Below are 72,089 nucleotides of genomic sequence, written 5' to 3'. Positions count from 1 at the left end.
ACAACTGCATATATGTGTAAATAACTGTATACATCTTTTATTCTACTTTCACACAATTACACATTTATGATATTCTCCCTTGTTGCTATATTTTGCGTCTAAATATTTTCTCTCATGTTTTATAGGTTCATAAGTAAGGTCTAGGCTAGTTGCCATTCTGGGCCATTTCAAACTTTGCCAGTTTACTTTTTTGTTATCAAATTAACTTATCCCATTTAGTTAGAGATTGGTTAGAGAAATAAAAAAATACAAGCATGTCATTAAGCTTAACGTGCTTCACAATTTCCTTAAGGTTTTAAACGCTGGTCTTTTTACATTATATGACAGTATTTAGCTATTTTGTTCAATTTTACCAGTCATGGCAGGGCATTAATTGCAAAAATATAATAGAGCAATAAAGTAAAGAATAAGGTGTGTAGACCGTAAGTTTTACATTAGAAAAATATTTGTCAGCTGTCCATGGTTATTAGGGGTATACCTGATTTTGTTCAATTTGTAACTCTGTCCCTCTCAATCCATCTTAGAGCTGGTGACCCTTGTATGACAAGTGGTTCACTGCATGTAATAAATAATGTCAAAAAACAGAGAATGTATATTAATGAATATCTGTCTATTCCTCAGGTTAATTTTAAAAATAATGAAATTGTCCCTGATTATACTGGGTTGGTCTATCTGTTAAATAATCCCAATGTGTTGTGTTATATAAGCAGCCTTATTTCTTTAATTAGCACATATATTTAACTTAAGCTTATAAGGAACGGGTGGCATATAGCAAGTTTGGTACACACTTCTATTTAACAAACCGTGAATAATATTCTATTTACAAAAAAAAAAAAAAAAAACATTTATACTATTTTCCAGACTATATATAACAATTTTTATAAGCATTAGAAATACATATAAATATATGTGTGTGAGTGTGTGTGCGTGTGTATATATCTATATCTATCTCTATATCTATATCTATCTATATATATGTATGATTGTGTATATGTATATGTATATATATATATATATATATATATATATATATATATATATATATATATATGTGTGTGTGTGTGTGTGTGTGTACATGTAAATATTTTCCGTGGCTCATTATTTTTTTCTTTGCTTTGGAGACCAAATGTGCTGAGTTCTATTGTAGTTTTCACCTAATTCTTAGCAATTAGTTTTGCTCACATTAAAAGGGGGTGTTTTTTTAAACTGGGCATTTTAATGTTGTGATCCTCAGGTTGTTAGATATTCAGCCTAGTAAAATGTTCACTTCTTCATATAAGACAATTATTTATTTTAGCTGGTTTGCATTTAATTTCTTGGGGAAATCTACATTTCTTAATAGTGCCATTACCTTAAACTTTCAGAGTGTTGGTGTTTCATGAGGCATTATGCTTACTTATTAATTATATTCTCTTCAGTTTAGGAGTTCACGAGATAACTGACTTGGAATTGCAATGATTCAATAAATTACACAGATAAGTCTTTATTTTCTCTATGGGTATATATATATATATATATATATATATATATATATATATATATATATATATATATATATATATATATATATATATATATATATATAAACACCACCCAGGAAAGCTGGTGATAGAATGCAGTAGCACAGAAAGTCATCAAAAGAATGGAGGAGTTCAGGAAAAAGTATGAAGTAGAAAAGACAGACCAGGCTTGGAAGGAATACAGGTTAGCTAACAAAGATGCTAAGAGATTAATTAAAATAAAGAACAAGCCACCAGAGGGCTCTACAAGTTTCTGGAAAGGGAGTTAATAGATAAGACAAATAAACTGTAGCAGGTTGCTATGCAAATACAGATACATAAAGAAAATAGTCAGATGCTATTTATAAGGGATGCCAGCAACAGCCGGTTCACCAGTCCACAGGACATCCAAGGCAGACAGGAGTACTTCCAACAACCTTTGAATGGAGAAACCCCACCGAAGCTGTAATGCCCCATATACAGTCTGCTATGAAAGAAGAGGAAGAGGAAGAACAGCACTAAGGAAAATTATGTCAGGGAAGCAGCATGCTTAGATGTGGTCACAGTACAAATGATAAAGATGCTGGGTGAAATGGGGGAAATGGATCCAAGGGGTACTTATGGCAGTGTGGAGAGAAAGGTGTATCCCATGTGACTGGAGAATAAGCAAACTAGTGCCAGTATTCAAAAACAAAGGGGACATCCACAACTGTAAGCAACACAGACGTATCAGTCTCATGTCACACTGCACAAAAGTGCTGGAGAGAGTGAGTCATAAATGAATACAGTGAGCAGCAGAAAGTTAGATATTAGATGAGTAGTTTAGATTCAGATCAGGATGCAGTACAACTCACCCAATTTTTGCAGTGAAACAGATAGTTGAGAAAAAGCTAGAGATGAAGAAAGAGTTCAACTAGGCATTCTTATACTGGAGAAAGCATATGGCAAGGTTACAAGAAAGTTTATTCGGCCAGTCCTGCCATGGTTTGAAGTCCAAGAAACATTGATAGAATTAGTGCTGGCTACGCACAAGTACCCAATGACTCATGTAAGAACAGTGCTCCATTTCACAAAGGGGTTCCCAGTGGGTGTGGGTGTGCTTCAGGGTTCAGCTCTGATCTCATTAGCAAACAGGTTGGAGGGAACAGATCAACAGAGTTGCTGTATGCAGGTGATGTGGCATTATAGGCAGGTTCTGAGTGAGAACTTCAGCAAAAGATAAGCCAAACAAATGCAAAACTGAAGGCACGTGGGAAGAAACTGAGTTTAGATAAGGCAGTTGTAATGGCAGCAAATGGGAAAATCAGAAGAAGTTGAGAATTAAGATAGAAGGGAAAACAGTGGAACATGTTAAAAGCTTTAAGTTTCCCTTAGGTGAAATTGGGGAGAAGGGTAGTCTGAATGAGATCAAAGCTAGAATCTGAGGGGCTGCAGTCAACAGGTACTGAGTGCTAGGTGTTATATATGATATAAGAATGTTAAAGAGGCTGAAAGGTAAGGTGTAGAAAACAGTAGTGCAGTCAATAGTACTGAATCAGAAACCTGGGCAGTAATAACAGAGAAGTTGTGGAAGCCAGAGGTGATGGAGATGAAGTGCCTGAGATGGGTGTTAAGATGAACACTGTGGGACACATGAAGAAATGAGGATATAAGAGCAGAAGCAAAATTAGCTTCAATTGCAGAAAAAAGTAAAATAGAACATATTCTGATGGTGCAGAAAGGCAGAAGGCAATCTGGTGAAGAAGATTTGCGACAAGCAGTGAGAATGCAAAAGGAAACAAGTGTGTCCATCAAAGAGGTAGAAGGATTGTGTGAGAAAAGACTACAACAGTCCAACATGAATGTCTTAGAAGGCAGGAGAGTGCCATTGAATAGAGACAGAGATAGCAACAGTTGACATGGCACCCTGACCTCTTGCCAAAAATGGTGAACAAATTGGGATGATAATGACAATTATGATGATGATGAACATGTCCGCTATACAGGTTTTGACTGAAAGAACATCCAAGTCCATCTTGGTAGAAGTAGATTTTAAGGCAGCAAGTTCTACAAAGTTTGAAGATAAATTTGTCATTTAGAGCTTTGCATGTCCAATCACAAATTTCAAAGAACGGGCCCCAGGAATGCAGGAAAAACCCTGCATCAGTTCTGGACTTTCTCTGGGTGATTGGTAAAGAGTAGTAGCTCATTTCATCTCACAGTCAGCTAGCACTAAAAGGACTTACAGGTCCTCTACTATCTCCTTCAATAGTTTTTAGAAGGTTGACCTCCACATTTCAGAATTTGTTCTCGCTTTATTATGTGCTGATTTTTTTGGTTTTCAGGTGTACACATAATGAAGCAGTTAAGATGTTTCATATCCACCTACTGACTATTAGTTTTGTGGCAAAAATATTAGGTTTGCCAGATTTTATAAAACGTTGCTTGATATCCAGAATGAGACTAGGCTGGGGGAAGACAATGTGGCTTATGGTGGATTACCATCATCCCATTGACAAAAGCTTGTTATTGGTCATTATTCATATTTACAAATTAATGCCTAACTATTCATGTTATGCCCCATGTGTGACTTTATTTACTTGGATGTACTGGAGTCATTTCAGCCAGGTAGGTGAATTTCTACTTCATTTAAGTTTGGGAGATGCCTATCTCCTTGCAATATTATCTTTGTCTGGCTCCATCAATCTAAAATGAGCAAACAGTCTCAGGTTACTTAAGAAACTGCTCATGTGACCCTTATTATTTACTTTGTCTGGTTTGGTGGGGCAATATTCTTTTTAACCTGTGTTCTCCTATTTCACACTTGGAGTTTGTTTTTCAAAAACCTCAGAAGAGAAGTATCACCCCAGCATATTTTGTATGTACATTAGATAGTTTTTTTTGATGGCAACATCTATTTATTTTATAGGTAAACCAGGTGTGGTTTTATTTGGTCATTTAAATATTTTACTCATAGCCAGATGAGCATCAATTTGGCCCAATGGTCACAATTTAAGTTTAGAACCATCATCAGTCAAAGTGATCTGGAAATGTCACACAGGTTTGTGGTGTTTGCAGTTTTTGCCTAAATTTCAAGAATTGGTTCATCAGATTGGGTTTCCATATTTAATATTGTTTCAGCTGGGGGGAATGACATTGGCCTTTTGCCTAAGCATAATTTTCTGTCTGAAGTTTTTAAGATATTGGGCAGGATTCACGAAGGCTTGCACGGAGTCTAAGAGTAGTGTAAGACTCCATGCAGCCTTCGTAATCCAGGAACAGCCCTAAAGTCCGTGTAAGAGACCAGCTAAAACGTCTCTTACACGGAGTGACCGTGCATATGCTAATCACCTCACTTGCAGCCCAAAGGCATGCAAATGAGGTAGATTAGCGATCCACGAAGCCCAAAGCAGCCCATGTAAGAGCCGATTTAGCTGCAGAAATGTACTCAGTTGACAACTGAGTACGTTTCTGCAAAAGCCACAATGGAGCCATGTCAGCTCCAAATAAAGGGTGCATATGTGTCAGGCAGCATGCCAATGGCCAAATATGTGGCCATTGGCAAGGTACCCAGATGCAAATATGAAAAATAAATATTTTTTTTTTTGGCGATGTTTAAACACAGCTCAGCCCCGCGCAAACGGGCTGCGCTGTATAAAACATAAAAATGAATGTTATAAACTCACAAATGTGGGTTTTATGCAATACATGGATTTACAATGCAGGGACCAGCAGACCAAAAACAACATGGCCACCGTTTAGTAGTTGCTAAGAGGGGAAGCTGAGTCTAAGACATGTAACTAAGCATTAGTAGGCAATCTGATGTAAATGAGTGTTAGGATACTGAATTCCACTGTCACATAGCAAATGAGCACATTCTGAGTAGTGTAAGAGATACATAAGGGGGAGGAAAAGAGTAGGAGATAGGTGACATCACAGGGGGGAATTGTAGAAAGAAATGCAGTTCATTGGAGGTCAGTGTTACATGACAGATGTCAGACACATATCATGGAAAGAGGAGTGCCACAACATAAGCATGGGAAAGTCAAGAAATGGAAGGTGTACACTGTTGCTTACACCAAAGTTTCTTGCTGGGCGTGCATGTGCATGTGTGCGCGCCAAGAAGCACGAGTAGGGCAGTGTGAGCGCGTGTAAGGCAGACTGAGCATGTGGGAGCCTGTTGGCAGACTTGTAAGACTGTTTGCGCTGGTGTGCACATGATTTAACCCGAATAAGCAGATTCTGAACCGTGTAAGCATGTGTGCGCTCGTGTAAGCCACTGTGAGCATGTTTCTGCTGGTATGCACGTTGCTCCCCCCTGAGGAAACAGAAAGGAAAAAGGAAGCAACAGAATTAGTAGGAAGGTAGCAGGGAATACTGCTGGAGCTAGCAGGTGAAAACAATTAGAAGCAAGCAATTACACAGGCAGAATAGTAGCTCAGCCAAGCACTTAAAACTCTGCAAACAGCAGTGCAGGATGTTTCGCTCAAGAGACACTGAAAGACAGGAGTAAGCTATTAGAAGTGAAAACTGAAAAAGCTGAACTTAAAGCAGAAATGCTAGGGGGTGCCATAGCTGTCATAAGGAGACATAGGCTACTTGCTGAGGGTGGTGACAATGCAGATGGTGCCAGACAACCCACAGTGAGGAGACGGAGAAGAGTGTACAGGCCCAGGTCACCTACCACAGGTTACATGAGCTGGAGATAGTAGAGCGCGATAGAGTGGACAGAGACCTCCTTCAGCAAATTGTCGAGCTGTGCAGGCCACGCCTCACACACAGAACCAACAGAGGGGAACCCATCCCAGTGGAAACCAAGGTATGTGTTGGCATAAGAATACTAGCAACAGGTACCTTCCAGAGACTAACTGGTGATATGATGGAGATATCACAGGCATCAGCCCCCAGGGTACTGCACCAGTTCCTGGATGCCATGTCAGCACATGTCGGTGATCATGTATATGTCCGCAATGCCCGTGAGGTATTGGCCGGCAATATGCATCTCTTCCAGCAAATAGCGGAATATCCTGAGGTAGTGGGTGCAATAGACTGCACGCACATATGCATCAAAGCACCAGCCGGTGAGCGGAGGGGGGGGCCTACATTAACTGCAAGGGCTTCCCCTCCATCAACTGCCAGGTTGTGTGTGATGCCCATGGCATAATAATGAATGTGTGTGCTGGCTGCCCTGGGAGCTACCATGATTCCCATATCTGGCATTTGATGCAGCTGTACCAGACATTTGCCAATGGGGACATCCCACATGGACACCTAGTGGGGGATGCAAGTTATGCACTGGAGCCGTGGCTAGTGACACCCATCAGAAATGCACCCACACCTGAACAGGAACGCCATAATGAGGCACACGCACAAACACGTAATGTAATAGAGCGTGTGTTTGGGCTGCTCAAGTCACGATTCCGGTGTCTGGACACATCTGGTGGAGCCTTGCAGTACTCACCAACTACATGTACCCAAATTCTCATGGTATGTGCTATGCTACATAATATGTCCTTGCGAAAACAGCTGCAGCAGGACCAGCATAGGGTCGGGCCAAACAGCCTCCCACCATTGCCAAGGCCATCACAGGCAGAGCGTGACTCGGAGGAGGAACAACCTGAGCCTGCCCCAGTAGGCAGAAGGAGGCGTGCCCAGTATGCCCTGGCCTTGGCAAAGAGGCAACGCATAGCACATACACTGGCTCAGTAGGAACCCTGGGAATGATACCCGTCTCTGACTCACTCATATAATAACAGGGATGCCTAAAATGACATAACCTGCTCTCAAACATGTACAGGGAGTGTAGTATGTGCATCCAACAGAGGCATCCCTGCAGCACCACCTGAGGCATGAATGCCATGTGTTAAGCAATGTAACACCATGTAGTATATGCACACTTGAGGACCCTGACTAACATCCTACCCTCACCAAGCATGATGCCACAATATGACGATGAGATGATCAATTGCAATAATTGGCTGAAGTATTGCAGTTAGTCAAACGTGATCCAATGTGTGCCAGCCTGGGATGACATGCTGAGCATGACATGATGCTCCACCTGCTAGGGGTGGTGTGCACCTATCAGTCCAGGCCTTATGGATACTGGCAAAGGCTGTTGTTACCCACAGCGTGCCCTGAATAGGTAAGGCTCAAAACACAAACCCACCTCCATAGGTATCACAAGGGATAAGAACCTAGATGTAATGCTACCCAATGCCAGAAGTCTAAACAGCAAGATGCATGCAGTCTAAACTCCCCCAGTATGGAGAATGTTGATATCTGTCCTGTAACAGAAAACTGGGTCAAGGCTCACAACAGCACCCTAACACTACCAGGTTACACCTCATACTGTGCTGTACAGCCTCAAACATGGAACAAGCTACAAAAGGAGGGTGACTAGCAATAATTGTCAAGGATAACCACACCCCCATGTTGGTACCACAACAAGAAGCAGCATGGACTAGCCATGGCCAAGTAACAGTGGCTAAAACTGCCTCCCAGTTTATAGCCTGCTACAGACTACCGTCCTAACACCAGGAACTGCACCTGACCTATGTTGGAATACATGAATATATCAAGCCCTCCAAACCACATTATATTGGGTTACTGAAAATACCCAGACATAGACTGGGAGCATTGTACTAGCTCCAACACTGTAGAAGAAAAGTTCCTAGAATCCATAAACCAAAATGCCCAGGAACAATGTACCACTCCCACAAGAGGGGTAAGCATACTGGATGTGATAATCAGCAACATGGGTACTGGATGGCAAGATGAGAAGTGTATCCCTCACTGGTAAGACCAGACCATAGAGTAATCACATTGGATATACACATCCTGACCACAGTCCCTGGCCAGAAAACCACAGTGAAAAACATGTGTAAAGCAAAAGTTGCACTCCTCCAAACTGATGTGGAATCCATTAAAGGCCATGTGCAGGTGCAAAATATGAGCCACACCTCAGAACCTGTTATACAGGCATTCCATGAACACTGCCAGGAATGCTTGGATTATGCAATCCCAAATAAAAACAAGACACAATGCCATACACGCAGGCATCTGGCATGGTGGACTCCAGCCATTACCAAACCATGCAAGAGAATGAGGAAGCTACTACATGATAGAGCAAACATAAAAAGGGAAGTAATCACTGATCAGTAGTATGGCAATAAAATATGTCCACACATACAATCCACTAAGGCCAGCTACAACAAGTTGAATCTGTGAATCTTGAGGCAATGTTACACCTCCCCAAGTACACAGACAGCCCTCAACTCCCCCCAAGAAATACAAATATATGTGAGAGATGCAACCATTTATCCAAACCGGAGGCTGAGTTCCCTCAACTCAGTACTGTCAAAACTAGTCAGGAGGAGAAGGTAACCACACACACCACAAACCCACTCCCACATAGACCTATCACAACTGCAAACCAAAGACATAAACAGAGAAAAACATTCCCAGAGGTCCTAATTACAGACACACCACACCAACAGAGGCCTCCAAAGCAGACACCCAAGCAACCACAACCTCCAAACATAGCACATGCAACAAATAGTGCATAAAGCTGGTGTGCCAAACAGTCACAGGCCAGAAGGAGAAACAACATGCCTGATACAGTTGTAATAGGTGACTCCATAGTCAGACACACTGCTGTCCCGCTCACCAGACTGAACAAGGGAAAGGATACAGTAAGCTGCCTGTAGGCTGCTACAATATGCCACATAAAACAAGTACGCAGGTCACCCCAAAGCAAGTAGAAATATGATGCAGTCATTGTCCATGCTGGCATGAATGACCTGAGATGTACCTCCCCGGACTACATGAAAAGAGACATAGATGAGCTCTCCGATTATGTAGTCCAGGCCGGTATGACACTGACCGTTTGCAGCATCCTACCCTCACCACGAATGATGCCACAGTACAAACACAGAATGATCAGCTTTAACAAGTGGCACAATTACTGGTGTCATTCCAAGGGGATCCAATGTCTGTCTGCTTGGGATGTCATGCTTGACAAACCACGCTGCTGTTCCAGGGATGGCTTGCACCTGTTACCCCTGGGCGTCTGGATATTGGATAAGGCTTTTGCCACCTCCATAGAGCCTTTCATAGGCAAGGCTGAAAAGACTAACCCACCACCCTAGAAAACATAAGTGGAAAGAAACATAAGGGTAATGCTGACCAATGCCAGACGTGTAAACCTCAATATGCATGCTCCCGAGGCCCTCCCCAGTATGGAGAACATCGATGTCCGTGCAGTGAGAGAAACCTGCTGCAAGCCTCCTGACAGCACACCAGCACTACCAGGTTATACCTCATATCATGTGTTATGGCCCCAAAACCTGGACCAAAACATAGAAGTAGGGGGAGTATCCATATTCAGCACAGACACCCATATGTCCAGGTAACTGACAATGCACGAAGCATCGGAGACCACCCATGTGCAACTAACCGTAGGCAAAACTGCTGTACAGTCTGTAGCATGCTACAGACCACACTCTCACACACAGGAACCCCGCCCAGCCGTCCTGAAGACACTGGACAGCATGAATGTCCCACCAAATACCAAACAAGGTACTCACAAATTACCACATAGGTGGTAAACCATTATGTATGGAAGGAGTAATTAGGGACCTAGGGACACAAGTGGACAGTAACCTGTTATGTGACACTCACATTGCCAATGTGGCTAGGAAGACTGTCTATATTGGACACCGTATCATGAAAGGATTCACATCTACGTCAACAGAGGTCATTGTGCCCCTATACTGTTCTCTTATCAGACCCATAATCTAGTACAATACCTCATTTGGGATGTACCTTACCTGATACCTGCAGCAGTTAGAAAGACCTCAAAGGTACCTCACCAAGAGGATAAAGGGTCTCAAATATATGTCATATGCTGCCTGGCTGTAGACACCCCAGCTGAATGCAGTCACATACTGCCTACACAGAGGCGCTGTATGCCTGTTGTACAAGGCCATGTCCAACACAGGAGTAATGGACATGCTCCACCCCAGAAAACCCAAAGCCATTGGAGGTGTGAGAGTGAGAGATGTCAACCTCAACACATAATGAAATAGGATGTGCTCGAGGGACAGATACATAACCCAGAGGCTCCCTACACCCTGGAACAGAATCCCAATCCATGCTAGGCAGAGCCCCTCACTGACACTCTTCAACAGGAATCTTGCCAAGTGGATGGATGATCGTAGATGTACACTGGGGGTATTCACTGTGTCACGTCCAGACAGAGGCACAGTAAAGTAAATCATAAATGGCCATAATATTCACATAGCAATGGGTGGCGAAAGCCACACACACTCTGGCTAGGCTTATAAATGCCCTAGGGTGGATAGCCTAGTATGAACCTATGAACCTATGAAGATACACATTGTACAGGACACTAAGGATAATCACAAGGCTTTCTCAATTGGTGGTAGGAAACTTGTTGGGAATTCATGGATATTCTCTGAATCACTCAAATATTACAAACAACATACAAAACACACACACATATTGCCAACATACAACCTGACAGGTGCAGTGCAAACCCCCCCCCCCCAGAATGCAAAATATCTATCCCAGCAGACTGCTGGCCCCCTGACATTGCAGATGCTGAGGTAAGAGCCAGCATCTACAAAGCAAAACACACAGCAGCAATGGTATGAGATGGTGTCCTGGGCTGAGTCCAACATGGACTCCAAGAAGAATGGAATGCCAAATCACACTACTGCTCAATGTCAGCCTTACCACAGGATATGTACCCAAAGAGCAGAGTACAACAGTGGTCCTTCTCAACAAAGGTGTTGCCTGAATGGATACTGCAAACTACCACCCCAGAATCCTGACAAGCTTGGTCTGCACAGCTATGGAAAGGATCAGCATGTACCGCAGACATAAAGATATTGGGGACCTACTGACACTGGACCCTACCCAGTGTGGCTTTCTTAAGTGCAGATCCTGCCCCTTAAACATGTTTGACTCATTTGAAACAGTCATTAAGGTCATTGATGAGGGCAATGTGGTCCACACAGCGTAGCTGGACCTTGCAAAGGCTTCCATACAATGCCCCACGTGTTCATTATAGATAGGCTCACCAGCTTAAATATAAACCCCTTTGTCAGTAGAGGTGTTGCAAACCAGACCAAGGACAGAACTGACATGGTCAGACATGCTGCAGCCATGTCAGCCTACAAACCAGATATAACTGGCATTCCACAAGGCTTGGTCCTGGGACCTCCCTCATTTGGTATATATGTCCCATAGGTACAGGCCAACATGGAAGGACTTTGTCTGAACATGTTTGCAGAGGAATACAAACTGGCCACCATATCTGACCCTCCAGCAGACACAAGCTTCCCACAAAAGGGCCATATAGAAACAGACAACTGGTGCCATAGCCATGTCAGCAAGCTAATTGCAGAAAAGTGTATAGTCAACCCCTGTGGATATACAGTAAGTGCCCACCAATTACCACATAGGTGTTAACCCATTAAGTACTTAACATGTAATGAGAGACCTGGGGACACAAGTTGATAGATATCCTGCATTGGACAAACATGTGGCTGTAGTGGTTACAGAAACATACCATATACCCACCTATCATGAAGGTTGTCAGATCTAGATAAGGGGAGGTCATTGTGGCTCTGCAGTCATCCTTCATCAGCATAACAATTGACTACAATAGCCCCTGTGCGATGTACCTCAGCAGACACCTCCATCAACTGTAAAGTCCCCAAAAGTACCTCACCAGGAGTATCAAAGAGCTTGAACAGATGCCATGTGTTGCCTGATTAAACAAACTGCAGCTCCACACACTGCCATAATGCCCACCCAGAGGCAAGCTGTGCCTGATGTATAAAGCCATGTCCAAGCTGGAATCAATGAACATGCTGCACCTTGTACAATCTGAATGGCAGTGAGCTATGCACATGAGAGACCTGAACCCCAGCACTGACATACATAGGACAAGCTGTACTGAATGATCTATAACACAGAAGCCACCCCCACTCATGAGTAAACTCCCAGTACAGGTTAGCCAGAGAGTCACTCATCGACTCTCCTCAAGAAGAATCCTGATGAGTGGATGGGAGATGGTAGGTTTACCCTGGGTATCTCTGTTATGTCACGGGTAGACGGAGGCACAGTATACTAACCATGACATATGTCATGGCAAACTCCACTTACAATGTGTGTCAAAGGAAAAACACACTCTCCGACTAGCATTAGAAATGGCCTAGGGCACATCGCTAGTGTTTGCCAATGTACACCTATGTTGTGGAATACACTGCCAATGTTGGACAAGCCTGGTTTAAATAGTTCATATCTGAACATAATGCAACATGGTCAGTTGTGCCCAACTGGCCCCTAACCAGGCTGTTGTGCTCACTATGAAAATGTAAAGCAGTGATAGGACTAAAGGCCAGGATACTGTCCACCACAGTGAAAGTACTGAACCAGTACACTATACAGTACTACAGTGTTAGGTCAGTATGAAAGGATGTTGACAACTGTATGCAAAGTATCCCATGCAAACCCTGCAGGCAGAGTATAATCCCTGTTGTGTTCAGACACAAAGCAGTTGGACAGTAACTAAACAACATGACACACAACACACAACCATAAACATGAGATATTGTTGAAGTTCACACTCATCCACAAATGTGGTGGGCTGCAGAGTTCAACATATGGAAAGCTCACACTGGGCATGCTTGCACACTTTGATAAATGAGACATATGTCAGACAACATGCCATGGGAAGCCTGAACCGGGCATGCTCACATACTTAGGCCAAATCTCAGTTTAGCAGTTGGCCACACATATCTGGTATTTGTACGTGTTATTCCAGGAACCAACCACATTACAGCAATCTGCCCAGTGCACACAGTTAAATGACTACAGAGACATACGTGATATAGTGGATCCCTCCCATATTCAAACATCTTCCACAGATACACAAGTTGTTCATAGAAACAGGGAATGCTATGGCAATAAAGACCTGCAAACAGTCTTATCAGCAACAAATATTGTGCATCTGACAATTAAACATATGGGTGTAGAGGTCAACACTAGGCTGTTTGCCCCAGGGAATGACAGCTTAGCCAGAGTGTGCTTGGCGTCTGCCTCCCCAGTACAGTAGGCTACTGTGCCACTGTAAAGTAGGTCACATAAGGCACCGTGTGAGGCTAGTGTGCTGTGCCTCTGTCAAGCAGGGACACAGTGGAGATCCCAGGGGTTGAATTTGCTAAGCCACATCCATGTTGTTGGTGTGTGCTGGAAGAGGGTTGCTGAGGACAGTAAGTGGGCATCAATAACAGACTGAGGGCAGCCTTATCTGCATTGTCTGGGCAATTTCACTGTCAACACTTTGTCGTGATGATTATGTGGGATTTAAGTGTCGTGCCAGTACTGTTCAGAGATGTCCACCCTCTGTGGGCTACTGCTCTGCAATGTATTAGCTCATTCTGTCTGTTGGACAGCTCATATATGGCTGGTGTACACCTGACAGGTGTCCTGTTGTGGAGCAGTCATGGGTATATTTGGGATAGCATGATCAATGCAAACCTTCCACATGCTCATAGAATGCAATTGTCAAGGATTATGCAGAGTGGCCTGTATACTCCCCCAGCTTGGGTCCTTTAAAGTCTTCCACCCCAGTCTTCACAAGTGTAAAGTCTGCTTTTGAAAAATACACTTTGTTTGCAGTGACAACCTTGCCTGAGGGTGGGGATGGGATATGGATGTCCAGGGAAAGGTGGGTATGGTCAGATATCAACCATGGTGGTCTACCTCTGGTGTGGAACAGTGAGTACCCATGTTGCAGATGGTCAGGTGCAATATGTTTTCCCCCTTGTGGCTGTGGTGAGTTTTTCTGCCATAGCACATGGACTCACAAATTGTAGTGGCTGTAGGGTAATGTTGTAGAGGCCTGAGTAGTTCCCACACACAATATACCTGTACCTGACGTTAACAACTGGAATGGTGTATGTGAACACCTGCATATCTTGGCACTGTTCCCAGGGAAGCAAAGTGTGTGTCCTGGATGTGGGAGGGGTGGTCCGAACTAGTTGTGTTGTGTGTTACAGGTCCTGTGGCCACGAAGCATGGTATAGAACATAACCTGCCAGTGCGATGTGCATATCTGACCCTGAAATAGGTGGCTGTAAATGCATATATATGCTATCCCCCACCTGACAGGTAGTACTAGATGTACATACCTCTGTAGAAATAATGATGTCAGCACCCTATAAATACTACAGGTGCAAAACAGATGCCCAGTAATTCGGATAGTGCACTTTGCTAATGCGTCTCCCTCAAGTGTCATGCTATAGTTAGGTAGGGGTTTGAATCCTGCAAATGCTCAGTGTGTAGGGGTTTGAATCCTGCAAATGCTCAGTGTGTAGGGGTGAGTAGGTTTGGTATGTGTGCAAGTCTGTGTGAGGGAAATGTCCCTTTTGGCAACTGGGAAAACACACTACAGGATGCACATTCCCCTTTCTAAACAATGATGATGTCAGCACCCTATAAGTAAAGCAGGAGAAGGAAAACCTTCCAGTAATGCAAATAGCGCGCTCTGCTAATGCGTTCGTCTCAAGTATCATAACATAGTTAGGTAGGAGTTTGAATTCTGCAAATGCTCGGTGTGTGTGGAGGGGGGTTAGTGTGTGTGCAATTCTGTATGAAAGAAATGTCCCTTTTGGCAACTAGGAGAACACACTACAGGATGCACATTCCCCTTTCTAAACACTGATGATGTCAGCACCCTATAAGTACAGCAGGAGAAGCTAAACCTCCCAGTAATGCGAATAGCACACTCTGCTAATGCGTCCGTCTCAAGTGTCATAACATAGTTAGGGAGGGGTTTGAATCCTGCAAATGCTCAGTGTGTGTGGAGAGAGGTTAGTGTGTGTGCAATTGTGTATGAAAGAAATGTCCCTCTTGGCAACTAGGAGAACACACTACAGGATGCACATTCCTCTTTCTAAACACTGATGATGTCAGCACCCTATTAGTACAGCAGGAGAAGGAACACCTCTCAGTAATGCAAATAGCGCGCTCTGCTAATGCATCTGTCTTGTGTTCCATAACATGTTTAGATAGGGGTTTGAATCCTGCAAGTTTGGGTGAGGGGGGTAAGTGTGTGTGCAATTTTGTGTGAGGGAAATGTTCCTTTTGGCAACTAGGAGGACACACGACAGGATGCACATTCCCCTTTCTAAACACTGATGATGTCAGCACCCTATAAGTACAGCAGGAGAAGGAAAACCTCCCAGTAATGTGAATAGCGCACTCTGCTAATGTGTCCATTTTGAGAGTCATAACATAGTTAAGTAAGGGTTGGAATCCTGCAAATGGTAAGTGTGTGTGGGTGGGGTGAAAGTAGGTTGTATGCAATTACATGTGTAAGAGAACTGACCCTTTTGCCAACTAGTACAACACACCAGCTGCTGCATATTCCAATCTCTACACAGAGATGATGTCAGCACCCTACAAGTACAGCGGAAGAGGGAAATCTCCCAGTAATGCAAATAGCACGCTCTGCTACTGCGTCTCTCACTACTGTCATAGCACAGTTAGTTATGGCTTTGAATTCCACACATGCCACGTGTGTTTTTGTCACACAGAATGCCCATGTGTGTGGGTTGTTGTTCACAATAATGCATGACATCGATTAAACCAGCAATGGCAATGGACACAGATGATGTATGTGTGTGCCAAATACACATATGTACCTGTGACCTTAAATAGTTCCTATGTCTGATGCCTGCCACGTGTGAATACATGGTATTTGCACTGGATAGCATTATGACTGTGGTCTTCTGTGTGGGTGCTGCATGTGGTATGTGTATATACAGTGTGAGATGTATATGGTATCATCCTAGCAGTGAGGGATACACATCTGGTCTGGGGCATATAGTCTACATGTTGTTGATGAACAGGTGCTGCATGTTTTCACCTGTTGTGGGAGTGGTAACAAGTTGTTCCATAGCAATGCAGTGACTACATGCTAGGAACCTTTCAGCTAGGGTGTTGTAGCTACAGTAATTCATCAGCATTCAGTAATACGTCAGCATTCCTGGTGAGGGTATGATGCCAACCAAGGTCAGGGTCATACCAGCCTATGCCACATGCTCAGAGAGCCCTTCCATGTTCCCTATCATGTAGTCCAGGGAGGTACATCACAGGTCAGCCATAGTGGCATGGACAATGACTGAGTCATATGTGTCCATGCCTCTGACTGACCTGTATGCTTGTGTTATGTGGTGGACCATAGTGCCCCACGGGCATATCACTGTGACCTTCACCTTGTCCAGCCTAGTTAGCGAGACCTCACTGTACCGGACAGTAAAGGTACCTAATACAACTGTAGCAGGTGTGTTGTCTAGCCGTACAGGCTGTGACTGTTTGGCACACAGGATTTGTGTGCTATGTGTTGCATGTGTTGTGTTCTGGCTTAAGGTATGCCTGTGTGCCAGCTGCAGAGGTGTCTGCTGCTCAGGCAGGATGCTATTCCGAGGCTCCACGAATGGCCCAGTGTGTTCACATGTTTGGAATGCTGTCAGTGTAGGACTACATCAGACTGGTATTGTAGTCACAGTAGTATTTCATGTCACCTGACAGGTTATGCCAGTACTGGGTTCAGAGTGCTTAGTCCCCAGTTTGGCTATGTGGTTGCATCTCATACATGTGTTGTACATCCATGTGTAGGGGAGAGGGTTGACTGTGTACATGTGGCAGCTGTGACATTGCCACATGACCCACATATTCCACAACTGTACCATAGAGGTGACTGACAAGTGACCTTTGCACATGCTACCATAGTATTGTGATTGCCATGGTGATTAACAGCACATAGGGCCAATGGGGAACAAGGTACATAGGTTCATAGGTTCATTGGTTCATAGGTTCATACTAGGCTATCTGCCCTAGGGCATTTATAAGCCTAGCCAGAATGTGTTTGGCTTTCACCACCCATTTTAAATTTATTTTGCTATGCCCTTTTTCGAGGTTAGTATACTGCGCCTCTGTCTAACAGTGACACAGAAGTGATACCCGGGGTAAACCTACGATCTCCCATCCACTCATCAAGATTCCTCTTGAAGAGAGTCAATGAGGGACTCAGCCTAACCTGGACTGGGATTTTATTCCGGAGTGAAGGGAGCCTCTGGGTTATGAATTTGTCCCTCCAGCATGTCCTATTTATTTCAGTGCTGAGGTTCAAGTCTCTCGAGCGCGTAGCTCGATGGGATTTGGATATACTGAGATGCAGCATGTCCATTAATTCTGGGTTGGACATGGCTTTATACTTCAGGCACAGATCACCTCTGAACAAGCGGTATGCCACTGAGTAGAGCTGGAGTTTCTTTAACCGGGCAGCATATGGCATCTGTTTGAGCATTTTGATCCTCTTGGTGAGGTACTTTTGGGGTCTTTCCAGTTGCTGCAGGTGTCTGGTAAGGAACATCCCAACAGGGGCATTGTAATCAATTATGGGCCTGATGAGGGATGAGTAAAGAGGCACGATGACCTCCCCTGATCTAGATGTGAATCCCTTCATGATGAGGTGGGCTATATAAAATGTTTTCTAACCACTTTGGCCACGTGGTTTCAAATGAGAGATTGCTATCAACTTGGGTCCCCAGGTCCCTAATTACTTCTTCTGTACTTAATGGATTACCACCTATGTGGTAATTTGTGGGCACTTTGTTTTTGCCAAAGGGGATGACTATACACGTTTTGGCATTTAGCTTGAGGCCATGGCTCTGACACCAGTTGTCTGTTTCTATGAGGCCCTTTTGGAGAATGCTTGTGTCGGCTGGAGAGTCGATTATGGCGGCCAGTTTGCAGTCATCTGCGAACTTGGTCAGCCACAGTCCTTCCATGTTGGCCTGTACCTCCGAGAAATATATACCGAACAAGCGAGGTCTCAGGACGGAGCCTTGTGGGACACCACTTGTAACTGGTTTGGAGTCTGACATGACTCCAGCAATTCTAACCATGTGGGTTCTTTCCTTGAGCCAGTTTGCAATCCATCTAGTGACATGAGGTTTATATTTAAGCTGGTGATCGTCTCTATAATGCCCTAGTGGGGTATTGTATCGAAGGCTTTTGCGAGGTCCAGGTAGGCTGTGTGGACCACCTTCCCCTCGTCAATGGCCTTGGTGACTGTTTCAAAGAAATCAACCAGGTTTAAGAGGCAGGATCTGCCCTTAACAAAGCCGAACTGAGTAGGATCCAGTGTCTGTAGGTCCCCAATTTCTTTATTTATTAGGTCCAAGATGATCCTTTCCATAGCTTTGCAGACCAAGCTAGTCAGGCTTATGGGGCGATAGTTTCCAGGATCTGTTGAGGCACCACCTTTATGGAGAGGGACCACTGTTGCTGTACGCCACTCTTTGGGCACATATCCTGTAGTAAAGCTGAGATTGAACAGTAGTTTTATGTTTGGGTTTAGCTCTTCTTGGAGTTCATGTAGGACACAGTCCAGGACACTGTCTGGTCCCATTGATGCTGTGTTTTTTGCTTTGGAGAGGGCGGCTCTTACCTGAGCACCTGAGATGTCAGGGGGCAGCACTCTGCTGGGATAGATATTTGCCCTTTTGGTGTGGAGGGGGGAGGGAGAAGTTTGCGCTGAACCTGTCAGCTAGGATGTTGGCAATGTCTGTGGGTTCGGTGTTTCTTTTGTCATTTTGGACTAATTCTGAGCATATCTGGGAATTACCACCCAGGTTCCTAACATAACTAAAGAAAGCCTTGTGATTATCATTAGTGTCCTGTGCAATTTTCTCTCGAAGCTGGCCTTAGACAATTTTATGAGTGCCCGTAGTTTTTTGCTAATACTGATCAGTGATGCCTTCCCTTTTTGGGATTTTGCTCTATCATTTAGTAGCTTCCTCCTTCTATTGTATAGTTTATTTATGGCTGGGGTCCACAAGACAGGACGTCTGCCTTTGGAGGATTGGGTCTTGGTTTTATTTGGGATTGCATGATCCATGCATTCCTGAAGGTGTCCATAGAATGCGTTTATAGAGGATTCTGCGGTCTGGGCCATATTTTCCACAGGCCTGGGGGCTTTGAAGGATTCCACCTTGGTTTTGAGGAGTGTGAATTTGCTTTAGAGAAGTTTTTCACTGTGGTTTTCTGGGCAGGGGGTGGGGTCGGGATGTGAATATCCAGTGAGATTAGTTTATGGTCTAATCTTACCAGTGAGGGATACACTTCTGGTCTGGAGCATAGAGTCCCCATGTTGGTGATGATCAGGTCCAGTATGTTTTCCCCTCTTGTGAGAGTGGTAACAAGTTGTTCCATAGCATTTGAGTTTATAAATTCTAGGAACCTTTGGGCTAGGGTGTTGGAGCTAGAGTAATGCTCCCAGTCTATGTTTGGGTAGTTGAAGTCACCCAATATAATGGTGTTTGGAGAGACCTTCATATTTTCCAGTGTTCTCAGGAAGGCCGAGTGGGGTGCCTGGGTTTGGGAGGGTGGTCTGTAGCAGGCTATAACCTGGAAGGCAGTTTTACCCACTGTTAGTTGCACCTGGATAGTCTCTGATGCTTCGTGCTTTGCCACCAACCTGGAGGTGTGGGTATCTTTGATGAATATCAATACTCCCCCTCCTTTTGTGGTTCGGTCCAAGTTTTGGGGCCGAAAAGCATGGTATGAGGTATAACCTGGTAGTGCTGGGGTGCTCTCTGTAGCCCTGAACCAGGTATCGGTTACTGCACAGATATTGATGTTCTCCATGCTAAGGAGAGTTTCGAGTGCATGCATCTTGAGGTTTAGACTTCTGGCATTGAGTAGCATTACTCTTATTCTTATCCCTTGTGATACCTATGGAGGTGGGTTTGTCCTCTGAGCCTTGCCTAAATAAGCCACTATGGGGGTAGCAAGAGCCTTTGCCAATATCCGAAAGCCCATGGGTGACAGGTGTAAGCCGTCCCTAGCGAAGCAGGTGGTTCAACAGAAGGTGAGTATGTGAGGGTGTAGTGCCTGTGATTAGTTAGCAGTGGCATATATGACTGCTCACGTGGACAAATGCCAGGTAAGTCATATGCAATGTGTCACAGGCAACGTACATGTGAACAGGACAAACAGTGACGTTCTGTCAAGTGAGACATGGACATACATATAGTAAGATATGCAGATGTCACTAGGAGTCCACAGAAGCTCTGTAACTCTGCATTGCAGGTGGGATCAGTGTTCCAGGGTAACTGCAAGCAAACTTGCATGCAAACAAAGCTACAGTAAGCAGGGCTGCATGTAGTCCATTGTACAACAAACTGTACCACTTCCAGTAGGTAACAGTGCAAATATGCAGGCACTATACACATGTACATGGAAATACACAGGTCAGATGGCTAGGGTCCAGTCTCAGCACACACAAGTGTACAGACCATGTACTGTCAGAATGTACAATAACTGGATGGAAACCCAGGTGCTCATACCTGCAGTAATACACATATCAAATAACAGACACTGAGCCTTCACTCAGTGGTTCCATACTTAGTAGGATGTATGCTACCTGGCCTGCATCCACAGTATCCCTGACATGTATGGGGACTCTCCCTCCTGTGACAGTTAGTTTTGTGTGTTGGGGCTGTCTAGCATGGTATGAGATGTGAGCTTGCAGTGCTAGGGTGCTTCTGTGTGTCCTGTACCAGTCGTGTAGTACTGCACACATATCAACATCCTCAAACATCCGCATTGCAGTGTCCAGTGTGGGCAACATGCCACTTGCAGTTTACATGTCCATCATTGCGTATCAATACTTTCATTACCTTATCCCCTGTGCTACCTATGTATGTAGCCTTCTGTTGACATCCTTACCACCAGTATGCCAACATGTGCAGATGATACACAATGGTACTTACCATGGGTGTAGACAACAATACATGACAATCATACCCTTACTGCATCAGGCATGCTGGGATATACCCACAATTATATCAGCACACAGTACTGTTAACAACATGATACTATTACTACACGTCTATGTAGTCACCCTGTGCATCAGCAACATGTTAACCTGTACCTGCACTGATGTTACAGATTGCAGGAGGTGGCACAGTTTCATCATATGCACAGGTTGTGAACTTGGTATGCCTGAGTCAGCCACCGATACCACCAATTGACATGTATGTGTATGTGTGTTGGTGAGGGACAGCAGTACAAGGTGGGGCAATGTTGATGCAGTGTGTGCGTGTATGCGGTAGCCCCAGGTGTTGTCAATTTGCATGTGTGTATGGATGCACACAGTTCCACCTCATGGCTGCCATATACTGGTGTTTGTGGACAGCCACAGACTGTACCTGCCAGGTCATACAGATCAGTGTCTCTGGCCACGGACACGGTACCTGTGTCTTGCAGGGGTGCTACGGACTGTATCCGGTACCAACCCAGACTGGGTACTGTCATCCTAAGCAGGTGTTCGTTGACTGGACACAGATCCCTGTCAGGCCTGGCCAGAGCCACGTGCACATGGTCTCCTGGGGCGGTCTGATGATAGCACAGACCCAGCATTGCTGGGGCTGCTGCTGGCACTATGGGGGCGGCCGCTGCCCTGTTGTCATCCGCGACAACTGCCAGCTGCTGCTGTTGCTGGCATACGCCCATGTCGATGCCTCAACCGTCCACCATCACCCTGGCTCATGGACATGTAGTTGTGGAACTGGTCTAATATGTCCCCACAATGTCTGTCTATGACTTCGGTGAAATTACGGATGGCAGCCGCAATGTCACGCATACTGTCAGTCATGGCTGTGCGACATGCTGTCAGCTCCCTCAGACCCTGTCTGGTGTACCATTCCATACGTGACTGTGCCTGCATGACAGCCCTGGTCAATGCCCACTGTATGCTGTCCATCACCTAGGGACATTGGTGACAAAGGGTGTATTGGCAGGATAACTGTGCGCATTGATGGGGTTGACAGCTGTGTACTGTCAATTGGCTGACCAATGATGGACCCTGGCATACCTTCCTGTGCCATTACGCAGATGTCATCATTATCAGTACCCATGGCACCTGATTCAGGTTCCCTGCTGCATGACACCAGAGCAGCACCAGAACCTGTGGAAGGGAAACAGGAAACACAGTTTACAATGTCTACACAATATTACCAGTGATGCACACATCCACACATGCACAGGTCCACACGTGCACACATGCACACATGCACAGGTGCACACATGCACATGTGCGCACATGCACACATGCACATGTGCACACATGCACACATGCACATATGCACACATGCACATGTGCACAGGTGCACACATGCACACAGTTGCGCACATGCACACAGTTGCACACATGCAGACAGTTGCACACAGTTGCACACTACTCAGTATGTGAGATATCAACACACAGAGATAGACACACCTGCATGCATACACAGAGCACTACTCAGTGAGCCTAATATTACTATTACTATCAAGACTATTAAAGGTATTGTTAATACACACTCACCAGCATGGATAGGCTGCATTGCTGTTACACCGGAGGGACCTGCAGAAGTGAGGAAACTAATGTTAGTGGGCACAACTGTGCCATTGTTACTGAGTATGATACAGGTCAGTAGTACAACAGTCGCCTTTCACAGGTCAGCTGCTGATATTGAGAATATCACACTTGCACATTAAATACTATGATGACAGCTACAAACCAAGGACACACCTCACACATGCATTAACTACCAGTGTACACAACAGTCAACTATACATATGGCATATTACCTGCACGCTCGTAGTCTTGCTGCTGCGTGGCTCCAGCCTCCGTCATAATGCATGTCTGCTGCTGTTGTTCTTGTTGGCGGGCTGGAGCCACAACACTTATGAGTAGTCCCTCCAGTCTGGTGAGTGGGTGTTGTGTAGCCACCCCACCACCTGTGGCAACCTGTTGCCTGTGGATATCCGATGCACGCTGATGGACATTTCTGATTAAATCACTGCAGTGATGTCGTACCTGCTCATATGTCCTATTATGCGTGCCTATGTCATTTACCCGACTGACCAGGTCTTGATACAGTGCAGCCCTCTCCTGCTGATTCTGGCTGGTGCGGGAAAAGAGTATTGCATAATCCTGTACCAGGCTCTTGTGTATCTCCTCATCCTCAGCTGCTGAGTAAGCTGGATTGTGCTGGTGAGCCATGGTCCTGAAAAAGGAAATAACATGATATCAGCAAAATATGTCAGCAGAATTTGGCACACATACTACACATGCTACTCGACTGTTGTGATACAACATATCTCACATATATAGCATCTGTCTGTCTATTGGTGGATACACATGTAAATGGCCAGGTATCAGTGCTCAGCCAACAACTGTGCAACAGTACCTGGCACACTCCATACGACATACTACCAAATCCCAGCAGTCAGAACACTGATTCAGGTCCAAAGCACCTCCTCACTCTGGGGGTTTGTATCGAGGTACTGTATGGGATACATCATCAACTACTGTGAGCTGACCACAAACTAATTGCCCTGGATATACATATCCCACCTCCACCACCAGCATAAACGACTATAGTGAATAACATTTCAAATGCAAACTTTACACTTTGTAACAGTGACATGGTATCCTTTCAGCCCACTGGGCCAGTGGAAGACACAACCCACAATGCTGAACCCTTCACAAATTATTTCTACGGACATCTCCGAGAATGCATGGATCATGCAATCCCATAAAAGACCAAGACACTCTCCACAAAGGGACAGCATCCTGTCTGGTGGACCCCAGCCATAGACAGATTGTATAACAAAAGATGGAAGCTACTGCAAGACAGAGCATAATTCCATAAAGGGAACGCATGTCTGATCAGCACTAGTAAGGAGCTATTTTCTCTCATACAAACATCCATGGGCAACTTTGAGAGGGAAATCAACAGGGACACTACAGGTAACCACAAGGCCTTCTTCAGTTATGTTAGCAACCTGGTCAGAAACCCTCCACTATGCTCATAGTTAGTACACAACAACACATAATTCACTGAACCCACAGATATTGGCAACATTGTGGCAGACAGGTTCAGTGCAGGTTTCCCCCCTCCCTCTCCCCTAAACTAAGACATACTTATCCCAGCTGACTGTAACCTCCCTGTCATCACAGATGTCCAGGTGAGAGCCGCCCTCAGGAAAGCAGGATACACAACATGAATGGGACCTGATGGTATCCCCGGTTGCATGCTACATGAACTCCAAGAGGAGCTAAACACACATATAGAAGTGCTATGTAACACTAGCCTGACTACAGGATATGTACCTGTACACTGACGCACAGCAGCAGTGGTTCCACTCCATGAAGGAGGCACCTCTACATACCAATACAATACAACACAATACAATACATTACAATACAATACAATATGCTATTGCCCCTGGGACTACAGCAGCATACTGTTCTGCTACCCTGACCATTGTGACACATGTGATGTGTTGGTACCTGCTGTTGTCAAACAGTTACACAGGGTGACTCATATGGCATATTACCTATCTGACTAAGATTCAGCAGGGGTATGTGTGACATGTACCCATGGGTTGTCTTGCTTCTTAACGTTGTATGGTTTATTGCAGGGTATGTCTCATCTGTGGGTTGGAACCTGTACCTCCACCATGTGCTCTTTACTGCAGTGTCACTGATGACACACAGCAGTCATTTAGGTTGTGAATGGTGTGAGGTGTTACTATGGTTGTTGGACACCTGTCATGGGTGTGACTTAAGTATGTAAATCCAGGAGTGGTAACCTCTATGTGGGTAGTATGTGTGTACTCTGTGGTGTTGTCAGTCACTGTGCATTGGTAATGTGTTTGAGTGCATTGTCACAGTGTTCTACATGTCACTGTGTCCTTCTCCATATCTGTAGCTGTCATGTGAGGTACATACCGTGGCAGCCATTATGTGGTGTGGAGGGGTACACTGACCTACATGTCCATAGCTGATACACCATGTCTGCTGACACATACCATGTGCAGGTATTCCAGGAATAGTGTGCCACTGTGAATATCATTGGGGGGACTATTGTACACATTTATGACCCTGTTCACCCCTGACACATGCAGTGGTGGGCAGCCAATCACATATCTGGTGGTTACTGGTGTAGATGATTTGAAATGGGGTATGGTACTCCAGTTTTGACACTGGTGTTCACTCCATGCCTTTGTCACCAGGCACCTGTTGCAATACATCTGTACACATGTGCCTCACTCAGAATATATATACATCTCCCTCTCTCTATATATATATATATATATGTATATAGATACATCTATATGTGTGTATATATATATATATATATATATATATATATATATATATATATATATATATGTCTGTTTGCTATAGATATGGAGAGAGGGGGGTGTGTGACAGAGAAGGTGTGAGAGTGACAGAGGGGGTGGGACAGGGGGAGTGTGAGATCGTCATATACAGTCATACCTGTAGATAGTCAGATCTGTCTGTCTATGTATATGTATCTACATATATCTATATCTGTATGTGTGTATTACATATATATGTTTGTACATATTCTATCTATCTAATCTGTCTATGTATTCCTACATCTCTCTCTATGTATGTATACATATATATATATATATATATATATATATATATATATATATATATATATCTATAGATAGATAGATACATACATACATATATTGACATACATATGTATCCATATGATAGATAGGTATATCAACATGCTTGTTTACAAAACAGTATACACACACTAACATACTGCTAAACATACATAACTGTGAAACCTACTTTGTACATTGCACTACAACCTACATTCAACCTATATTGATATGTGCACATAGATGCTCTCACATACATATGTATGTACAGCCTTCACTGATAGTTGCTGTATGTCCCCTGCCCTTTGCACATCTCCATATACATATGGATACAGACCAATGACACATATGGAGGGTTCACAGTATGTAGACTTTTATAGTATTACTTTATATTACCTGTGTTTGTCACAACTGCTTGTGTTGCCATCTGGTTTTGTGTCCTGCTTCTCCACTTGCCAGTTGTGAGCTTTCAAGTGGTTGTTGCTGACCGGTTTTGTTTGTGTATGTTTATTTTTTTTTCTCTGTCTCTCTCTCTCTCTGTCTCTCCCTACCTCCACAGGGTGCAATGAAAGTATTGCATGTGTGGACTGGGAGTACAGCATGCTTTTGTAGGTATCTGCATATGTCCATGTGATGGCCTCTGCACCATTTGTTAGCCAGCATTTGCTAATTGCATGCAGCCAGTTGTGTACTGATTGCAGTTCTCACTGTGATTTCAGGACAGTGCTATAAAAAGGTATGTGAGATAGGCGTAGCCCTTTCAGATTTTAAGGGCAGGGACCATGCTGGTATGCTGTGGACACTGTTCTGTGAGTGTAAAGGTTAGTATCTCTCTCATATTTCCGGCTGTGTTGTAGATTAACATTTCTCCATTCATTTCTCCAGTTTCCTGTACTAAGTGTGTATGTACACTGACACTTAAGACTACTACTACTGTTAATGTGGGTGTGTGTGCTTTCCTGTGGGACATGTGGTGTAACTGGTGTATAGCAGTGGCTCTTGCACTTTGTTGCTATGGCTTCAATATTTGCCCTTTACATTCACTACTTGTATGCCTGCTAGGTGTCTTGACTGTAGTGTGTTGCTGTGGCTTTCCTATTTTCCATGTACATTCACACCTTGGAATGCTTGCTATATCTGCTAGGGTGTTACTGCATGCAGTGTGGTCTGGCCATGGTGTGGGCCTTGACATCTATTAGGGTATTTGAGTATGCTGCTGAGCAGGCCCCAGAGACTCTCAGGTGCATCTTTTATCTGCCTCATGGAATGGTACATATCAGTGGGGTACACCCATTAAATTGTCTGGTATTCTGCAGTTGTGACTGTGGGATAGCATGAGCATATGTATTACTACACTATTTCTGCCGTGCAAGTGGTGCATACTTTCAGTACTTCATAGTTACCATTGCATGTGTTGTAACACCTTTCTGCCTACTGTTTGTACATTTCACATGGAGTCTGTGGGGCATCGCTGTAACTCAGTCACTGTTGCTATGACTAGGCTCTTAACTATTCAAATATGGCAGTGTCAGACCTCTCAGGTGTACAGATATTTGCAGGTTGTCCACATTTCTGCCTCATATTTTGGTCAATATCTCATGAACAGCTCTTTCTGGCAAATCACTCTGGGCTCAAGTCAGACTATAGTGTTAAACATTTAAGTTTCAGACTTCATACCCTTCCAAACATCCAACAAAATGCAGAACCTGTTACTCTCTGAACTGTCTAAGTTTCTTGTAACATTATTTAGAATGTGTCCCTGTTTTTGGCCCTTTGCTCCACATATTTTATTACTTGGTCCGGATGTGTTCCTGTAAGAGGTTGTGGGGTATGGGCAGTGATTATCCTGCTGTGAGTATGTGTGTGGCTTGCAAGGTGCTACAGTGACATTATTACCTACTAGCTACGAACTAGCATGGCTGTTTCTGTTCGCACACTACTATTATAGAAATCCACTAGATTTGACAGTAAATATACATGACATGCTTTGTGTACTACACATCCTATATTCCCTTTACATTCATTCCTACTATTACATGATATATTTATTGTAGCACAAAGATTTTATACAACAGTCATGGTTTAGTGGTAAGTCATGCAGACTACTGTTTCCAAGGTCCTGGGTTCGGGACTGACAGTGGGATTTTATTTTGCTTTTGAAAAGAGTACAGGACCTGTCATTCAGAGTGACTAAGTCACTTGTAAGCAGTTGTAACTGGGTTAGCGCTGGTTTGCGTGGAGCTCCATGCGCACTGGCATTCAGCTCACGCACTTTTCGCTTACAACTGCTTAAAAGTGCTTACTCTTCTTGACACCAGCTATTTTCTTTGAAAGAAATGAAAATGGGGAGACAGGAAAGTGGTGAAAAAGGGGTCACAAAGAGGGTAAGACAGTAGGGAAACAAGCTTGGGTTTTGCAGGAGGGATGTAGGTAAGGCCCATAGCTGCCCATTTCTTCATCAGCAACAGCTGTGCATATGTTTGTAATTTGGTGTGACATTTGAAACCTTCCACCCCTGAGAGAGGTGTAAGGACAACAATAATACTTGTTGTACAGCCAATTGTAATTGACAGTTTCCTTGTCCAGCAGACATGTGTGCAAAATGGGCAGCTAAGTATGGGTCGTAATTTTTGTGGGTACAGAGTGCCCTTTTTTTTCAGGTGAGAGTGGTATGTCAGGTAATGGAAGTCAGTATAGCTGGGGAGGTAGGTTGGGTAGGTCAACAGACAAGACAAACAAAATGCATACAGGGGCGGTGTATGACACATTTGGGGGGTTACACAATTGATGGGAATGGATGTTTGGATATCTAGAGCCCATGAGCCCACAGATGGCAACAGTGGAACTGATATCCCCACCCATGGGCAGTTGCCACTGTGCCTTCACTGCCCAGGATGGGGCTGTGCTGGCGGCTGTGTAGGCCGGGCAGCAGGCATGCCCGTTAGTTGTGCCACCTGTGCCTCAAGCTGGCGTAGGGGCCCAAGAACAGCTTCCTGGATCTCCCTACGCACCACAGACCGGATGCTATGGAGGGTGAGTGGTTGTTCTCCTCCAGCCACACTTGCAGAGGGGGATGAGCCCCATCCCCTGCAGTGCTTCCACCTGCAGGTGGCACAGGGCCACCAGAGGAGGGTCTGGACTGGGCACTACTGCCAGGTGCACTCGCCAGCTGAGGTGGGAGAGGTGGGTCCGCTGGAACCCGCCTTCCCTGTCATCCTATGTTTTGCATTATGTCATGACAGTTTGGGTTAGTAACATACAATACCATTCACAATTAGTTGTAACAGCATGCATTAGTATTCCCATTAACCAAACACCCAGATATTCAAACCATTGAACAGCAAGCATAACACATGCATAATTCGAACAGCAATACACAGTCCAGCAACATGCAGGGTTGATTGATGGCAGCAGGCCATCAGGTTTGGATGTATGAACAGGGCAGATGCATCAACGTACATGCTAATATGTATGACCCAACAGGACAAATGTCCAGGGTGTTAATTGTGATTGCACATACCAATTTCACGTGGAATGGATTATATGTGGTTATAGGGTAGGGTGAAGAAAATTTAATTAACACCTTCAAATACCAATACATATGCTGTACATTTCTAATAGCTGCAGATATATACATACTACAGTTCTACCTACAGTTACCTACGTGATAACTACTTCAAGTTGGTGATAGGAATGTTACTGCTACATCAATATACATTTTCATTTTTATTCATACACATTCATATCTGGCTCTGTTCGCTACATCATCCTGCTACATTTGCTTTATATAGCTATAGACAACTATGGATGTTTGGTATATCAGACAACCATACTATCTGCATATTGCAGACTGAGAGCAACATATCCAGATTTTGGGATACACATTCCAGCTGCAGGAACATTTTGAACACATTTCGCAGTTTGGTTCTGCTTGTCACATTAATTTCATTCTGTACTGACTGCAGTATACTTTATTCAGGAGTTATTACTACTTTATTGGTGGATTCATAACTCTCTCTCACATTCTCTCACTTGTTTTATTTTTACAATTCAGGATGGTACTTACTTCTAGGCTTTATTGACATGTTTTACCTGTAGTTATTACAATCCTTTCCAACAGTCTCACTTCTGTCATGTTTCTGTATTTCAACAGGGATATATTTCACACATGTGTTTTACTCAGCTTCTGCAGCTGTACTTTTCAGCCTGCTGCAGGTTGTGTACTATTATATTACAGGTGGGGCATCTTTATTTCAGACTTTATTTCAGACATTTTCATTTTTCTGTTTTGATTTCAGACTGCAGCACACTTTTGTAATCAAGCAATACTTGCAAACCCTCTTACACTGTTACTTGCACATTTTATTACTTAGTGACTACACTGTACTCTTTGCTAACTGTCATACTTTTATATTTATTTACAGTTACAGGGAGAGGATTACTGACCTGCCTGGTGGCGCAACCAAGACCAGCCTATCGCCATAGGCTCTACGGTTCGCAGAACGGACACCTGCAGCTGTAATATAAATAAAGTAATATTGGAATACACATCTCCATAATATCATCTAGGTTAATTTCTTACATAAATTATTAGATGTAACTTACTCAGTAGTGGGGTGTTGGACATTTGCCGGGCCTCCTGGATCCAACGGTTCAGTTGGTCCTGCTTCGTCTCTTCAGGTCCGCATGGTGGTGATGGACCTGCTCACCAGTCCTTGGTATCCCTGTGGCACTGGTAAGATCATGTACCAACCAGTCCCATGCCTCAGCTACACATCCTATATTCCCTTTACATTCATTCCTACTATTACATGATATATTTATTGTAGCACAAAGATTTTATACAACAGTCATGGTTTAGTGGTAAGTCATGCAGACTACTGTTTCCAAGGTCCTGGGTTCGGGACTGACAGTGGGATTTTATTTTGCTTTTGAAAAGAGTACAGGACCTGTCATTCAGAGTGACTAAGTCACTTGTAAGCAGTTGTAACTGGGTTAGCGCTGGTTTGCGTGGAGCTCCCGCATGCGCACTGGCATTCAGCTCCGCGCACACTCGCTTACAACTGCTTAAAAGTGCTTACTCTTGCGCACACCCGCGCTATTTTCTTTGAAAGAAATGAAAATGGGGAGACAGGAAAGTGGTGAAAAAGGGGTCACAAAGAGGGTAAGACAGTAGGGAAACAAGCTTGGGTTTTGCAGGAGGGATGTAGGTAAGGCCCATAGCTGCCCATTTCTTCATCAGCAACAGCTGTGCATATGTTTGTAATTTGGTGTGACATTTGAAACCTTCCACCCCTGAGAGAGGTGTAAGGACAACAATAATACTTGTTGTACAGCCAATTGTAATTGACAGTTTCCTTGTCCAGCAGACATGTGTGCAAAATGGGCAGCTAAGTATGGGGCGTAATTTTTTTGTGGGTACAGAGTGCCCTTTTTTTTTTTTTCAGGTGAGAGTGGTATGTCAGGTAATGGAAGTCAGTATAGCTGGGGAGGTAGGTTGGGTAGGTCAACAGACAAGACAAACAAAATGCATACAGGGGCGGTGTATGACACATTTGGGGGGTTACACAATTGATGGGAATGGATGTTTGGATATCTAGAGCCCATGAGCCCACAGATGGCAACAGTGGAACTGATATCCCCACCCATGGGCAGTTGCCACTGTGCCTTCACTGCCCAGGATGGGGCTGTGCTGGCGGCTGTGTAGGCCGGGCAGCAGGCATGCCCGTTACTTGTGCCACCTGTGCCCCAAGCTGGCGTGGGGCCCAAGAACAGCTTCCTGGATCTCCCTACGCACCACAGACCGGATGCTATGGAGGGTGAGTGGTTGTTCTCCTCCAGCCACACTTGCAGAGGGGGATGAGCCCCATCCCCTGCAGTGCTTCCACCTGCAGGTGGCACAGGGCCACCAGAGGAGGGTCTGGACTGGGCACTACTGCCAGGTGCACTCGCCAGCTGAGGTGGGAGAGGTGGGTCCGCTGGAACCCGCCTTCCCTGTCATCCTATGTTTTGCATTATGTCATGACAGTTTGGGTTAGTAACATACAATACCATTCACAATTAGTTGTAACAGCATGCATTAGTATTCCCATTAACCAAACACCCAGATATTCAAACCATTGAACAGCAAGCATAACACATGCATAATTCGAACAGCAATACACAGTCCAGCAACATGCAGGGTTGATTGATGGCAGCAGGCCATCAGGTTTGGATGTATGAACAGGGCAGATGCATCAACGTACATGCTAATATGTATGACCCAACAGGACAAATGTCCAGGGGTGTTAATTGTGATTGCACATACCAATTTCACGTGGAATGGATTATATGTGGTTATAGGGTAGGGTGAAGAAAATTTAATTAACACCTTCAAATACCAATACATATGCTGTACATTTCTAATAGCTGCAGATATATACATACTACAGTTCTACCTACAGTTACCTACGTGATAACTACTTCAAGTTGGTGATAGGAATGTTACTGCTACATCAATATACATTTTCATTTTTATTCATACACATTCATATCTGGCTCTGTTCGGCTACATCATCCTGCTACATTTGCTTTATATAGCTATAGACAACTATGGATGTTTGGTATATCAGACAACCATACTATCTGCATATTGCAGACTGAGAGCAACATATCCAGATTTTGGGATACACATTCCAGCTGCAGGAACATTTTGAACACATTTCGCAGTTTGGTTCTGCTTGTCACATTAATTTCATTCTGTACTGACTGCAGTATACTTTATTCAGGAGTTATTACTACTTTATTGGTGGATTCATAACTCTCTCTCACATTCTCTCACTTGTTTTATTTTTACAATTCAGGATGGTACTTACTTCTAGGCTTTATTGACATGTTTTACCTGTAGTTATTACAATCCTTTCCAACAGTCTCACTTCTGTCATGTTTCTGTATTTCAACAGGGATATATTTCACACATGTGTTTTACTCAGCTTCTGCAGCTGTACTTTTCAGCCTGCTGCAGGTTGTGTACTATTATATTACAGGTGGGGCATCTTTATTTCAGACTTTATTTCAGACATTTTCATTTTTCTGTTTTGATTTCAGACTGCAGCACACTTTTGTAATCAAGCAATACTTGCAAACCCTCTTACACTGTTACTTGCACATTTTATTACTTAGTGACTACACTGTACTCTTTTGCTAACTGTCATACTTTTATATTTATTTACAGTTACAGGGAGAGGATTACTGACCTGCCTGGTGGCGCAACCGCACCAGCCTATCGCCATAGGCTCTACGGTTCGCAGAACGGACACCTGCAGCTGTAATATAAATAAAGTAATATTGGAATACACATCTCCATAATATCATCTAGGTTAATTTCTTACATAAATTATTAGATGTAACTTACTCAGTAGTGGGGTGTTGGACATTTGCCGGGCCTCCTGGATCCAACGGTTCAGTTGGTCCTGCTTCCGTCTCTTCAGGTCCGCATGGTGGTGATGGACCTGCTCACCAGTCCTTGGTATCCCTGTGGCACTGGTAAGATCATGTACCAACCAGTCCCATGCCTCAGCCCTATATGCTCCCCACAGGACCTGGCCCTGCATGAGTTGGGCCTCATGATTGTGGACAAGGAGCCAAACCATATATTTGGACTCCTCAACGCCCCACCTCTGTGCTCGAAAGCAACTACCGTCACCTACACCTGACATTCTGGCTGCAAGTTGGTTCTACAATCGGTTATGCTGTGTATTCCCGCCTATGGGGCTTATATATGCCATTTTTCCTGCACTTATCTGTGATTCGCCATTTTGGAATTGTATCAGCTTCACCTGCTTTGTCATGCTCCTCTTTCTATTCATTTGTATATATTTACTATTACTGCATTTCTAAGTACAGCTGTTATGTTAGTGGTTCAGTACCTTGACTATGGTTCATGGTATCCTGGGTTCGAACCAGGCCACTGCTTTTTATATTTTATGACTGTCTACACAGGCTAGGAGGTGTGTCTTTGTAAAGGCAGTTTTGTTAAACCTTGCTCAACGTTGCCCGTCGGTTAGCTTGTTGGCACGGTGCCAGCTCCGCGCAAACGGGTTATGCTGGTTTATGCTTCATTTGGCTGTCAGCATGCATATTATGCTCAGCTCAGCTACGGGCACACAGTTTCAGCATGTTAAACCACTGCTCACCTTCGGGCACTCATTTTACACCTGTTAAACCACTGCTGACCTACGGGCAGATGCACTCAACTTGTTAAACTGTAGCTCAGCTATAGGCACATCTGGCATTTTTTATTATTTTATCTCACATTTCTTTAAAATAAATGGCCCATTTCATTACATTTTACATAAAATATAATTTTATATGTGTACATATATGTCAGGGACTTGTTTCGTGCTTATTTCACTAAAAATAAAAAAAATTATGTTGTGGGGGCTCGAACCATGACTGCCTGCTCTTCAGCCGATGTCTCTACCACTACGCTATTGCTTTTTGGCTTATTTTGCATATTTAGTTCTTATATGCTTTTCCACTGACTGCTAACTGTGGCTTAGCTACGGGCACGCCCGCGCAAACGAGCGCACTCACGGGCAAACATCTTTACAATTTAAAAAAAATCTAACATGTTTATTTATATATTTTATGTTCATAGTCTGTGGGGGCATGTGTTGTGTTGTGTTTATTTACATTTCCATGGACTCTGTCGTGGGGGTTTACTTTCGGGACATTTACTGTTCTGGGGGCGTGTCCGTTTGCAGGGCTCGGCCTACAGACACGACCCTACTGTCTTCCACGGAGAGTGTAAGCCTTAGGTGTGATTCAGCATGCCCTCATGCATATGCATGACATGCTGACATCACACCGTTTAATTGCAGCCTCCGTGTAAGCCTTGTAACTCTTACACGGAGGCTTCGTGAATCCTGGGGTGAATTTCCTATCTCCCATCCAATCGTCAAGGTTCCTTTTGAAGAGGGCCAAGGAAGCGCTCTGCTTGACATGTATGGGCAGTCTATTCCAGAGTATGGGGAGCTTCTGGGTCAGGAACCTATCCCTCCAGCATGTTTTGTTCATTGTGATGAAAAGGTTTAGATCCCTGGAGCATGTGGCTCTGAAGGATTGCGATTTCTTTAAGTGGAGCATGTCCAACAGCTTAGGGTTTGACATGGCCTTGTATGTTAAGCAGAGATCGTCTCTGAGTAGATGATATGCCACAGGGTATAGCTGGAGTTTTTTTAGACGGTCACATAGGGCATCTGCTTTAGGCCAGTGATTCTTTTAGTGAGGTATTTATGTGGCATTTCCAGCTGTTGCAGATGTCTTATGAGGTACATACCAAATGGGGCATTGTACTCTATAATGTGTCTAATGATGGATGAGTACAGTGGGAGAATGACCTCCTTTTTTCTGGATGAAAAGCCCTTACTGATGAAGTGTGCCACATAGAAGGATTTCATGACTGTTGTGGCGATACGGTTATCAAAGGTGAGACCACTGTCCACCTGTGTCCCTAAGTCTCTCATCACACTTTCAGTGTTTAGTGTACTGCCACCTATGTGGTAATTCATGGGTACATGGTTTTTCACAAAGGAGATAACTATACATTTCTTGACATTACGCTTCAGCCCATGTCCTTGGCACCAAGCATCTGTTTCTGTAAGGCCCTTTTGTAGAATATCCACATCATTTGGGGATTCGGTAATGGCTCCCAGTTTGCAGTCATCTGCAAACTTTATTAGCCAGAGTCCCTTAGTGTCGGCTTGTACTTCAGAGAAGTAGATGCCAAACAAGAGTAGTCCCAGGACTGAACCCTGAGGTACTCCACTTGTCACTTGTCTGGAGCTGGATTTGGAGTCGGCTACTTTTACAGTCTGGGTTCTGTCAGTAAGCCAGTTGGCAACCCATCAAGTGATGTAGGGATTTATGCCCAGCTTAGTAAGTTTATCTATCATTCCAGCTAGGAAGATGGTGTCAAAGGCCTTGGTGAGGTCCAGATAGGCTGTGTGGACCACCTTAGACCTCATCCACAGCACTGGAGATTGATTTGAAGAAGTCAATCAGGTTCAGGAAACAAGATCGGCCCTTCACGAACCCAAACTGGGTGGGGTCCAGTGTTTGAAGGTTGCCAATGTCTTTGTTTATAAGTTCCATGATAACGCATTCCATGCCCTTGCATATCAGGCTTGTCAGACTGATGGGACGGTAGTTCCCAGGATCCAAGGTGGATCCCCCCTTGTGGAGTGGGATAAATGTAGCTGTGCACCACTCTGTGGGTACAAAGTCTGATGTGAGGCTATGATTAAACATGACACTTAGGTGAGGTGCCAATTCATTTTGTAGTTCATGTAGTACACAGCCCGGGATGTCATCTGGTCCCATGGATGCTGTATCCCTAGCTTTGGAGAATGCAGTTTCTACCTGTGTGACCACGATTACAGGAATTTGGCAATATTTTGGTATTGAGATGGGCCCATTAGGGGGTGAGAGGGGATAAAGTTGGCACTAAATTGATCTGCCAGGATCTATTCTTTTCCTGGAACTTAAATGTGATTATATTGAATAAAGAACATTACTATGTCAATATGGTACAGTTATTTGTGTTTTTAAGTGGATTTGAGCAAATTGTGCCTTAATTATTCAAACTTTCTAAATCACTGCATGTCGCGTGAGGCTAAATTGTCAAGAGCAGAACAGACATGCCTATATATATTTCAGTGGCCATAACTTTCTACCTCTTCCCCCTTGTAATTAAAGCTGTGAATATAGGTCTGCAGGTATGAGACGTATTGGTGCATGAAACTGCTGTTCTGTTCTTTCCCATATCTGATTTCTTGGTAGTGTGCTTTTGGACTGCTTACCTGGTGCCCTTAAGCATGACCTTTTCTTTTCACTGGTGCCCCTTGTAAATAAACATGATGAGCTTGTGCACTACTGAGGGGGAAATGGAAAAGATTCAAGATGCCAAGAGTGTTCAGCCTCTCCTCATTTACGCACGTTAAAAAAATGGTGAACCCCAAATAAAAAGAAAGATAAAATGTAAGTTTGAAGTTATATTGCTCTAATGAGCAAATGGGGATATACTCTATTTTCCACATATAAACTGACACGTGCTCAGACCAAGTTTCATTAGAGCCGGTGAGATCAAATACTCAGTGGTGCTGCAGAAGATATACAATTAGTATAAGGAAAACAGTGGTAAGGAAAATGAATTTTTCCATCATATATATTCACAGGAGAGGACAGAATCTAATACGTTTGCCTTAATAGTGCTTATTTAGCACAAAATGTGCATTCTGTGTCACATATTTTAAATAATGCAAGAAATCAGATATAACGTAATAATTTTACAAATATCCCTCATAATAATTAGCATGGTGATTTTACAGATATACACTATAACTTTTTAGCTTAAGTGGTACTCATATTCAGTAACTGTCAGCCGCCAGTAAAAGTGTGCTTTATGGGTAATTTAAAACAGATGATAGTCAATGTGTAAAAGGGATTTGTGATTGTATCATTGCAAGAAGTCATGACATTGCTGTGCTGAACTGAAAACGGTGCATTTTTAGCTGTAAATTGCAGAGGTCTTTTTTTCTTCAAAGTAAATATGATGGAACACACTTTTTAATGCTCAAAGTACCCTGATGAATACCAATCCCTTGACAGCTTTGATTCCATTGAGGGGATTACAGTGCATCAATATGGAAAGTAATTGCTTTCTCAAAGTTACTTAGTGGTAAACATGTCTGTTAAATACCAGTAAATAGCAAGGTTTATAACAGATTTTTTTGGTTTCTAGCCATCACTCATTTAGTGTATCTCTATGTCTGTCTGTGTATCTGTCTTTCTATATCTCTGTCTAGGGTAAACAGCTGGGTAGACAGTGCATAATACAGCACAGCCACATTCTCAAAAATTTATTTCTGCAGAAGACATGCTTTATAATTTTCATGGATGTTAAAAAGGCACAATGCACTTACACAATCAAAGCATTTCATACATCTGCAGGTAATTGCAAATCATCAAATACCATGTCCTCTTTGAACATCATATTCTAAACCACTATGAAGAAATTAAGTATATCTTTAAGGTACATAAAAAAAAAAATATATATATATATATATATATATATATATATATATATATATATATATATATATATATATATATATATATATATATATTTCTTTACAGGTACATAAATACATATAAGAGTTGATTGTAAGTAATTTGACAGAAAAGTGGTTCGTAGGATATAAAGTTAAAAAGCAAGTATCCAAATAATATCTGTAGCCAAACTGATGCAAAGTAGGAATAAATAGCAACATACACGGAGTGGTGAAGTTTATTATTTATTATTTTATGGAAAGAACAAAAAGGCTATGAAAAGATTATAGCTTGTTTGTGTTATAGGAATACATCTGCTGTTTGCACTATTTTAGTGTGTGTGTGTGTGTGTGTGTGTGTGTGTGTGTGTGTGTGTGTGTGTGTGTGTGTGTGTGTGTGTGTGTGTATTTGGTTGGGGGCACAAACAAGCAGATGAGAAAAGGAAAAACAGAAAATGGTATAGCTAGTTGAAACTCAATTTTCGTAAGAAATGCATAACTTACTAAATTAGTTCCAGTTTGCAAACAAATCTTTGCATTGACTGTCTGTGATTACCTTCCATCATTCAAAGGCCTGAAAACTGGAGGAGGTAACCAGAAGTTTGTGCCAGCTAACCTACCTGAGTACAAGAGAGTTTGTAAAGTCCAGACTCAGGATCACCTCTTTGGAAAGATTTTAGAGAGTGCATCCTTGTTATGAGATACTAGAGAGTTTAGTCCCATCAAGATGGCACTTCTTCTGAGCACCTTGGGTGTAAGAAAGCATGCATTCATGCTGGTTTAGTCTAGAAATCATTGCATTATATGTCCTGAGTAACAGAAGATGTTAGAAACATATTGCACATCTGTTCTCTACTGTTGTATAGCTCCAGGTCATGCCTTTCTCCTTCTTATCATAAAACACTAGGATCAGTGGATGGAATGTATCAAGCGTAGGATGGCGGCATGATGTCTGTGGAATACATACATACATGCATGCATCTATTTTTACCCCAAATTAACCTAAATATGAGTATCAAATAGAAATATTTGTCTGAGCAAGAGAATGATACATTTTGTTTGCTGCCATTTTGTTTGAAACATTAACAATTGTGTAAACTTTTCTTGCATGATCAGGAGTGCTTTTACACTCTACCCATACTGTATGTGTGAGATTGGGAGAGTATGAATGAGGAAGTGGCTTTGTGTGTGCATGTGTGAGATCATAATCATAAAAAAACTGACAGCAATCCATCCTGTTGCTCCAATAATGGAAAAGTTATTAAAATACAGTCATGTCATCTTCTTCTGGTACATTGTCATAAGTCTCCAAACCCTGCATTCCAGCCTGGATTTCTTGCGACTCCATTTCCTGTAGAACCACTGGCCCCAATCTGTCATGCCTAGCAATAGATCTCTCCTTAAATGAGCACTACTTGTTCATGTAGCCTGCTCGTAGTGCATTGGCAACACAGCTGTCAGTGATTTTATCCCATGAATTCTTCACCCAGGTCATGACCTAATGCAGGCTAGGCTTCACAAAGTTTCCACGCTGATTTCTCTCCATTCTATTTTCAATGTAGTCATTGAGTACCATGCGCAAATGATCCTTGAATGGCTTGTTTATTGCAATATCAATAGTCTGGAGACAGGCAGTCATTCCTGCAGGAATCATTATTTGATCTATTCTCTGTGAAAGGACATTATTCATGTCTTTAGCATGGTGATAGCTGGCTGAATCCCCGACTAGCAGATCTCTTTCGGTAACTCAAAAAACAAGTGGCAGCATTAAATCGCTCCACTTCCTTATAACAGCTTGCACGCACCAGGCTTTTTTTGGTTTCAAGAATTTAAATGCCTGAAACACGTTCAATCTTATCTTTCTTGCCCTTACTAATGATTAGAGGTGGGGTTTTCTTTCCATCTAGATGAATTGCCAAAATACAGGTAACATGTGCACTTTCATAACCAGTGGAGGGAAAGTAGATAGATGAGGCACCCCTCTGATCAATTGTTGTTTGAGATCCTTGGCCCATAAACACTGAAGTTTCATCCATAGCAATCATGTTGGAGAGTTAGTATTTAGAAAAATCGATGCCATCAACAAAGGACTTGAATACAAGTGCACGTTTAATAACTTCAGTATCTTCCAGCTTGAACAGTGTTGTCTATCTTCTTAGAGACAGTTCATATCACTGAAGGAAGCCATCCAGCCAATGTTGTGATGCTTTGAATTCTTCTGGGGATATTTCTAACTGTGGTGCCATTGTAAGGGCAGATGCTTGAATATCAGCCCTGTGCACAACCAAAGCCTTTGCTCTCCTGTTAGCAATCCATTCACAGATGATGTCTTCCAGCTCAGGAAATAATGTTTGCCGACCTGATCCAGACTTGCACTTTTTAGCATTTCCCTCATCCACCTGTTGACTGAGGTTATCGTACTCTGCTCACCATTTTCAGACCATTCGGAGATCCATCTTCTTCTCTTTACAGAAAGCCATCAAATTCTTTCTCCAGGAGTCCCCCATGATTCCTTTCTTGTACTCAACAGAATACTTCTTTCTTTTTGCATTCATCTTGTCTGGGGGGGGGGGGGTTAATTGATGACTTACGAGACAGGACTGGCAACAAAAATGGTGACAGTTAAGAAGACACAACTACACCAATTTGTTATCAAGTGCACACTTTTAATGTGCATTGTCTGTACTTTGACCAATCAAAGTACACTTGTCAGTGTTTATGGGCCAAGGATCTCAAACGTCAAGCATAAGTGAGGATTAGGGTTACAGTAAGAATCATGGAGGTCTCCCGGGGAAAGAATCGTATGACTTTCTGCAAAGAGAAGAAGTTGGGTGTCTGAATGGTCTGAAAATGGCGAGCAGAGTATGATAACCTCAGTCAACAGGTGCCAATAATATTATTATTTTATAATTCAACACATCCGACATGTGTTGCTGACGATCTTAACTGGGGTTTATTTTTGGGATAGGGTTTATATCATGACCACCCTGAAAAACCACGTTAGGCTTTATTCTCTGGTTAGGTCTTTTTTACAGAGAAATACGGTATTATATTTTTGCAAATAAGCTATGGACTTGCAATAGTGGTTCCTCCACATAAAATGAAATGTCATATACTTTGTGCACACATAATACATATAAATATGCACACATAACTTATATAAATTAATGTCACTTAAAACACCCTCCAAAGCAGAAATGTATGCATATAACACACTAACAAAAAGAAACATAGGTGCAGTCACGCTGATTGCAAATGATAAATCTAATTATTAAGAACAACCCGTGTAAACGCAACCACAATAAGCTAACTAACTAAATTATGTTACAAATAACTAAAAGAAAAACAACGAAGCAACAAAAAGAAAGTTCATGCCTTGCACAGATTAAATAATGCATGCACACAATACAGCCCCCCCCCAAATTTAAAAGAGGACTGTCTACTTAAAACTAACTCTTTCAAGTAAAATCTAACAAAATAATAAAAAGACAAACAGTTAGAAAAGCAGGCAGACAAAGACTGAGATAACTTAATAATGAAGAGGCAAAAACAAAACAAAAAAACAAATAAAACAAAAAAAGAACCAAAACTACTTCAGAAACGTGCTGCCTTTTGGCCTACTACATATTATGGGCAGTCACTATTGGGCAGAGTACCTGTTGTCCCATACAACAGTTTGTTCTCTGCATGTAGCCCAGTTGCCCACTCTATTCCGTTGCATAAATGCAGCAGGTCCATACATATGCAACCATAGTCAAGTACCCCGTACATTTGTTGTAAAGGAGACTGACTTACCTTGTGCACACAGCAGTTGTAATACCTGTTATCCAGGGCTGACTCTGTCTGATGCATGCAGTACACAGCCAGTACATGGTAAGGTACAGGTTGTGTGGTGTGGCAGGCATCCTTTTTACTATGTATGTGAGTCGGAGTAAGGTGTCAGTCCCTAGGACCCTAGGTTGTCAGTGCATGTGCTATACGTTGCCTCTTTGCCAAGGCCAGGGCATACTGGGCATCCCTACATCTTCCTACAGGAACAACCTCAGGGAGTTCCTCCTCCAAGTCACCCTATGGGTGTGGCTGTGGATTCCTTGGCACTCGTGGGGGCTGTGTGTCCCTTACCTGTGATGAACCTGCCACAGCTTTTTCCGCAGTATCATATTGTGTAGCATGGCACATACTGAGAACATCTGTACACATGTGGCTGTAGAGTACTGCACGGCTCCACCAGATATATTGAGGCACCGAAACTGTGACTTGAGTAGCCCAAACACACGCTCTATGACAGCATTCCCCAACCACCGAGCCACGGACCATTACCGGTCTGTGGAGCACTTGGAACCGGGCCATCAGGTAAGGTAAATGAATGCATGTATGTGTGTGTATGTGTCTGACTGTGTGTGTGTGAGTGACTGCGTGCATGAAAGCAAAAGAGTCTGTGTGTGTGAGAGATTGGGAGAGTGAGAGTGATGTGCGAATGAATGCAGGAAGGAATGAAGAAGTGGCTGTGTGTGTGTGTGTGTGTGTGTGTGTGTGTGTGTGTGTGTGTGTGTGTGTGTGTGTGTGTGTGTGTCTGTGTGTGTGTCTGCGTGTGTGTGTGATTGGAAGAGTGAGAGCAATGTGTGAATGAATGAAGAAGTGTCAGTGTGTGTATGTGTGTGTGTGTGTGCGTGTGTTTGTGTGTGTGTGTGTGTGTGTGTGTGTGTGTGTGTGTGTGTGTTTGTGTGTGTGCTATGGACAAAAGGTACACAAACCTCATTGCTGTTGCTGCAGCGATCACAATCACTCTTCACTCTCTTTCTCTCTTTCTACCCCTCTCTCTCTGTCTCACACACACACACACACACACACACACACACACACACACACACACACACACATACACTCACACCTCTCAACCTCTTACTTAGATCAAAAATATCTGGACAAAGCCAAAAATAACGGGGGGACAAAGGCCCAAAATAAGGACCCTTTTAAGTGCTGCTCTTACAAACTTTGATACAGGTTTTTCATTACCATGAATTTTCTGAAGGGTATGAAGTATGAAACTCAACTGTCTGTCATTATTTTCTGACTTCATCCTCAATGATCTGCCAGTCATTTGCCAGAAAATGACAATTTTATGATAAAAAGACCAAAAATATGAGGCAAAAATTTGGACATTCTGTGAAAATCTGTACAGTTGAAAGGTATGCTGGACAGATCCAAATAATAGGGACATATGTTAAATATTGCTCATATAAACAAAATCAGTAAGGTTGCCATTAGGTTTACTTACCTATCAACCATAGCAAATCAATGTTATGCTGTTAAGCAGATTGTACACTTTTTTTTTTTTTGGTCATTATTACCAATTGTCTTTTTATTGTACTTTAGAGCTTTTCTCCCCCGGTCTGGCCTCCTCATTAAACAAATGTCAAATAAATAAATAAATACTTTATTATGTATGCTGCGAGATGGCTGGTCTGTGGAAAATTGTCTTACATTGATACCGGTCCTTGGTGCAAAAAAGGTTGGAGACCACTGCTCTATGATGTTCCTAGTTTGTGCGTGTGCCTCATTATGGCATTCTTTGGTAGGTGTGTGTGCATTTCTGATAGGTGTCATCATCCATGGTTCCAGTGCATAGCCAGCATCTCCCACTAGATGAATATATGAGATATCCCCCCTGGCAAACGTCTGGCACGGCTGTGATGAGCACCAGATATGGGAGTCATGATAACTGCTACAGCTGCCAGCACTCATATTCAAGATGATGCCCTGGGCATTGCACACAACCTGGCAGCTGATGGAGTGATAACCCTTGCAGTTGACATAGACTATCCTCCTCACCAGGCAGTGCTTTAATGTGTACATGAGTACAGTCCATGGCAACCAGTACCTCAGGGTAGTGTGCTACACAGTAAAAGAGATGCATACTGCTGGCCCTCTCATCAGGTGTGCAGGGTAGATACATGTGCTCGCTGGCATGTGTTTGCATGACAGCCAGGAACTGCTGGAGTACCCTGGATGCAGATACCTGTGAGACCCCCATCATGTCACCAGTTGGTCTTAGAAAAGTACATGTAGCTAGTATTTTAAGGGTTACACATTCCTTTGTTTCCACTGGGATGGGTTCCCCCTCTGTTGGCTCTGGGTCTGAGTTGGGGTCAGCAGAGCTCAGTGAGTTGTTGTAGTATGTCCCTGTCCACCCTGTAGCGCTCTATAATCTCCAGCTCATGTAGCTCCTGGAAGGTTACCCTGGGCCTGAACACTCTTCTCCTTTTCAGTCTAGGCCTACTGTCAATGGTGGCATCAGCACTGACCTCAGCCTCTAACACATACAGATGTAGCAGAGCAGCAGCAGCCCCCTAGCATTTTGTCAGCTAAAATTCCCAACACTGTATTCCAATGGTGCAGAGTGTGGGGGGAAAATCAGATTGTATGGTGTACGCATACTTTATAGTGACCTGCTGCAGATGCAGTCTGTGTGATTGGCTAGCTATGATGTATTCCAGCTGTTAGGCACATCAATGAGGGGTTTGAATGGACCAGTGTAACATCATTGAGGGGTTTGAATGGACCAGTATAAGTGGAACAAGGGTTATCATTATTTTCTACATGATTGGCTTTCCAAGGCAATTTCCTTTTTTTTGTTTTTTTTAGTTTTAAAATTGCCTTCCCTGCTCAGCACTGTGGCGTGCAAACCAGCGCCACAGGTATAAGGAATGCTCAGCAGTCTGAACACACACCCCTGTGCACAGGCATCCTTAGCATAGCTGAAACCAGCTAAAACATGCACCCTGTAGCTAAACAAAGCTTGGCAACACTGGACACCCCCCCCCCCAGCTTAGCTGAGAGGTGCACAGCACTAACGGGTGCTGCTGAGCTCCAATCAGCTTATACATATAGTAACACACCCTCTTTTGATGTCAGCTAGCACTTCTGTGGACACCAACATGGTTCTGGTGCTACATGGATTTTATCTGTAGACACAGTAGCCCATTTTATCTATTCAGTAACCCCAGCTCATTTACATACAGATCCATGCAAACAACCTGGATATATCACTATTCCAGGGCTTGTCTCCTTAGTAACCACTGAAATCTACCGTTGTACATACTCCATTCAGGGCCCTATAATTTATTATCATCACATATGTCTTATTTTTACTTTTTATACTTTTTTCTTTTTTTTTTCTTTTTGCGTAATGACCGGTTTGCCTGCTGCTGTGTGCCATGCAAACATAATATGAGTATTAAAAAAATATATATTTATTACATTATTTTGCATGAATTTTTGGACACACAGGGCATAGTTTTGCACATAACTATGCCTATTATGCAATTCATGCCCTTCTAAATGGCTTTTACAGCCTCTGTTCTTTTTTTTTATTTTTTCATACACAGATATTTTCCATGTACACTTCAGACACCAACAAGGCATCTGCAGGACTGCCTATCTGCTTGCAGGATTGCTCCGTCACTCTCATTTGCATTCAATTCACCTGCTTATGAGGTGATTTGCATGCCATGGACACTTCCATGTTCACATGCTTGTGCACGCCCGTCTGCTCTATTTACTGGATCACACGGCAGGTTACTTCTGTGCAAGCTCCGTGTCACTATATCTACCTGTAAAATCACTCCGTGTAGGGTTTATTGAATTCCCCTTTTATCTTTTCTGAAATTTTACAAATGATTTGTGAATGATGTTTTTTTTTAATGGAGTGGTACTATAGAAATTCTGAAAGAGTTTATTTTGTATTTAGAAGGATGTAGTTCTTGCTTCAGATTTACTTTGAAATATTCTATGCACACTATTGATTTTTTAGATGTATGTATGCTTGTAGGTCATGAAGGGAAAGTAATTACATGTATAAACAGAAAAGAATCCAGAAGGAATAATTTGCTACACCGTTCTAGTATTCATCCTCCACATGTCTATAAGAATGCGCTTAAGGGCCAGTTTCTTAGAATGTCTAGGTTACACACTGACCATGAAGATTTTCTGAATGCTGAAAAACAGCTGAGTAAAGAATTTAATGATAGGGGCTATAGATTTAACGAAATATGACAATTTTCTTCTCTAGTAGGTAGATTGCGGTCTGATGTTGGTAAACCATATCTCATAAAAGGGAAACAGACCTCCACTAAGAGACAAAATGATGTGATGCAAAATGGAATGAACAATAGAGTGATTCTAACATATAGTAGTAATGTAGGTGTTGTATGTGACGTAATTAAAAGGAACTGGACGGTATTACTTTCAGATGATAACATTAGACATATCGTAGGAGAAAAGCCCAGTTTTGTGCTTAGGAATAATTACTCCTTGAAGAGACAACTGTACTATGGGCCGAAAAAGGAGTCAAAAAATGTTTTGGATTTGTCTGGTACTTTTCCATGTCAGTTGTAAATCATGCAATTTTATTAATAGGACAAATGTATTTGTACATCCTATTTGTGGCACTAGCTACAGCTGTAAGGCATATGCTGACTGTAGAACAAAAATTTAGTTTATTTGGCAAGCTGCAAATTATGTGCATCTTTTTATATAGGTAAAACTAGCAGGTTATTTAAGAAGAGTACTCTGCAGCATATGAGTGACATAAAGCTAAAAAAGTTCTCTAATGCCTTGTTTAATCATATTGCTGAAAATATAGGACACTTTCATTTTTATGGCTTTACAAGTTATTGAACCAAGTGTTAGGAGAGGAGATGTGAAGAATGCAACTGAATTGGCTGAGTTAAAATGGATTGTGACTTTACAAGCTGATAAAGTTCCAGGACTAATTGAGAATATGCCTTTAAGACCAGCTTTAAAGGCTCAGAGACTACACCATTGATTTTAATAATGCTTAATTGACACTGTTTTGTGATTCGCTGTCTTGTGTTTTAAATAGAATGGACTTATGCTACATGATAGATCTGATGAAACACTTCTTGTAAAAGTGCTTATCTCCTGTTATTTATTTTATTTTATTAAACTTTGCATGCTTTTAGCCATCATTGCCGGTTCTGTTATTATCTTTCATTTGACTTCTTTGTACAGAGACCGACTTTTAGCTGCAGTCGCTATTTTTATTTTCATAGATAACATAACTTCCCAAGTGAGTAAGAGCTGTATCTTAGATTTCATTTTCGGATATTTAGCAAAATTCCTGAACTTAAAAATTGAAGATTTAAATCTTGTTTTTCATTTCAAATCTTAACAGCAGATTTCATTCTTAGATTATAACCCATTACTTGCTTGTTGACATTTGTTTTTCTTCAGTTCTTCTCTTTTACAGAAGTGTAAGCTACACTGCTGTAGTTTCTGCACTTATGTGTTTACTAATTGCAATATGCTAAAATGAAAAAGATGATAATGTGTTCACGAAAAAAATGTATGCCTTAAACTTGTACTGAACATACACATTAAGTGTGTGCTTGCATATAGTAACTGTTATTGCAGTAGTAAACAATGTTCAATGAAGCATATGTGTAACATATGGAGAAAGATCTACAGTAAATTTGAAATTGTGGAGATACTGTTTTTTTTCTTGGCACAACAGACTGACAGTTCTGTTTTTAAGGCAATGTTACAGTTAAATAGTTGAACATTATATAATATTACACTAGATGAGTGCTGCAGATAAAGTTGAGGAATGAGAGATAAAACAAAATGTATTCTTAAACACAAGAGTTTCAATCAAAATAATTTTGTGCCAGTTACCTATGTGCACAGTGGTGGCAAAGCTGAAAAAAAAAAGACTGATTATTTTTGCCCATAGCTGAAGAGAGTTGTGAGTGAGCTGTTGCTGGCAGTAAGCAGGGTATGGCTTCAGATTAATGTTGTCATTGGTCACTTACTGTGGAAGATCCAGACATTAGCTCACTTTACATGGGATCACACAGGACTATAAGATCTCCAGTGGTACTTATCAGTTGTGTGAACACATGCCTTCACTTTGGAGCAGGTACTCCACTGGGATTTCCATTCATTGGTGAGAGAGCAGTTAATACATCCCCTTGTCCCATGCAATATCACAGCTAAGTTTCTTTGCTTTCTGCTGTCTCTTTCCACCATATTCCACTACTGGAGATAATAGCAGAATGGATGAGCTGCTAAGGGAAGCAAGGCTTGGTGGCTAAAAAGGGAGTTGGGTGTTAGAAATGTAAGAAAAAAATAGGTCCAATCTATCCATTTTAGTAAACCTAATATTCTTATTTATCATGTCTACTTTTTTATCTGCTGACTCCACCTTCTACAGCCCAGATCTTCTTCTTTACCATGTATGATGGAATGTTTCTCATTGATCTGCCTGCACCACTGGGTATAACAATTTATTTAAAGGCTTAATATACTATTTAGTAAGAAATAACTCCTTGTGTTACTCATGAACTCATTTTCTTATAATATGAGATTATATTCTAAGTACTGTCATCTTCCTTATTTAGCAGAGTGTGTTCAGAAAGCTGATTAAACAGTGTTGTATGAATGGATATTTCAGTAAAGATGTATATATACCTATGCTTACAACAACATTATGACCATCTAATACTTTCTAGAGAATCCCATCTTCTTTAAAGCCATTGCGGTTGTGTTGTCCTGTTAAAATGGACTACCTCAGGTGGGGGACAGACATGTTCAGAAAGCTGTTAGCTAGTTCCCTTGATGCTGACACTGCTGTTAGGTTTAGAGAACCTCATTCCCTCGGAATCACCTTCCTCCCTCTCTAACCTAGTATCCATCCACTACTCTCACCATAATGTCCTTCATCTATCCTATCTATGCATCCTTCTTGTGTTTTGTTTATTAAGACTGAAGTAAAGTCCTCATTCATTCATTTATTGTCTTGTAACAAGAATGAATACACACTCCAGTGTACAAAAAACTATAAAGCAAAGGGTTGCGAACCACTTAGCAATTTATTAAAATAAACTGACACACAAAACAAAAACTGAGTGCTTTCATACTTACAGCGGACTTTTTCAAAGTTAAAAAACTTACAGGTTGCTTGTGACCTTTAAAACTCCCTTTGACCAACCCCTTGCAGGAATCAACCTTAGCACCTCCTACCCAATTAAGTAATTGAAAAGCAAATGTCACCATCTTAAAGGGGACCAGTCCTTTAAAGTGTACATTGAAAATGGCAAAATAAAATATAGTGTATCATGTGTGTCATGTAAGAATAATCATACACACATGGCAATTTATCATAAATACACAAAACTAAACATTCAAATTTGAATTGCAATATTGCAGCTCTACACTTCAGTTCACAGACAATCAAAATGTGATCATTAATGCCAGGAGATCACATGGTGTTCAATTTAATTTCCCACATCATTGCCTTGTGTTCAAGAGAGTTTTCAGGGTCACCCACTTTTTCATTGTATATCACATTGTCCAAATTAAACCTCTTGAATTGAAGACATAAAATGGAATGTCTGTACAAGGTATTACTGGACTTTTCCTTTTTTATCTGTTATATATGTTCCTTAATTCTGTCTCTCAGCTGTCTAGTAGTCTTACTTACATACTGGGCATGATAAGCATCTTGCTACATATACTGCTCCAGAGATGTCATGATTACAACAACTGGGACACCCTAGATTTTTTTTCAAAGTTCACAACTGTCATATATGGACCTTTGTTAATAAACGTCCAGGAATTACAGTGTCCACATTTGTTCAATGAGCCAACTACAGTCCTAGCTCCATTAGAAACATTACCTTTTTCGAACAAGTTTTTTGTGTTCCTTCCTCTACTAAACACAGTCAGGACTGAGTTACTGAAGTGTGTCGTGGGTGTTATTGCAATTGTAGCATTGTGCTTGTTACATTTAAAGCAAGCAGTCTCCTTATAGGTACGAACAGGGTTATTTATCTGTGAGGATCCTAGGAATCCTAACCTTACTTTCATGCAGTAGTTTTTTAACCTTTATTTGTTGTGTATGAATAACCACAGGTGGAAGAAAGGACATAATGGAACATTTACTGCTTGTCTCTTATCATGAGGCATATGTGTGCTAAGGGTGACAGTTTTTTTTGTACTCAGAGAGGGGGCCTTTATTTATTTTATTTTATTGTATTTTATTTTATTTTCATTGCCTTCAGTTCAGACACTGGACTTTTCTTTTGAACTTAGGATGTCAAAATCAGGAAACTACACCAGACAATAGATGAGTCACAGATCTCTATTGTACTTTCTTTCTATATGTTGTTATCTCTAATATAAGATTCTTGTTGCAGGCATATTGCTTTCTCCAAAACCTTGTCAACAAAGGGGAGGGGGTTAAGATAGGCTGCCTAAATCATCAAGATCAAAATGAAAAGGTATATATAGGTTTCTCCATTATCCATAATAAACTTAAAGTAGATAGTACATACAATTTTGATCATTAAATCAATGGTTGAAAGATAGATTACTTAACCCTCAACCCTAGAATGATTCAGCTTAAAGTGTTGCATTGCAGAAAAATTTAGGAAGCACTAAGTTCAGGAATAAAATTATAAAAACTGCTTTCAAACCAAGATTCTTTAATGATCACTTAGTCAGAACTCTGCAGCAAGTGTGATAAAATAAATGCCTTGTTACAAACAGATTTAGCATTAAAGTGCAATACCCCAGGTGGTGTTTCTAGAGAGTTTGATGCCTCTGTCTCCAATTGCTTGCAATATACATTTATACTTCAAATAAAGATAGAAATGAGCCTATTAATGAAACCTTCCACTCTACAGATGATACTATAATGAATTGATAGAGGCCAAAAATACAGCTTTGGGGCTTCCTCTGTGGATGATAGCCATGCCAGTTCCAATACTTTTAAAGATGTTGATTTTTTTTGTAGGCACTCAAAACAGGTGTATATAAATTTGGAGGATAACTGATGGGAGGAGAACAATAAATCATCCCATCCATATATAGTACTGTAGCACACTACTAGCTTGAAAACAATGGCCAGCAATTTAAAGGAATACAATATAGTTTGAATTAAAATTAGTAGGATTGGACCTTGTTTTGTATCATGGAGGGATAAAGCCATGATGACTCTTGAATAGCAGTTTGAAGTAGTAATACAGGAAGCTGGATGAACTGAGTGAAATTTGTTGTCTTGCTCATCCAGAGAAAGAGACATATTGTCCCTACTGCCAGACCCCCACACAGGGTGCAAGGAAGAAAGAAGTAATTTGTCCCTATTGCCAGACACCATCTGATGGTTTCTTACATGACCCCTTCCACACAGAGCTGGAAAGACCTTCCGGGAAACACACAGTAGACCAGCTATGCATCCGAAGTTATAGCTGCCCCTGGGAGGGGGGTTAAGCCAGTTAAAGATGGGGGACTGACGAGGTGACCTGCTCCTCAACGCCTGCATCTTGTCTCCAAATAGTGAATAGACTGTACATACATGCACTACAAACTGTAGAGTTATTGTCTCTTACCTCATACAAAGGAATGGATGAGCCAAATTGGAGCAGGAAAGAGACACATGGGTATAGTCTTCAGAAAAAAAATAAAAATAAAATGTATGGTAGAACAGCAGGTAAATACCAAAATAAGAAAACCTAAATGTAGACTCATAATTTACCATAAATATTCTATGATATTATAAATTATAGTAAAAAACATGGTGAAGTTAAACAGTAAATCCTGAAATGTTTGTAAACAAACATGTAACACAATTAAAATGAAACTGGAAACTAAATATTCAGACAATAAACCAGCATTAGTTAAAGTAATAGTACACTGGCACAATAAGAAACATTGTTTTCTCATAGCAAAAGGTTCTGCTTGCTTCTTATTTATGTTGCTTTTTCTGAGCAAAACCTGCCTGACCTCTCATGTCACAAAAACATGCATTTGGCATATTGGTGAATCTAAATTTCCTTAGGTATGTGTGTATGTGCATATGTGTGTGTGTGTGTGTGTGTGTGTGTGTGTGTGTGTGTGTGTGTGTGTGTGTGTGTGTGTGTGTGTGTGTGTGTGTGTGTGTGTGTGTGTGTGTTTGTGTGTGTGTGTGTGTGTGTGTGTGTGTGTGTGATATGGAAGAAAGATATGGCAATCTACTTCCATTCTATACTTGCTTGTAGATCCCATTGAGGGGGGGGCAACTGTTCATGTGGTTGTTGAAAGAATTATATGTGACCAGTAAGTCAGGATGGATGAAATGGTAAAGACTGGAAATAATGAAGTTATATGTTAAAATATAAATGTTAGCCCCTAGCATCCTGCAGCAGAATCCTTTGGTAAAAAAGTTGGTAAACTAAGGGGAAAAAGGCAAATAATTGTCCATATAATCAAAGGTGTCATAGGCAATCTGGGGCCTTCTGCATGAAAATTGATAAAATAAAATATCAAAATTATACTTCTACAGAAGAAACCATATACCAAATGTTGCTAGCAAATCTTCTGAGATTAAATAAAGTAAAATAGTTCAGTCAAGCATAAAAAACAAAGTAATCATGAATATAAACTGTTAAAGTTTAGATGTGGCTGCAGATTGAAGATGTCCTTTTTCCATCCAATCAGAAATAAGCAAAATAACAAAAAAGTAGTGAAAAAAAAAAGAAATAAAACAATAAAACAGTTAACCAGAGCTGTGGTAGTAATGGCCAAAAATCAAGCAGGACTAATGTTAAGTGAAACATCACTTCCAGAAAATTGTGTCACCTTTTTTAACTGCTGTGGATTTGCCCAAAATAGGCATCCAGGTAGTGAGGATAGCCTAGCAAAAAAATAACTGCATAATATCTGTCAGTTTTCAGTGGCTTCACAAATTATCTTTTTTTTGATTTAAAGTCGATGCAGAGCAGTTTGATATTTATTTGCAGGCATAAATTGGCAAAATCTAAATATGGAAGCCCCCAACACATTACTTTGCTACAATGATTTAAGTAAACAAATACAGATGAGAAGAAACTCTTAATGTTTAACAGATTTTTCCTTATTGATATTAGATACACTACTGCCTTCCACATGCTAGTGGTAGCTACACAAGAATAGATTCAGTCACTGCATTCGGTAATGAATGAAGTCTCCAAAAGATCCAAGAAGAGCACACAAATGAACAAAGAAAAAATAAGTCAATTCACCATCAAAAAAATACAGGTTATGAAATAAAAAATACATGACATGGAGAATTGCTCATCAGCTCACATGGCACTGTAACATCAGTACTATCACCCTCCCAGACAGCATTCCTCCAGAGGAACCGAGGGAATGCTTAACCAACATATAGACTGAAGCCATGAATATAACTTTGTATTAGCTCAGATTCATAGGGTTGGGAGAAGAACAGCTAACAACCACAGCATACCTTAATGGCACTAGAATCATTTTAAAAGAGGGAAGGTTTAATCAGTAATAATAGGCAACACAGAAAGGTCAGAGGGAAAAGGGTTCTCTAAAGTTCATGAAGGACTTTTCCCCACCCTTTACCAAAAGAGAGAAGAGAAGAGATATATCATGCAACAATTCTTGTTTCATGTATGTCTGCCTGCTATCACTTATCCTGCCATTTTGCCAGTCTCACTGGCAGGCATTCAGAATAACACATATGCTTTGAAATGTTTACATAAAAAACTAGGACTAAAACAATATATTTGCCAAAGGACTGCAACATATTGTTCCCATAAGGAAATGGAATAAGATGCTTTTAAGAGCAAGATGACAGAAGACACCAAAGTAGTTTGAGGAGGACACAAGAAGCAGAAAATAGAAATATACAAAAACAGAATAATTTAAGATTTCCACTGATTTACTTGAACAATGATTCAGTACCATCAGACCCAGTGGAGGTAATACTAAACAAAAGTACTGATGACCCACAATCTCAGAACCATCCTTAATGTAAGATTACAGGTGGCATTGACTCATTTAAGAAAAGTTAAACTTATCAGTCTTCAGAATCTCATACATACGTGCAGGGCTGATGGGAAGGGATTTGACCTGGTTCAGATTGTCTTGATGCTGGCACTACACCAGATCCCTAAGAATTCTCAAGTTCTCCAGAGAAATATGTACCAAAAGAAAAAAGAAAGAAAAATAACATAAAAAATACTATCAAAAAAGTAAACAAATCCATTTTGGGTTGCCAATTTCAATATTTAATTTAAAGGAAATGGCTTATCTTTTTTCCTTCCATCTCTTCTTTTACAGAATAACAAAGTCTCAAAATCCTACAGCTACTGATATATAATTGTATACATTTAGGGTATAATAATTAGAGTGAGTTAAATTATAAGTCATGGCATAAATGCAGTTTTTGAATATCAATAGTTTTTGACATATTTGTACCTGGATATTCTGTCTTCATTGTTAGTAATATATTAGTATTATTAATACATATTATCCAACCAATATTAATATACCAGTATTAGAAATAAATAATATCTAAATATTATCTAAGCTTGCTCCACATCTAGGACTCTTCACTCTACTGACAAATACTGGAGTACCAGATTGAATCAAAGAAAACTTCAGGCGACTCATTGTATTCTTCTTCATGTCAGTCAACTTTGGAATTCAATTCCCCTCTTAAACAAGCTAATAAACCCAAATCCTTCAAGTTACTATTGAAAGAACACAGAAATGTCTAAAGGCTTTGCATATGAAGCACGCTTGGCTAATTCTCCTAAAGTAACCTAATCTACACTATCCTATTCTTCTCTAAAATGGCTGCTTGGCCAGTAATCTTCAATCTTATCCACTACTATTATGTCTGTATAGCCACATGCGCTGTACCTTACTCTTCTCAACCTTAATATGTCAAGAACGTTTACTTTGCCACTGTCCTAATGTTATTAAATACCGTGGGTCTAAATGTTAGTTAAAACAGTCATTCTGATATACCTTTGAATGATGTGTCAACTGATTGTCTGGCCTGTATTATGATTATAACATGATTACATTGTGAATATTCATATGCATGTTGCCCGAGTTTTTTGTTTTCCAACTTGCTCAGCCATTGATTTTTTCTCATTATTGTTTGATCATGCAATTCATTACACTATATATGTGAGTATATTATTTGCTCCCTGTATTTGGGCATCTGCTGAAAAGGGGTTTGCCACCCAGTCAGATTTCAGGTTAACAGAAGCAAGAAAGACAGAACGAAAGAAATAAATGTCAAGCATTGTTACTAGGTATTTTTTTAAGAAATATTGAATTTATGTCTTACTAACTAGAATGTTTATTTATAATCTCGTATTTCTATACAGATGGATGATGTCATATCTTATGCAACTCAGGTAAGTATGAGATACATTATTTAACCTGCATGTAGATGGTGCAGGGAGGCATGCAAAGTGCATTGTTTATGCAGGTAAGCATGCAAAATCCTGGCATGAGAAACCTCCTACAATATATAGTTCTAATATATCAACAGTAGCATGCAATCATTTTTTAAACCTATATGATAACGTATGAGAAGAACAAGGAGATGCATGCATGACTCAATTAGATGCTGATACTGCCTTTAAAGTATAATAACAGGCCAAACTAAATATAACATAAGGGTGAGGGGGACAGCTTCATAAGCAAAAACATTGTTACTTTGTATAATGCTACACAGGTTTTTTAGATTTTATTTTTTTTCCCCTTCAGATATTGTGGACATTGGGGTAACAGAGTGATGTGGCCAAATGCAGAAGAATACCTGAATGCAGTCAAGAATCATAAAGTAAGTCTGTATTTGTTGAAAAGCTCACATTAAGGTTTAGCTAACACTTTGACACTTTATAATACCAGTTATGAGATAGTTACAAGACATTACAAGTTACAGTTGACAGTGGGGTAATACACACAACTGAGTGATCAAACTGCATTAAATTATGTCATTATTAGCATTATATTATGCTTGATGTGAGTCTGGAGCATTGATAAGTACACAGTTAGTAGGGTCAAAAGAGTTAGGCTCCATCTACCATGTTCTATTGGTTTGAGTCATATCCATCCGAGCATATGCATCATTATACCACATGGAACACAGTTTGAATCAAATCTAATTCAGAAGTAAAGGACAGATATAGCCTACATGAATGTATATAACTAATAAGGACAGCTGATCTAAGTCAAAAACTTGTTAGGACTGATGCATCTCTTAACCTCATTATATGGGGCATAGGGAGTACACCCTAAATATTAAAAGAAAAATATAATTTCAGAAGCTTAAAAGGGAAAAGGGATATGTATCATTATTACAATAAACAAAACTGAAGATACAGATGATTGGTAAGCTTATAACTAATGAATTTCCTCTAATGCGCATTGGTCATGTTCAGGGAGGGGGTAAAAGTGGGAGTGTCTATTCCCTTTAACAAAGTAGTAAAGGCATGCACAAAATATGTAGAACTTAGCTCTACAGGGAGATGGATAATATGGAAGAGATAAATACAAAACATAGTTAATAGGCTCTATATGTGTGTGTGTATATATATATATATATATATATATATATATATAAACACACACACACACATATATATATATATATATATATATATATATATATGTATATATATATATATATATATATATATATATATATATATATATACATATATATACATATATATATATATAGAGAGAGAGAGAGAGAGAGAGTCCTGCATTTTTTTCTTCTTTGTGCAACTATTTCAGCATAATTCCCTTTACAGAATTACAGATATTTTCTTCTAGCCTAACACACTACCCTATCTCCTTTCCACTTTTCTTCTACTCTTACAGAATTAGTGAAGGATGACCCATTTTAGAAATAAATGTATATTTTCTACATTACACACTGCTTGTTCACTATAAAGTACATATATCTGTTTTTTATGTACGTAATTTGATCTACTCTATTGTTTATTTATTTGTTTATTTATTTATTTGACATATGTTAACTGGGATAGTCTGACTGAGCAAAAGCCCTTTTTCATCAGAGGTCTGGGGAGAAAAAGCTCCACAGTAAAACAAGTTATTATATAACAAAGTCTAGTTCGATACAATAGCAAAATACATTAATACTGTAAGCAGACATTCCAGATATAATACATTCTTGCCCACATCAAAAAGGCTAGTAAGATACATTAGTGGAATACATTGACACTATATGTAGACATTACCGATATACAATATTACACACATCTATTTTACAGTGATTGTTGGTATAATGAGAGGTTCAAGGAGCAGAATAAAGCAGCATGCTTAAATAGTGTGCAGGGAAGATATCCTGTTAGTACAAAGTTAATTAGGAAAGGAAACAGCTTATAGAATTGGAGATTGACCATGTATATAGGTTTTGATGGGTGATAAGGTAGGGGAAATAGGAATAGAGGAGAGTTAGGTAAATAATAAGTGCAAGAGAAGGTAAGGTTAGTGAGAAAGTTAGAGGAGGGGTATAGTAGAGAAGAATAAGGGTTGAGCTAAGCTAAGAGGAAGTAGATAGGATGATACATAAGAGAATATATAATAGCATAATAAGAAGAAAACAAGAGTTAGATTACAGGAGAGGGTAGAGAGTTCAGGTAGGATATTTACAATGACATGTCCAGGTAGTATTTATGTAATCTTTTAGAGCTTTCTTGAAGTCATGGATCTTGTTTATTTTTAGTCTTGTTTATATTTATTTTTTGCAAAATATTTATATTTCACTGTAGTTGAACCTAAAACTGATCAGTTTTGATCAGTGGACTACCCTAGTAAACAAATATAAATAAGTAAATTGATTAATTAATTAATTAATTAATCTGTGCCATAATTAATATCTCATCCAGGTCTCAACAAATCAAGCATAGCTGTTCCTCCTCCATTTCATTCTCAGATAATATCCTGTTAATAATACTTTGTGAAGTTGTTTAGGTCTCCATCATAGTGACTTAATTTCCAGAAATTGTTAACGAAAGGTTTTCTTTCCACATAAGTTATTTTAACCAGGGAGTGGTCAGAAATTTACCACTGCATATGCAGAGAGATTTGAAATGGTGTTTAAAGCCCTTCCCTGGGTAATTTCTTTTTTAGAGAAAATAAATCTTCTTTGGTCTCAGTGAAAGATTTTCCAGTCATTAATCCAACCTGTGTGGCATATTTTATCTGGCAGAAGCTGTTTTACTTTGCTTTTTTGTCATATAATTTGTTGAATGAATTCTAATGTGATATTAAAATTTCCGGTATGATTTGAATGTCATCTATAGTAGTTTTATTTTAATTCTTGGAGGAAGGGCCCAAAGAAAGTAGGATCATTCTCACTTAGGCCATATGCAATATTAATGGAGGGAAGGCCCTCAAACCATATGGATTCCCCACTGAATTTTACAAATGGGGAGAGTCTGATCTCCCTGACAGAATTAAAGGTTTGCATAATAGCATCTTACAATTTCAAAAGTTATCTCCATCAGTGAGTTGAACCAGATCAGTAGTTCTCCCCAAGAGAAAAGAGACTAAGGACATGCATATGAGTACTGGCCAGGGGTTCTTGTAAATGCACACAACAAAATGTAAGCTGGGCCATTAAATGCAAGACTGAATAAAAATAATCCTAACATCCCTGTATTCTTCCCTTATAAGACCCATTATTGAGTACAATGTCCCTTTCAGCATTTACCTCACAAAGCACATGCAACAGCTGGAGGGATCACAGAGGTTCCTGGCCAGGAGATTCAAACATCTACCCTACACAGATAGGCTAAAGGCTCTGTGCTTCTACTCATTCTCCTATCTCTGTCTGGTATACAAAGTAATGTCTGGCTCTGGTTTGATGGGACTGCTGCATATCTGCAATTCAAGTTCCACTCGAGTAACCCGCACTAGCGACCTCAGCCTGGTCTGTGTCATCAATAGTACTCGTTGGTGGGACAGATTTGTGTCCCAGAGACTCCCACTTTTGCGGAATAGACTCCCTCTCCATGTCAAGCAGAGTACCTCATTAACCCTTTTTAAGCACAACCTGGATAACTGGATGGGAAACAGAAAATTTACCCCTGGGATTCCACCTTTGTCTCTACTGGACAGTGGCATTGGGCACTGACTTGTTGGAACATGGGCTAAATTCTTAGCTAAGCTTGTAAGGGCCTCAAGGCCAATAGCCTATTAACAACCTATGATCCTATGATCTTATGAATACCTAACCTTATATATGCTGGAGAGTGTGTATTTATGAAAGTCAGACAAGCCATAGCTTATTGCTGGTAAACTACATCCAAGAGCATCAAGAGACTCCTAAACAACTAAAAAGTGCTCTATTTGACAAAAGGCATTGACACAGTAAACTGGGTGCTCGTATTTACCATTCTGTAAAATAGAGAGAGGCTGACATAAATGTTGTTGCACGGTTAAACTTGTGTACTAAAATCCTTCCTTTAACATCCTAACAAATGGGAAACATTTGGAATGGGAATAATTTTGAGGGGTAAAAGAAGGGTGTTTTCTCTCCTCAGGCTTGTTTCTCTTAGTAATAGAAGACTTAAGTTTCTAGCACAAAACTTTTTACATTGCTACCTTATATAATCCCCAGGCAACAACATTCCCATTCTCAAAGAACTCCTTCTATGGTTTTCCACTAATATAAATACAGTAACTATTATACTTGCAGGGTGTGAATATAGAATATTTACTTTTAAATACTGACTCCCATGCCTTCATTGTTAATCTATTCAGTTTCACTCAAGCAAGCACCTCACCCATTAGGATCAACAAACACAGCAACAGTCAGTCACTACTAGACTGAATCATTACCATCTCACCCTCAAACCTAAATACCTTTGGCTGTCTCTCAAGCAACATCAGTAACCATTTCCCCACATTTATTACAAGACAAACTAATCACTCCCCCAAACATACAATATTAAAAAACTAGTACTTAGGCTCTCACCTTTTAACAAAGACACATTTATAAACTACCTCTCCCAGTACAACTGGAATACTCTTATTAAAAAAAAAACAAGAACTACCACTAGAAGAGTAGAAGATGCTGGTACCCATTTTAAGAAAACATTCATTAACATAATAAATGAGTTAGCTCCCTTAAGAACAAAAAGGAACAAAAACAACCCTGCTGAATGGCTCAGTAAAAGAAACCAAACATCTTATGCTAAATTTAGACAAAGCTGTTGCACACAGACTAAAAGCTATATTGTGCATAACAGATGCTTAAATACATTTGTGGTATCTACTTTCACCAGCAGTGCCTGTTTTTGGATCAATTTTGGAGCTAGTGCATTCTTTCACTCACTTCAAGGCAAACATCACAACAATTCCAAGCAGTTTTGGACAACTATGAGGTCCCTACTATACCCTGGTCAAACCACCACCCCATCTCCTAACACAAGCAAAGACACAGACCCCATAGCCACCCAATCCAATGCGCATATCATTCAATCTGTCCTCTGTCTATTCGAATTTAATCCACCCTCCTATCTGTCAACCACCACCACCAATACTCACAATACCCCTCTCTTTTCTTTCCACCAAATATCTAATTCATCAAAAATTAACTTTAAAAGCTGAAAACAATGCACATGTGCTGAAAAACTTCCACCTCAGTATCTGAAGTTAGCTGACAATATCATAGCATACTCCATCTCAATACTCATAAATAGATCTATCAGAGAAAACTATACCCACTATCTGGTAAAAAAAAAATCACATATTATACTACTTCACAAAGGTAGAACAGCCACAGACCTCTCCAGCTACTGCCCCATTGCAATTCTCTCCTGTCTGTTCAATATCTTAGAAATAGGCATACATTCCAAATTCCTAGCCCATCTCATAAACAGCAAACTACTCTCCTCCAAACAACATGGCTTTTGACCAGACAACAGCACAAATACCTCTTAAACACTTAGCTCAAAAAATCTGGTTCAAAGTCAAAAACAATGGTGGGACAAAGCTCCAAAAATAGAGATAAATTTTAAATATTGTTCTCAGAAATTTAGAATGTTGCTGCAATAAAAGGTCTTGTGTTACCATACATTTTCTGAAGGATATGAAATCTAAACCTTAAATGCCTGTCATTATTTAGTTAAATAGAAACTAACAGATTTGCCACAAAAACCCAGAAAACCACAAATTTAACGAGAAACAGACCAAAAATATGAGGCAAAAATCTGGACATTCTGTGAAAATCTGGACAGCTGAGAGGTATGGCCCAACAATAGCTCTGCTTAGTTCTCATAAACCATAAATATCAACAGAAACAATGGCAATCTAATATCCTCCCTGTTCCCAGATCTATCAAAAGCATTTTTCATAGTATCCCACCAACTCCTAATCAATGAACAATCTTCCCTAACACTGTCTCGTTCAGCTCTTACTTGGTTTGGTGGCTATATCTCCAACAGAAACTAGAGAACTCTGCGAGTATGGCAGCTGCAAGGTCTCAAAATAAGAACAGCATTCCAAAAAAGATAAAGAGACCAGCATACAATGGCACCAGAAAATACTTTAATAAAAGTATTCTTAAGTAAGGAAAAAGTAAATATTCTTAAGAAGCAAACCGGTTTCGGCTGAATGAATATAAAGCCTTCTTCAGTGTGAAAAAGTTACAAATTAAGAAATACTTAAATTCAAAAAGGAAAAGACGTGATCAATTAAAGATGCTCATTAAGTCCTAGTTTAAAGAGACCTCCTAATTTAACAATCCATTTTTCTCCATAGTGTTTAACAAATCCTGCCAACCCAGTTTGTTTTTCCTGGGTCTCATAATTTTATCAATAACATTATTCTTACAAATATGGGGTGGATGAAAGATGGTGGGGTGGAGAAGCGAATTATTTTCGGAAAATTTCTGGTAAACTTCAGTGGTCAACATATGGACAGGTGCTCGAGAAACCAAAACATCCAAAAAATATTTTTTTTTTGTCATAGTTGACCATAAATTCAATTCTCCATTTGTTCTCATTTAGATATGTAATAAATTCCAAAAGGTATTCCGTATCTGATCTCCACACCAACCAGAAATCATCCAGATATCCATTTCTTCTATGTATAAGTTATGGGAGTTATCATAAATAATCTGTTCTTCAATATAAGCCATAAATAAACTGGTGCAAAAGATGCTCCCATAGCTGTACCTTTTATTTGTAAGAAGCAATTGTCCTGATAAAAAAGGTGTTCTTGGTGAGCACATGTTCGATCAAGCACAGTAACAGAGTATTGAAACCAGGTTTGTACATTTCGGTTTTGTTTAACCAATATTATAAGGCTTCTAACCCTGCCCAATGTGGGATATTGGTATAAAGAAATGTGATGTCTAATGTACACAACAACCACTCTGGTTCTAATTGTACTTCAGAAATAATCTGAAGAAATTCTGTGGTGTCCCTGATACGTGCTCTGGTACATTTTAGGAGAGGTTGCAAATATTTGGTTAGAAAAAGGGACAGAGGTTCAGTGAGTGAATTTCTACCAGAGACAATGGGTCTGCCACGAGGATTCTTTAGATCTTTGTGTATTTTCAGCAAAAAGTATATATATTGTGGACATGGGTTGGATATTGTTAGTTGTACTTTAGTGTTGTTACTAATTATATCCTCTTCTACTGCTAAAGAAAGGAATTCATCCATTTTTGGTTTAAAGAAGGGTGTGGGGTCAATGCTAAGATGGGTGTAGTAGTGTTCATCAAACTGTCTTTTGGCTTCCTGGTCATACTGGTGCCAATCCTGTATAACTACAGCTCCACCCTTATTGGCCCCAGTTATGACTAATTCATGGTTATTGGCTAATTTAATGATGCTGTCCATAGATGTTTTGAATATATTGTTAGCCAAAGGATTATGTTTCCTAAACTGAAAGTGAAGATCCTTGGTTATGGCATTTTGAAATAAGGACACATTCTGATTCATAGGGGGTGTAAAGGAAGACTTGTGATATTTAAAGTCATCAGTGATCTTTGAGGTTGTTTGTTCCTGAAAAAATAATTTTAAATTAAGATTCCTGCAAATGAAAGAATATCATTAACAAAAATTTATTCAGAAACAAAAAAGCCAGGTATGAATGATAGACCTTTATTTAGGATTTCAACATCTGAGGAGGTAAAGGTGTGAGTAGAAATATTTTTTATATTTACATTTGTTCCTTGTTTACAAACACTTAGAGTAAGCTCTTCATATTGTCTACTTCCATGATGTTTCCTGCCACCCCTCCTCCTCCTAGGTGTAAATCCTGTAAGGCAGTAGAGCTCCTTCTTTTCATAGCATTGAGCCTGTGGCACCCACTGAACCTGTCTCTAAACCTGAGGATGATTCCTCACCTGACGTGTCTGTGTTTTGTGTGTATCCCTTTTTTAAAATGGATTTGGTACATTTCCTTTTAAAAGGTGTCTGGTTGTGTTGAGTAAATCGGACATGTTTTCCTTATGAAAATTAAAGGGGTCTCCTTTGTTATAGTCCTCTAAATCCCTAAGGAATTTCTTTTTCTTTTGTTCCTTTAGCTGAGTTTCTAAAGTAATCAACTCTTTGCCAAGATTTTTAATACTACTACGATATGTGGGTTGTCCTAAGAATCCTCTGGGCAGACCCATTGTCTCTGGTAGAAATTCACTCACTGAACCTCTGTCCCTTTTTCTAACCAAATATTTGCAACCTCTCCTAAAATGTGTCAGAGCACGTATCAGGGACACCACAGAATTTCTTCAGATTATTTCTGAAGTACAATTAGAACAAGACTGGTTGTTGTGTACATTAGACATCGCATCTCTTTATACCAATATCCCACATTGGGCAGGGTTAAAAGCCTTAGAATATTGGTTAAATAAAACAGAAATGTACAAACCTGGTTTCAATACTGTTACTGTGCTTGACCGAACATGTGCTCACCAAGAACATCTATTTTTATCGGGACAATTGCTTCTTACAAATAAAAGGTACAGCTATGGGAGCATCTTTTGCACCAATATATGCCGATTTATTTATGGCTTATATTGAAGAACAGATTATTGATGATAACTCCCATAACTTATACATAGAAGAAATGGATATCTGGAGAAGATACTTGGATGATTGCTAGTTGATGTGGAGATTGGATATGGAATACCTTTTGGAATTTATTAAATATCTAAATGAGAACAAATGGGGAATTGAATTTATGGTCAACTATGACAAAAACAAAATTATTTTTTTGGATGTTTTGGTTTATCGAGCACCTGACCATACATTGACATCTGAAGGTTACCAGAAATTTCCCGAAAATAATTTGCTACACCACGCCACCAGCTTTCATCCACCCCATATTTGCAAGAATATCCCTAAATCTCAATTCATGAGATTGAAATGCATTTGTTCCGATAATAACACCTATAAACATTTTAGGGATGATTTGGTACTTAGATTCAGGGACAGAGGTTACAAAATGGGTCAAGTCATACATACAAAACATGTGGTTGACAATATGGAGTGAGATAACCTTCTTCTTTGTAAAGAAAAGGTCGACAGAGGGGGTGGGCCACCTAGACTAATCACCACCTATGGATGTAATACCAAGACATTAATGAATATTGTTTAACAACATTGGAATATTTTGACATGTGATACTAGACTGAGTGAATTGCTGGGTGACAGATGTCTTTTCTCATTTCGTAAAGGCAAAAATCTTGCTGTACTTTAACCATTTCAAACATGGGCAATCTCCTAATTCTAAATCAACTCAAACCACTTTGTCAGGTGAGCCCCTAATTGGTTGCCATCCTTGTGGTCATCGTGTCCATTGTTCCAGGCTATTGAAAACCAAAAGTTTTAGCAGTAAAAACATTGATCAAGTCTATGACATTAGATTTTTTGATAATTGCACTTTCGAATGGGTGATTTACCTAGCTAGTTGTAACTGCTCAGCTTTTTACATAGGTCAAACTTCCAGACCTTTGAAATTTAGGATATCTGAACATCTTAGTGAGATAAAACACCACAAAGAGACCAATGCCCTTTATAAGCATACCCTGTCACATACAAAATGTATATTTTAATTTTACTGCTATTGATAAAATTATGAGACCCAGGAACAACAAATTGGGTTGGCACAATTTATTAAATACTATGGAGAAAAAATGGATTGTTAAATTAGGAGGTCTCTTTAAACCAGGACTTAATGAGAATCTTTAATTGATCACGTCTTTTCCTTTTTGTATTTAAGCATTTCTTAATTTGTTACTTTTTCACATTGAAGAAGGCTTTGTATTCATTTAGCTGAAACCAGTTTGTTTCTTAAGAATACTTTTATTAAAAGTGTTTTCTGGTGCCATTGTATGCTGGTCTCTTTATCTTTTTTTGGTATATCTCCAACAGACAACAGGCTGTAAAATAGGTATATATGTTCATAGGAGATTACTAGGCTAATGGCTCAAGAGTCCTTATAAGCCTAGGCAGTTTTACCCAGATTGTTCCCCAATTTTCTATCCTTAGAGGAAAAGATAATAAAGATCATCAAGCAGGATTTTGGCAATTTTTACAGCCTGACTCTGTTCATATGGGATATGGACACAACCTCAGGAGTGAATTTGCGATTTCAATCCACTGGACCTGATTTCACTTGAAGATGATAAAGGGGGGGGGGGTCTACTTCATTTGAATAGGAAACTCATTCCAAAGGAGGTGTAATCTCTGGGACAAATATCTGTCCCTCCAGCAGGATCTATTCATGTCAGAGATCAGGTTTAGTTCTTTGGAGCACGTAACCCTTGTACAGCTAGTTTTGCAAATATGCAATATTTCCATCAGGGCTGGGTCAGAGACTGCCTTGTAGGTCATGCACAGATCACCCCTCAGTAATCGGTAGATAACTGAATACAGTGTTAGGGATTTTAATCAGTCCACATATGGCATGTTAGTTATACCCTGTATTTTTTGTTGAGAAACTTCTGTGGACACTCCAACAGTTGCAGGTGCCTAGCAAGGTACATGCTAAAGAGTGCATTGTACTCACTTATTGGTCTGATAGGGGTTGAGTACAGTGGTACAATGACATCCTTAGATCTGGATGCCATGCCCTTACTTATAAGCTGAGCCGCATAGAAAGATTTCCTCACCACCGTGGACAAATGGTGGTAAAAGTTCAGATTACTATCTGAATATCCAGATCTCTCACCACTGTAACTTTCAGTGGTACTTGATTTTCCAAAAGTTAGTATTATGCACTTCTTCACATTTAGTTTGAGGCCATGGCTCTGGCACCAGTCATTAGTCTGCATCAGACCTTTCAGTAGGATATCAACATCATTTCGGGATTTGTTGATTGCCCCCAACTTGTAGTCATCAGCAAGCTTGGTTAGCCAAAAGCCATCTACATTTGCCTTGATATCTGAAAAGTATGTCCTGAACAGGAGGGGGTCCCCAGCACTGAGCCTTGTGGTACTACACTGATGAGTGGCCTCTTGCTGGATGTAGATTCACCCTCTAACAACATGTGTCCTATCTATGAGCCATTTGGCAATCCATCTGGTGATGTAGACATTTATGCCCAATTTTATGAGCTTGTCTAAAATATCCTAATGGAGTATTGTGTCAGATGCCTAGACCAGGTGAAGGTAGCTGGTATGCACTGTCTTACCCTTATCCATGGCCTTGGTGACCTTCTCAAAGAAGTTCTCCAAATTAAGCAGGCATGACCTTCACTTGATGAAGCCAAACCTGACTGGATCTAGAGTCAGGAGATTTCCTCTATCATTGTCAATCAGGTTTCTGGTTATCCTTTCCATAACCTTGCATATGAGGCTAGTCAGACTTATGGATTGCTAGTTTCCTGGTTCAGTTGATGGTCTCGCTTTTGCAGAGGGATGACTGTTGCTGCCCTCCACTATACTGGGATAACCCTGTCTACAGACTGTGGTTGAATCAGATCTGAGTGGGTCTGTTAGATCATGTTTCAGGCTATGTCATAGGCACTCTGGGATTCCATCAGGGCCCACTGATGCCAAATTTCTCTCTTTAGTGAGGGCAGAGATGGCATGTTCTTTTGAGATAACAGGCAAAGGAATGGTAGGGGATATTTCATGGGACATGACCAGAGGGGATGAGGGAGATAAATCGGAGCTGACTTTATCAGCCAGCTGGTATTTCTTCTGGCTGAGTATAGGTAGTGTCCCCTACAGTCATCTCAGCAAATTCCTGAGTGTTTCCCTTAAGATTTCTGGCATAACTAAACAATGCCTTGTGTTTATCCTTTGCTTGGGAGGTTATTTTAGTTTCCTGCTTAGCTTTTGAAGACTTGACTAGTCCCCTGATTTGCCTGCTGAAAATAGTGAGGGATTTTTTTTATTTGTTGTGCAAACCTCCCACTTACTTCTAGGATCATAGGATCATAGGGAGTTACTAGGCTATTGGTCCTGAGGTCCTTACAGACCTAGCTAAGAATTTAGCCCATGTTCCAACAAGTCAGCACCCTATGCCAATGTCTAACAGGGACACAGGTGGAATCTTAGGGGTGTAGTTTCTGTTCCCCATCCAGTTATCCAGGTTGCACTTAAAAAAGGTTTAATGAGGTACTCTGCTTTATGTAGAGAGGGAGTCTATTCCACAAAAGGAAGAGTCTTTGGGATACGAATCTGTCCCACCAACAAGTCCTATTGATGTCACAGACCAGGTTGAGGCCGCGCATGCGAGTTACTCAAGTGGAGGTTGACTTGCGGATATGCAGCAGTCCCATCAGGGTGGGGTCTGAGATTGCTTTGTATGCCAGACAGAGGTCACCTCTGAGAAGTCTGTAGGAGAATGAGTAGAGGGACAGGGCTTTTAGCCTATCTGTGTAGGGTAGATGTTTGAGGCCCTGGATTCCATGGGTGAGGAACCAGAACCTCTGTGGTCTCTCCAGCTGCTGCATGTGCTTTGTGAGCTACAAGCCAAAATCGGCATTGTACTAATAATGGGTTTTATAAGGGAAGAACACAGGGATGTTATGACCATGTTGTCCCTGGGTTAGATACCCTTACTAATGAGGTGGGCCAATTAGAAAGCTTTCCGTATGATAGAGGCAATATGGTGGTCAAAAGTCAGTTTTCTATCAACCTGGGTGCATGAGTCCCTCATGACTGATTGCGTGCTTAGTACCTTATTATTAATTTAATAATTTGTGGGGATATCACTCTCCACAAAAGGGATGATGATGCATTTTTTGGCATTCAGTTTGAGGCCATGTTTCTGGCACCAGTCATTTGTTTAGGTGAGACCCTCTTGGAGGATGTCCATATCACTGGGGGAATTGATGACAGCACCCAGCTTGCAGTCATCTGCAAACTTGATCAGCCATAGCCCACTAGATTTGGCTTGCACCTCCAAGAAGTATATCCCAAACAGCAGAGGCTTGAAGACCGATCCCTGGGGTACACTGCTTGTTATGGGTCTACTACTTGAGGTGGCTTCCCCTATTTTGACTAGGTTGGTTCTATCAGTGAGTCAGTTTGCTAACCATATATGGATTGATGCCTGGTTGAGAGAGTTTATCTATTATACCTGAATGGGGAATAGTATCAAAGGCTTTGGCCATGTCAAGGTAGGTGGTGTGCACCCTCTTCCCCTCGACTATGGCCTTGGTGACTGTCTCAAAGAAGTCGACCAAATTTAGCAGGCATGACCTCCCCTCATCAAAACCAAATTGTGTGGGATCAAGTGTCTGGAGGTTAGCAATGTCCTTGTTAATGAGGTCCATGATAATCTGCTCCATGGCCTTGCAGACCAGGCTAGTAAGGCTGATGGGTGTATAACTTCCTGGATCATTGGACGCTCCACCTTTGTGCAAAGGGATGACAGTAGCTGTCCTCCACTTGGCTTGGATGAAGCCGGTACTCAGGCATTGGTTGAATAGGGTGCCTAATTGTGCTGTAAGTTCCTGTCTGAGTTCATGTAGGATGCAGCTTGGGATGTTATTGGGTTCCAGGGAAGCTGTATTTTTTGCCTTTGAGAGGGCAGTGATGACTTGCTCCCTAAGAGATAAGGGGAGGGGGCTGGTACTGGGGATGTCCTAGTTTACTGATGGGGGGACAGAGGAGTGAAGTTTTCACTGAACCTGTCTATCAGCAGGTTGACTATATCTACAACATTTGTGTATGTGCTGTCCTTGACCACCACTTCTGAGAAGACCTGGGTGCTTCCCTTGAGATTGCGGACATATGTGAAGAAGGCCTTATGATTTTCTTTAGTAGATGTGCCCAGTTTGGACTCAAAGTTTGCTTTGGAGGATTTCACTAGTGCTCTTATTTGCTTGTTCAGTCTAAGGAGAGATTGCTTCCAATTGGGCATCTGTTTCTTCTTGGTCCTGGACAGCAATTTTTTCCTTTTATTATAGATTTTATTTATTGTAGATGTCCACCAGACAGGTTTACTCTTCCTTGAGCAGGATGATTTTGTCCTGTCTGGTATTCCTGATGCCATACAGCTATATAAATGTTCATATAGTACTTTGGTGCAGGTCTGGACATATGTGCCAGCTCCTATGGAGGGGGAGGCGGCTGTGAAGCTCTTTATACCTTCCCTCAGGAGGTTGTAATCAGATTTTGAGAAGTTTTTTTGTTTGACCCTAGCTGGAAGGGTGGCTGAGGAGATAGTGACTTTGAAAATGACTACTCTGTGGTCAGAACTTACCAGGGAGTTTGACACTGTAGGGGTGCTATACTGGTTACTCATGTCGGTTAATACCAAGTCCAAAATTTTCTCACCTCTTGTGGGGGTTGTCAACCAACTGGTCCAAGGCATTTGCATTGACAAAAATCTAGGAATCTCTGGGAATTTGTGTTTTGGCATGAGTATTTCTTTAAATCTATGGTTGGATAGTTAAAGTTACCCAGGATCAGGGTAAATGGTTGTTTCTTGATAGATTCATAGAGGCCCAGATAGGTGAAGTGGGCATCTTGAGTCAGAGTTGGAGGCCTATACCTAGCTATGATTTGAATAGAGATCTTGTCAATTTTAAACTGCACCTGGAGTGTTTCCTGTGCATCATACAGTTTGACCAGGCTAGAGGTGTGTATGTCTTTTATATATATTGCAACTCCACCTCCTTTTGTTTTGCTGCCCATGGTTTTGGGTCTGGATGAATTATAGGATGAGTAACTGGTTTGGCTGGGGTGATCTTGATCTCCACATCTTTAAACCAGGTTTCCGTGACTGCACAAATGTCATCTTCTTCCACGGTTAAGAATGTTTGCAATGATTGCAGTTTCATGTTTAGACTCTTAGCATTTAGCAGCATGATCTTTATATTGCATTTTGATGAAATTTTCATTTTGGTAGGTTTGACCTCATGGCATTGTCTAAAAAAGGCACTATGGGGGAGGCAAGAGCCTTTGCCAGGAGCCTGAAGCCCAAGGGAGACAGATGCAGGCCCTCTCTGGCAAAGCATCATGGTTTGTCAATCATGTCATCCCAGGCTGTCAGGTACTGGATCCCCTTGAAATGACATCAGAAACTAAACCAATTGTTAATAATTTTCTGTTTGTACTGAGGCATCATTCTGGGTGACAGTAGAATGCTGCTTAAGGCTAGGAACACACCTGCCTGGGACACATACTCAGCGAGCTCGATCATGTCTCTCTTCATATAGTCCAGGGAAGTACATCTCAAGTCATTCACTCCAGCATGGACTATGACAGAGTCATAACAGTACCCCTTGAGAGACTTGAGTGCATTGGTGATATGGTGGATTCTGGCACCCGAAAAACAACTGAATGTGACTTTCTCCTTATCCAACCTAGTGAGGGGCACATCTGTGTATCTCACAATGGAGTTTCCTATGACTAATATGTTGGGTTTATGTTTATGCCTTAATGGCTGTGAGACACAGGTGTGTGATGTGGTGGGCAGTGGAGTTCACTTGCATTTATGCCTTGGAGGTCTCTTTTGTTTGAGTACGCTTTTGTTGAGAACCTCCACATACTTGGGGGAGTGTTGTGAAGGTGTGCGTGGTGTTTGAGGTGTGGTGTTTGTGTTGCCAACCTTCTCAGTGCCAGATATACTGATTTGAGGGGGAGAGAGCAATACCACTAGGTGCTTGATGTAATTGCATCTCTCACAAATTGTTTTCCTAGGTGGTAATAGTATGGGGCTGTCTGTGCACATGAGGCAGTTGCTACACTGTCTCAGGATGCCCATATAAACCACACTGGCAGGAGAAAATGTATGAACTTGTCCATCCATATTTGTCAAAAACTGAAAGAGCTAAGATGGAAAAAGGGAGGAAGGTCTAAGAGTAGTACTACTGGATGATAACTCAAGGGCTACTAAGGGAAAATTTGTAGCTGGAATACCTCAAAAAGGGTTACAACTGTGTAGCTGAAGCTCTGGATGAAGCAGACCTGTATCTAGACTATGCTACTTAATGTTAAGATTAAGAACACAGTAAAAATCACTCATAGTCAAAAATACATTTAAATAGCAACAAATGAGTAAAATGCAGTTAACAGTAATGAATTGCAGTAGATAGCAATGAAATATAGTTAATCAGTATATTGCTTTAAAACAGTAGCTTACAATCACATAAAGCAGCAATTCAGTAGAATACTGTCATCATTTTAATAAGGCTACCAACAAGCTGTAATAAATATGTACTAAATGCAGTTGAACTCCTAAGCACAAGCAGCAAAATTAAGTAAGAAGAGATACAGTTTTTTTTTTTCGTAGAAAGTGAGGAGGCAGAAGATAATAAGATAATTCAAGGTTGAGAAGCTAAAGGGGTGTGCTTTTACAAAGTTCTCACTATAAACAGTAGAAAGAGCTGATGTGATGTGACTGGGGGAATGCCCAGTATCAACATTATACTAGAGGTGGGCAACTCAAAGCCAACAAACTTTAGGACCACAACAGCAGACGGGCAAGTGGGTGGGATCTAAAAAAAAAACAGTTGCGCAGATTAAACAGATATGCAGTAAAATAGAAGTGCAGAAAACAGTTGAAAATAAACACTTATCTTTTACCAATATCACAACAGAGCAATGGCAGAAGGTCTATCTCACTGCAGCTTTGAACAGCTTGAGCAAACAAGTATACACTGGTTAAAACACTGGCTATTAAAG

This window comes from Protopterus annectens, chromosome 3.part0 (genome assembly GCF_019279795.1).
Source record: "Protopterus annectens isolate FY-2018-M chromosome 3.part0, PAN1.0, whole genome shotgun sequence".
NCBI lineage: Eukaryota > Metazoa > Chordata > Ceratodontiformes > Protopteridae > Protopterus > Protopterus annectens.
Note: the sequence above shows the minus strand (reverse complement) of the source record.